Here is a 72,089-nt window from a genome sequence, read left to right on the forward strand (position 1 = left end):
TGAGGACTTGCCGGAATTGTTATATGTTGTTCCCGGCCTCATTTAAACTTGCCTTGATGTTTTGTTCTTGATTTCATCATAGCTTGCCATGAGTAGATTCGTGTAGCTTTGTCATGCATCATGCTTGTTGTGCATCATGCCTTGTTCTCGTGTGGTGTGTTTACCTTGTTGTGTGCTTCTTTTTGATAGTTCCTATTTCGTTGCAATCGTGAGGATTCGTTCGTCTACGGTTGGTTCGGCTTCATCCGTTCGTCTTCTTCATGGACTCGTTCTTCTTCCTTGCGGGATTTCAGGCAAGATGACCGCTACCCTGGATCTCACTACTATCATTGCTATGCTAGTTGCTTCGTTCTATTGCTATGCTGCGCTACCTATCACTTGTTCATCAAGCCATCCCATATTGCCATGAACCTCTAACCTTTGACGCCTTTCCTATGCAAATCACTGCTTGGCTATGTCACCGCTTTTGCTCAGCCCCTCTTATAGCGTTGCTAGTTGCAGGTGAAGTTGAAGATTTCTCCATGGTGGACAGGATTTTGGTTGGGATATCACAATATCTCTTATATTATTAATGCATCTATATATTTGGTAAAGGGTGGAAGGCTCGGCCTTTTGCCTGGTGTTTTGTTCCACTCTTGCCGCCCTAGTTTCCATCATACCGGTGTTATGTTCCCGGATTTTGCGTTCCTTACGCGGTCGGGTGATTTATGGGACCCCCTTGACAGTTCGCTTTCAATAAAACTCCTCCAGCAAGGCCCAACATTGACTTTTACCATTTGCCTCATCACCACCTACTTTTCCCTTGGGAGTCGCTCTCTCAAGGGTCATCTTTATTATAGCCCCCCCCCGGGGCCAGTGCTTGTCTAAGTGTTGGTCCGAACCAAGCAGACTGCGGGGCCACCTCGGGGCAACTCAAGGGTTGGTTTTACACGTAGGCTGACCTATCCGGTGTTGCCCTGAGAACGAGATATGTGCAGCTCCTATCGGGAATGTCGGCGCATCGGGTGGTCTTGCTGGTCTTGTTTTACCATTGTCGAAATTTCTTGTAAACCGGGATTCTGAGTCTGATCGGGTCTTCCTGGGAGAAGGTCTATTCCTTCGTTGATCGCGAGAGCTTATCATGGGCTAAGTTGGGACACCCCTGCAGGGTATAATCTTTCGAAAGCCGTGCCTGCGGTTATTGGCAGATGGGAATTTGTTAATGTCCGGTTGTAGATAACTTGACACCAGATCCAAATTAAAACGCATCAACCGTGTGTGTTGCCGTGATGGTCTCTTATCGGCGGAGTCCGGGAAGTGAACACGGTTTCTGGGTTATGTTTGACGTAAGTAGGTGTTCAGGATCACCTCTTGATCATTGCTAGCTTCACGACCGTTCTGCTTGCTCTCTTCTCGCTCTTATTTGCGTATGTTAGCCACCATACTTGCTTAGTCGCTGCTGCAGCCTCACCACTTTACCTCTTCCTTTCCTATTAAGCTTTGCTAGTCTTGATACCCATGGTAATGGGATTGCTGAGTCCTCGTGGCTCACAGATTACTACAACAACAGTTGCAGGTACAGGTTTACCCGATGATCATGACGCGAGAGCGATGCTTGCTTGTGTTGAGTTCTTCTTCTGCTTCTTCGATCAGGGGATAGGTTCCAGGTCGGCAGCCTGGGCTAGCAGGGTGGATGTCGTTTGAGTTTCTTTTTGTGTTTCATCCGTAGTCGGATGATGCTCTCATGTATTGTGATGTTGTATTCGTGTGGCATTGTATGCCTTATGTATGTATCCCCACTATTATGTAATGTTGATCTAATGATATCCACCTTGCAAAAGTGTTTCAATATGCGGTTCTATCCTTGGTGGGACCTTCGAGTCTCTTTAGGATAGTATCGCATATTGGGCGTGACATAAGGGGACTCGGATTTCCCATACATCCGTTTCTCCGGGGGCTCCTGGAGTTCTATGGACTCCAGCTTCACCACCTTACACCTGCCTCCATTTTGCACATCGCGGGTTTTGTAGCTCTTTGTGAGCTGTTCTTGGGCATCGAGCCCCATTTTGCACTGTGGAAGAGATTGTTTTGTCTCGTAACCCATTCTCACGAGGGGTCGATATATCAAGTGGGCGGAGCCGAAATATGGCGCATCGCCGGGACCGGATATCTATTCGGAACCACAAAGAAGGTGTCCGAAGACTGTCCTTCGGAATGGTTTTATATGGAAGATGCCCCTCTGCCGGATCCAGTTGAAGAAATGCCTGAGTTGGAGCCCGCGGAGTTCTCAACGGGAGGATGACCGGAGTGTCCAATATCTGATGGGCCGGATGTCGGTGTCAAAACCGGCGGATCTCGGGTAGGGGGTCCCGAACTATGCGTCTAGGTGGATGGTAACAAGAGACAAGGGACACGATGTTTTACCCAGGTTCGGGCCCTCTTGATGGAGGTAAAACCCTACGTCCTGCTTGATTGATATTGATGATGTGGGTATTACAAGAGTAGATCTACCACGAGATCAAGGAGGCTAAACCCTAGAAGCTAGCCTATGGTATGATTGTTCTTATTGTTGTTGTGTCCTACGGACTAAAACCATCCTGTTTATATAGACATCGAAGAGGGCTAGGGTTACACAGAGTCGGTTACAATGGTAGGAGATCTACATATCCGTATCGCCAAGCTTGCCTTCCATGCCAAGGAAAGTCCCATCCGGACACGGGACAAAGTCTTCAATCTTGTATCTTCATAGTCTTGGAGTCTGGCGGATGATGATAGTTTGGCTATCTGGACACCCCCTAGTCCAGTACTCCCTCAGTAGCCCCTGAACCAGGCTTCAATGATGACGAGTCTGGCGCGCATATTGTCCTCGGCATTGCAAGGCGGGTTCCTCCTCCTAATAATTTATAGAAGATTGTGAACACCAGGATAGTGTCCGGCTCTGCAAAAATAAATTCCACATTCCACCGTAGAGAGAATAATATTTACACAAGTTCAATCTGCTTACGTATTTCGTGGCGTGACGTCACACCACAACCAAGCCTTTACTTGAATCGTTTTTATTACACCACCTCAGCGCGTTTAGCGAAGCGGTTTCCTTGGCACATCTTGTCGAAGGAGAGACCGTGTTCCCCTTATTCCGTGATTCCCATCAATACGGACGTGGGTAACCCAACCGCGCCATTGATTGCGGCGCTTGGGAGAGAAGCGAGTTTTATCAGGCCGGTGGGACGCATAGTTTCGTCTGCCCATATATAAGGGGATAAGGATCCACCTTTTTACCTACGCCTTCTTCCTCCTTTGCTTATCCATCTCTGCGCACTCGAGCACCAGCGCCCAAGTTTGCACATGTCACCTCAACCTCCTCCAACCATGTCCGGAGCGAGAGGCAAGTGGATGGCCTCCTCCATTACGGAGGGGCACATCGAGAGGCTGCGCGGTGCCGGATACCTGTCCAGCAACATCGCGCACCGGCTCCCCGACAAGGGACAACTCATCCCCACCCCCAGGCCCCATGAGAGGGTGGTATTCCTTCCCCATTTCCTCCGCGGACTGGGCTTCCCACTTCACCCCTTTGTTCGGGGGCTCATGTTCTACTACGGCCTGGATTTCCATGATTTGGCCCCAAATTTCATCCTCAACATCTCGGCGTTTATCGTCGTGTGCGAGGCTTTCCTCTGCATCCAGCCCCACTTCGGCTTGTGGCTCAAGACCTTCAATGTCAAGCCGAAGGTTGTGAAGGGGAATCAAGCGGAGTGCGGAGGCGCCATGGTGGGCAAGATACCAAACGTTACTTGGCTCGAGGGCGCCTTCGTGGAAACCATCAAGGGGTGGCAATCGGGGTGGTTCTATATCTCTGAGCCGTGTGACCCTAAATGGGCAGCGGCCCCCGAATTCAGATTTGGCATCCCACATGGCTCACCTCTTGGAAAGAGAGTGGCCTGACTTGGGGCGATTCGAAGGAGCTGACCGGACTCCAAGCCTGCATCCAGAAGCTGGTGAACAAGAAGGTCAAGCTTGTCAACATGGTCCAGGTCATGCTCATCCGCCGGATTCTCCCGTGCCAACAACGGGCCTTTAAATTGTGGGAGTTTGATCCGGCTCAGCACCGAACCTTGAGCGGGCTCTTCGACACTAGGTACGAAGATGCCTGGAAGGTGCTATTTAAGGGCGCCGAGGCTCCCGCATCCGCTACCGAAGATCGCGGATTCAGCTCGCAGCGCCAGGCTAGCGAGGTAAGCGATTCTACCCTTTACGGGACACTTGTCTTTCATAGTTTGACTCTATGCGGGATCTAAACTCCCTTTCCTTTGACAGGACTGGCTGAAGAAGGCCGAGCAGACTAACTGTCCGGCCCCTTCGCCAGAAGATCCAGCGGACGCCCGTTTAACGGGGCGGCTGGTTCTGGCACCCCACGTGGTGCCGGAGAAGGAGGCCAAGAAGGAGGCCACGGGCACTCGAAAGAGTTCCCGTTTTCAGGTGTCCGATGACTCCGAGTCGGACTCCTCCCACAAGGACGAGGAGGAGAAGAAAAAGGCCTCTACCCCAACGGGGGGAGGGAAGAAAAGAAAGGCTTCCCCAACGAGGGAGGCCGAAGGGTCCAAGAAGGGAAGGACTCTTCCCCCGGATTGTTCCGCCCACGCCGGTGACGACGACGAGGATTGGCCTCCAAGTACCAAGCCCCTGGCGGGATCGTAAGTATCTGGACTCCCGAATGACTTCATGATTTTTCTTTCTGCCACATGGTGTCTTTCTAACACTGCATACAACCCTGCAGTCCGCCCAAGGACGATCTTCCCGCTTCGTCGAGCGGGTCCTTGGGCACGTCAGATGTGAACAGTACTTCACTTCCAACCACCTCCTCCCCCCGTGACGCTGGCGACGTCGAGGTGGGATCCCAGAGAAGGACCCACCCGGAGGAGGAGGACCCGGAGGTGCCACAGGGCGACCTCCCGGACTTCGTACCAGACTCCATACCGGAACCTGCAGTGGTTCCAGAGTCCGGCGGGCGGCCCCTTCATAAGAAGGGCAAGACCGTGACGCCGGTGGCCTCCGTCCAACTGGAGGCGCCGGATAACTTGCTGGAGGCGCTCAACGGCGCTTCCATCGAGGAGGAACACCGCACTGTCATGAGTGCGGTGATTCAGAAGGTTCAGCTCACCAAAAGCGGGCTGACCGAAGCCTGCAGCAGCCTTCTATCAGGCTTTGAGGTAAGAGTATTAATATATGTAAAATAGTACCGCATAGACAGTAGCCCCTGATGCTCGGTTCAGTGTTCGGAAAGAAAAGCCGGACTAAGGATCTAAAAAGATATACGCAGGAGTCTTAATAAATATGTCAATATGGGATTGTAGGCTATGCTGTTGACCTCTGCCGCACTGACTGTGGAGGTCAATGCTTTGAAGCAAAACCTCGAGCGGTCCGAGAACGATTTCGTCCGTGCCAAGAAGCAGCTCGAGGACAAAGAAGGTGAGTAGCACCTTATTAAATGTGTACTTTACAGAAAAGGATTTGGTTGCAAGAAGAATGACAAGGATAACGTGGGTATTGTAGGGGCCACAAACGAGGTGGCGACCCTGAAGGAGGCGGTGTCCGTAGCCGAACGTAAAGCAGCCACAGAGCGCACCGAGCGAGAGAAGCAGGAGGCGCGAGCGGTGGAGATACAGCAAGAGCTCCAGGCTCTCATGGAAAAACATGAGAGTTTGGAGCGCGACTCAAAGACTCGAGAGTCCGAGCTTGCATCGGCTCTTGAGAGTGCCAAAGCCGCTAAGGCCGAAGCCTACAAGGCCCTTCAGGAAATCGAGGCGTTGAAGAAAATAGCGTCGGGTAAGGCATTTTTCACGCAAAGCAAGCATGTGGATGTGGATTACGTGTTACTTACCCGAATTCGGAGCTCTCCAGGAGCGTTCGCAGATCTGCCCTGCAGCGTGTCCGATGCTGCCGCTTTCTACAGGTCCGAGGAGGGGAGCTCGATGGAGAAGGTCTTCTGGTCTCAATATGCTGAGGCCGGACATCCGGTGCCCCTTAGCGACCAGTTGAAGCAGCTGGTTGAGCTCCACAAGGTGGCCGAACAGGCCATGAAGGGCCTCATAGTTCGGGTGTGGCCCAATGAGGCCATGCGTGCGAGCTACTTCGGCCAGGTGCGGCGGCTGGTGGATACGTGTCCATGGGTTGAGGTCATCAAGCGATCCGCCTGTATTGAAGGTGCCCGTCGGGCCCTTGCCCGTGCTAAGCTGCACTGGGGCAAGATGGATGCTGAGAAGCTTGTGACGGACGCGCCACCGCCGGGCAAGGAGTATCGTATGCCCGAAATGTATTATAAGGGTGTCCTGAAGGGTGCCGGCATTATTGCGGGTGAGTGCTCCAATGATGTAATATTTGAGTAGACTCGCATTTTGTTATCCTGTGCGCTGAAAACTTTGTTCATATGCGCTAAGCAACGCTTGTTGATTTAAAATATTACCTTCTGTGCGGCTGTTTATCAAATCTGAGAGATGGCAAGTCGTCGGCTTCAGCCCCCATGCCACGAGTGCTGGGGTGTTTGGGATAAATTTGAGCACTCTTGTTCCCATATTTGGGTCCATCTAGGGAGGCGCTCAACACAACGAACTAGGCAACCGGACTTATGATGCTTGAACACTCTCACTTAGCCATAGAATTCTATAATTTTAAATTTCGGCGAAGCCCCTAGTGTTCGGAAGGCCGAATTCGGGGCGCTATCCACGCCTGGGCCGGACAAAGCCGGTTCCTCGCTCTAAGCGGCATAAGTCTTTAGGGACTCGAAAAAACCTCTCGAACAGCGACCGGCTCTCGCCTCATCATGACGGTCAGTTTTAGCTTTCTCCACTGAGGCGCTCGCCCAGCTCAACTGGGGCGCGATCGCAGTGGTTCTCCTAGTGCTACCTTAGCCTATATAACGGAACGTAAGGTACCAAAACATGGGAGCCGGGCAAACCCAACTATTGACCCAAGACATGATTCGGAGCCGATGCATATAATGCTATAAGTTTGGGGTGCCGCACTTGTGAAAGTGTTCGGACTTATCACACCATAATGTGGGGAACTTAAGCCCCTGGTGTATTTAGCCGTACCAAAGTGTACGGATGCGGCATGTCATAAATGAACATATGTGTAAGAAAGGAATGCAATTAAAAGCAAAAAGGTGCTGCATTGTTTTATTCAAGAAATAATGCTATGAATGTAGAACAATACAAATAGTGCGATAAACATGGGATGGGACTATTAAACATGTCCCCCTCCAGGGGTAGGCTGCGGAATGGTGTATAAAACAGATTTAATGCTTGTAAGGGAGACCACCTGGATATTCGTTCCAGCCTTTCCCCTTCCCTGGCTGTTGCATCGTGAGTTCGGCCGGTCTACTGCCGGACAGGGCCTCTGGTGAACGGAGTCCTGTGGGTAAGAAAGAAAAAGAAAGAATAGAAAAAAAGGAATGACACACTTGGGAGCCCCTGATGTGGTTAAGCCGCATTCTGGGCCCGTTGTGGTCGTGCCCCTCCCCCTATGCCCATGGTATCTCGAGAGCGTAATGATGTACGCGAAGGACCAGTCTTGCAATCTTGCGAGGGTTGGGGTTGGGGCCGCATTGCTACGTGTGCTCGGAACGTGCCAGGTGATCTTTTTGTAGGTTGCTCCGGGCGCGTTTAGCTGTGTCCGGTCGCTTAACAGCCGAACTCGAGAATTTCCTTAAGAGGCTGCATTGTACTTCTGCCGCGAGAGCCGCTGTATGTTCCTCCGTTCGGAGGGAGCATTCAGTGTTTCCATTGACCGTGATAACTCCTCGAGGGCCTGGCATCTTGAGCTTGAGGTATGCTTAGTGCGATACCGCGTTGAACTTTGCAAACGCGGTCCGTCCGAGTTGGGCATGATAGCCGCTGCGGAACGGAACTATGTCGAAGATTAACTCCTCGCTTCGGAAGTTATCCGGGGATCCGAAGACCACTTCCAGTGTAACTGAGCCTGTGCAATTGGCCTCTACACCTGGTATGACGCCTTTGAAGGTCATCTTTGTGGGTTTAATCCTTGAGGGGTCGATGCCCATTTTGTGCACTGTATCCTGATAAAGCAGGTTCAGGCTGCTGCCGCCGTCCATCAGGACTCTGGTGAGGTGAAATCCATCGACGATTGGGTCTAAGACCAATGCGGCGAATCCGCCGTGGCGGATGCTGGTGGGGTGGTCCCTTCAATCAAAGGTGATCGGGCAGGAGGACCATGGGTTGAACTTCGGAGCGACTGGCTCCATTGTGTATACGTCCCTGAGTGCACGCTTCCTCTCCCTCTTGGGTATGTGGGTTGCGTATATCATGTTCACCGTCCACACTTGTGGGGGGAAACCCTTCTGTCCTCTATTGTTCGGCGGCCGGGTCTCTTCCTCGTCATCTCTATGCAACCCCTTGTCATTGTTTTCGACAATTAACTTGCCTGCCTGCTTGAATACCCAACAATCCCTGTTGGTGTGGTTGGCTGGCTTTTCGGGGGTGCCGTGTATCTGGCACGAGCGATCGAGTATTCGGTCCAAATTGATCGGACCCGGAGTAGTTCCTTTGAATGGCTTTTTCCGTTGACCGGGTTTGGAGCCTCTGAATCCAGCATTGACTGTCGTATCCTCATTATTGTCACTGTTAATGCGGCGTTTGTTCTTGTTGCGACGCGACCTGCCATTGCGGTCCTTTGTATCTGGACTGCCAGAATTTTTGCTGAGGTTGTTGCTGCGGGCTAGCCAGCTGTCCTCTCCCGCGCAGAAGCGAGTCATGAGTGATGTGAGGGCTGCCATGGATTTCGGCTTTTCCTGTCCCAGGTGCCGGGCAAGCCACTCATCGCGGATGTTATGTTTGAAGGCCGCGAGGGCCTCCGCATCCGGGCAGTCGACGATATAATTTTTCTTAGTTAAGAACCGTGTCCAGAATTGTCTGGCCGATTTGTCTAGCTGCTGAATTATGTGGCTTAGGTCGTCAGCGTCTGGTGGTCGCACATACGTGCCCTGGAAGTTATCAAGGAATCCGGCTTCCAGGTCCTCCCAACACCCAATTGATTATGCTGGCAAGCTATTAAGCCAATGCCGAGCTGGTCCTTTAAGCTTGAGTGGGAGGTATTTGATGGCGTGAAGATCATCACCGCGGGCCATATGGATATGAAGAAGATAGTCTTCGATCCAAACCGCGGGGTTTGTTGTGCCATCATAGGATCAATATTCATGGGTTTAAACCCTTCGGGGATTTGATGATCCATTACTTCATCCGTGAAGCATAGTGGGTGTGCGGCGCCTCTGTATTGGGCTATATCATGACGGAGCTCAAAGGAGATGTGTCTACTGTGTTCGGCCCAGCCGGACTTGTTGTATCCGGTGTGACGGTTGTCGTCATGTATCATGGGGCGCCCACGCGATCCGTAGATCGATCTTGATTGTCTTGCCTTGTCCTCCAATATATCTCGCAAGTCCGGAGCGTTCCCCTATGGCCTTGTGCTTTTCGAGCGATGCCGGGGTACGGTTCTAGTGAGGGCCTAGAGGCCTCTCTGTCGCGGCCACGAGGTGGCCGGTCAGCCGTATTGTGCTCTGGTGATGCAGGTTTATATGCCTCCTCCTCTAATCGGGGGAGCAACTTGCGTTTGGGGTAGCTTTTGGAGTGGCGTTCGAGCTCATGCTCTTCGGCCGCAAGGACTTCAGTCCATCTGTCGGCTAGCAGATCCTGATCAGCTCTAAGTTGTTACTGGTTTTTCTTGAGGCTCTTGGCCGTGGCCATAAGCCTGCGTTTAAAACGTTCTTGTTCGACGGGATTCTCAGGCACGACGTCGTCGTCAAGGCTTGCCTCATCTCCGGAGGGAGGCACGTAATTATCATCCTCTACCTCTTCGTCTGTCGCTCTCTCATGAGGGCTGGTATCTCCGTCCTCCTGCGCTGAATCTTGCTGGAGGGGGTTGTCTTCGGCACTGTCTGGGGTATTATTATCTCTGGTGCCGGAATCGCCATTCTTGCTGTGGTGGGATTTAGAGCGGCGCCGCTGACGCCGGCGCTTGGGCTGTTTCTTGGAGGGGTCTTCCTCCGCTATTCCTTCGCCATTCCCATCCTTTGGGATATCCACCATGTATATGTCGTATGACGAGGTGGCTTTCCAGTGCCGAGTAGGCACTGGTTCTTGGTCGTCTCCGGCATCATCGTCCATACTGTCGTGTCTTCAGAGTCGAAGTCTAGCATGTCGGTTAGATCGTCGACAGCGGCTACTAAGTGGGTGGTGGGTGGGTCTTGAATTTCTTCGTCGTCCGCATCCCAACCGTCTTGACCGTAGTCCGACCAGGGCTCTTCTGACAACGAGAGATACTTTAGCGAACTCAAGATGTCGCCAAAAGGTGAGTATTGAAAGATGTTCGCAGCGGTGAACTCCATGATCGGCGCCCCTTCGGATTCGATTGAAGGGGGCATGGGAGGTTCGGAGTCCGGCAAGGAGTCCGGCACCTCGGAGTCACGAGCTTCACAGGGGACAAAGTCAGTATTCGGCTCTATCCTCGTAGAGGTTGCAGCTCCCGAGGCGATGTCTAACCACTCGTCCTCAATCTGCATAGCCGGCTTCAAATCGAGGGTCGGAGCGGGCTCGTGTGCGGCCTCCAAGGCACTGTCCGGCAGCAGAGCTAAATCATGCCCATCGTGACAGTGCGGCGCGCTCGGCTGTGGCTTGAATCCATTAAAGATCAAGTCTCCGCGGATGTCAGCCATGAAGTTAAGACTTCCAAATCTGACCTGACGGCTTGGGGCGTAGCTTTCGATCTGCTCCAGATGGCCAAACGAATTGGCCCGCAGTGCAAAGCCGCCGAATACGAAGATATGTCCGGGGAGAAAAGTCTCACCCTGGACCGCGTCGTTGTTGATGATCGAAGGAGCCATCGAGCCTATCGGTGACGACACAGAGGAACTCTCAATGAAAGCACCAATGTCGGTGTCAAAACCGGCGGATCTCGGGTAGAGGGTCCCGAACTGTGCGTCTATGCAGATGGTAACAGGAGACAAGGGACATGATGTTTTACCCAGGTTCGGGCCCTCTTGATGGAGGTAAAACCCTACGTCCTGTTTGATTGATATTGATGATGTGGGTATTACAAGAGTAGATCTACCACGAGATCAAGGAGGCTAAACCCTAGAAGCTATCCTATGGTATGATTGTTGTTATTGTTGTTGTGTCCTACGGACTCAAACCATCCGGTTTATATAGACACCAGAGAGGGCTAGGGTTACACAGAGTCGGTTACAATGGTAGGAGATCTACATATCCGTATCACCAAGCTTGCCTTCCACGCCAAGGAAAGTCCCATCCGAACACGGGACGAAGTCTTCAATCTTGTATCTTCATAGTCTTGGAGTCCGGCCGATGATGATAGTTCGGCTATCCGGACACCCCCTAGTCTAGGACTCCCTCACCGGATAAGGTTACTAGCCCATTCCGGACTGACCATGATCGGAGTCATGGCCACATGCATTATGCGAGGGGTGCAGCCACTCCAATATAGGGGCCACCCCATGTGTGATTTCAACAGGGAGAATGACGCTACCCGTCACGGCCGCAAGGGGCCGGGATCGACCACCGATCTGGTGAAGATCTTGTCCGGCTTGTACAAGGGGGAGAAGGAGGACTTCCTACGCATGAGTCCATTGAATGGATTCTCCATGAATAACCCTCGAAGCTGGGTAAGCGGACGTTTGTCTACCTGATTCGTGCTTTCAAAGTTAAGTGTTTTACTTTATGATTTCGATGGAGGAACTGCGCCGGGGTGTGGAGGGCATACAAAGCCCGACTCCACAACCCGAGGATCTGGGAAGATCCCTTGATCCGGCCTCCGAAGAGGATCCGGTCATAGAGGTGGAGCTGATTGACGGGGTGTTCCACCAACTCAGCATGGACAATGCTCTAGTCGCCATTATGGCTCACTACCCCGGTTTATCTCCGGCTTCCCAGGTAACTACGACCGAAGCCCTGACACCATTATTTCGCTCATGCTTATTTCTGACCACTGTATACTAACGGTGTTTCGCAGGAGGTGCCCTTGAGGCGGGAAGCCGATCCCGCAGCGACTGACCGACAAGGGTCAGTGTGGCCCAGCAGGCAGAAGAGGAGTGCGGCGCAAATCGAAACGTCGCCGCAATTGTATGGCTCACCAGTGTCTTCAAGGTAAAGACTCCTAGGAGGTGTATTAATGCTCATGATTCTTCCAGAAGAAAGAGCGCTCGCCGGACCGTGCCCGGAGAGATTGCAAACCAAGCCTCCGCCAGCCAGGCTCCAACACCTGGTCCGGAGGGGGAGGCGAGCGCAAGGCGCGAGCCGGATGCTCCTTCAACGGAGGATGCCGACAGGCTGTCCGCCACCAGGTCTGAGGTGGAAAGTGCCATGAATCACAGGCGCCGCCGGGCAGTTCTTCGTGACGCGTGTTTCTCCCCGGAGGCCTTGAATGCCTTTAATGCAGGAGACGCGCACCTCAGTGCCGCTCAAAATGGTTTAACCAGAGCCACGAAGCAGTATGTAAAGGACATACGGGTAAGGAATTTTAATAGTTATATATGCCAGTAGCCCCCGAGACTTAAAATAGTTAAAATAACTGATTTAAGGATCATTTGTTATGCAGGATCTTACGGAGAAGAATACCCAATTGTCCCAGGAGCTTCAAGAGTGCAAGGCCCAACTTGAGGCCGCACTGGCCGCCACAGGGGGAGCCACAGAGACCCCCGCTGGTAATACATACTTCGAAAAGATAGGTAGTTAATAAAGTGCGGCGTGTGCGTAAGTCTGACAATAATATTGCAGAGGGTGCCGGACTGGATCTGGACAAGCAACATCTGTTGCGCCAGCTGAAGGCCGGCGAGAAGGTGATTATGAGGGTGCAGTAGGAGAGGAACAAACTCCAAGATGCCAACACCTAGCTGGGCGAAGAACTAAAAGATGTTCGGGTCCAGCTGTCTGACTCCGTAAAGGAGAATCGGCGGCTTCGTCGCGGCATTTAAAGTAAGTGCTTGAGCAAACTCTTTTGAAAAGAAGAGTTCGGCGAGGAAGTCGATTGGAAGAAATGTGTCTGTAGGTGTGCTCACGGGTCGTCCGGCAGAGGAAATGCCTGGTTCCACGGGTGACCTTCTTCCCGAGCTGCTGCAAGTACACGAACGTATTCGGCAGGCGATGAGTGGCGGCGTCCAGGCCTTATGGTCGTCCGTCTCCCTACCCGAGGGTCTTGGAGAGCTTGCTGAGAAGCTTCAGGGAGTACGGGAGCGCTTCCGTCTATGGAAGATATCGGCCTACCGTCAAGGCGCCAGAGAGGCCTGGGCCATGGTGAAGACGCGGTACACGAAGGCTGATCCAAACCACATGGCCGAAGTCGGACCTGTGGGGCCTGATGGGAAGGAGATCCCTGTGAGCTTGGTGTACGGCCAAGTAGAGTTGGCCGCGAAATATTCCCAACGGGACTGTAAACTAGACAACTTGTTAGATGGGATTGAAGAGGAGTTCAATCAGTCAATTTGACGATGTAATTTTAAAGTGACATGTAAAATGCCTTCTTGCCGAATTGTAGATCATTTGTCTTTGCGGACCTTTTCGCTTCAACCTCTGGACCCAAGAGTCTGGAGTGTGTCCGAATACCCTAACGGTTATAAAAACCGGGGCATGCATGGAGACCAGGCGTAGGGGTCATTAGTGCTTTATCAGACAAGTGCCCAACTAGTTATGTTATATTACATGGTTAGTAAGAAACATCTTCCAGGGAGAATAGTTCCGTTAGGGGTTCCTTTCCCTGGGAGGCATACCCTAAGGTGCCTGTCCGTACTGCGAAGAGAGCAGAAAAAACATCTGGGGGCAGATAAATAAATAAGTAATAAATCATCTTTCAAGTCACCGACCGAATATTCCCTTAAGAACGCTAGCTTTCGGCTTCACCCAGTCTGAGGTACACATCCGGCTGACCCGGCAGTAACAATCGCAGAGGTGCTCCTTTTACCTCCTAGCCGAACAATCGGGAACGTAGGGGTAAGCACAGGAGCCAGGCAACCCAGCTTGGCCAAAACTTAAGTCATATCAATGCATATAATTGTGAATAAAAGGTACATGCGGAAGTATGACACATGTGTTGGGCATGAAGCCCGTATAAATAAGCTTCTGTTAAAGAAGCCCCCAGGTATAATGAGTGTGAGTAGCTCCTCAAGTGTGTGCGAACAATGCGCAGATCAGCCCTCAAAGGTTTTTACTAAAAAAAGGGGGGAAGAAGGAGGGGAATAAAAGACAGCGAAAATGTAAAAGGTGGATGAAGGGAGGAGACGAACTCTGAGTCCGACGCTAGGCGTAAAATCTTCGGAGACGGGCTGCGTTCCATGGGTTCGGCTCGAGTCAGTTGTCAGATGCGCTACGTAGACGGTATGCTCCGCCGGTCAGGACTTGGTCGATGATGAAGGGACCTTCCCATTTGGGCTTAAGTCTGTCCTTTTTCTTGTCCGGCGGGCATAGAACTAGCACGCCAACATTGTAAGTTTTGGCCCGTACTTCTCTGCTTTGATATCTTCGAGCCTGTTGCTGATAGAATGCGGAACGAGCTTTTTCCACGTCCTGCTCCTCCTCTAAGGCATCCAAACTGTCCTGCCGATCCAACTCGGCTTCTCTTTCTTCGTACATGGACACGCGAGGTGAGTCATGAATTATATTGCAGGGCAAAACTGCCTCTGGGCCGTACACCATAAAAAAGGGTGTGAATCCAGTAGTGCGGTTCAGCGTGGTCTACAGCCCCTAGAGTACGGAGTCGAGCTCCTCTACCCAGTGCGTGTTAGATTCCGTGAGGGACCGTACTAATCTGGGTTTGATGCCGCTCATGATTAGACCGTTTGCTCGTTCGACTTGACTGTTAGTTTGGGGGTGATAGACTGAAGTGTAGTCGAGCCTGATGCCCATGTTTTTGCACCAGAGTTTAACCTCGTCGGCCGTGAAATTCGTGCTGTTATCAGTGATGATGCTATGGGGGACGCCATAACGGTGTACTACCCCGGATATGAAGTCTATCACAGGTCTGGATTCGGTCGTTTTAACTGGCTTGGCCTCTATCCATTTGGTGAATTTGTCCACCATGACCAATAGGTATTTTTTCTTGTCGATTCCCCCTTTATGGGGTCCAACCATGTCAAGCCCCCAGACCGCTAACGGCTAGGTGATGGGTATAGTTTTGAGGGCAGTGGGTGGCATGTGGCTTTGATTAGCAAAGAGCTGGCAACCGATGCATCGTTGGACTAAGTCCTGAGCATCCGCCCGAGCTGTCGGCCAATAAAATCCTGTACGGAAGGCCTTGCCTACAAGGGCCCGGGCTGCGGCGTGGTGCCCGCCGAGTCCAGCGTGAATTTCAGCCCGGAGATTTTGCCCTTCCTCTTCGGAGATGCACCTTTGAAGGACTTCGGTTGTGCTTTTCTTATAGAGTTCTCCCTCATGGACCTTGTAGGCTTTAGATCGCTGAACTATGCAGCGGGCCTCATTTTGGTCTTCGGCAAGTTCCTACCTAGTTAAGTAGGCTAGGAATGGTTCCGTCCACGGGGCAATGACTGCCATTATTTCGTGGGCTGAGGGTGTTATTTCATTGGTTGAGCCATCGACTGTGTCAGAATGTTCCGTGTTGGGTGGCGCTGTTGTTTCCGGGTTGTTGTTTCCGGACTCCTCTTCCCATAATACGGATGGCTTAAAGAGCCGCTCCAGGAAGATGTTTGGAGGGATGGCGTCGCGTTTTGCGCCGATGCGCGCCAACACGCTGGCTGCCTAGTTATTATCCCGGGCTATATGGTGGAATTCGAGTCCTTCGAACCGAGCTGACATTTTTAAGACGGTGTTACCATAGGCTGCCATTTTCGGATCCTTGGCGTCAAAGTCTCCATTTACTTGGGATATTGCGAGGTTTGAATCCCCGCGCACATCTAGGCATTGAATACCCATGGAGATTGCCATCCGGAGACCATGTAGAAGGGCCTCGTATTCGGCTGTATTGTTGGAGTCCGTGTACATTATCTGAAGTACGTATTGGACCGTGTCTCCGGTTGGGGACGTCAATACGATGCCAGCCCCTAGGTCGGCCAACATTTTGGAGCCGTCAAAATGCATGATCCAATTGGAGTATGCGCCATACTCTTTAGGGAGTTTGACTTCGGTCCATTCGGCGATGAAGTCGGCCAACACTTGCGACTTTATAGCTCGCCTTGGTTTGTAGGTTATGTCAAATGGTAAGAGCTCAATGGCCCATTTTGCAATCCTGCCCGTCGCGTCGCGGTTGTCTATGATGTCGTTGAGAGGAACTACGGAGGCCACTGTTATCAAGCACTCTTGAAAGTAGTGTCGCAGCTTCCGGGATGCCATGAACACCGCATACGCTATCTTTTGATAATGTGGATACCGGGACTTGCATGCAGTTAAGATAGTGGATACATAGTACACTGGTTTTTGAAGAGGGAATTTATGTCCTTTTGTTTCTCGTTCGATGATGAGCGCTGTGCTGACAACTTGATGTGTTGCCGCGATATATAATAACATTGGTTCACCTAGGTTGCGCGCGGCCAGGACCGGATTTGTTGCTAATATGGCCTTTATTTCTTCGAGTCCGGCCGTGGCAGCATCCGTACACTCGAAGTGTTCGGTGCGCCGGAGGAGGCGGTAGAGAGGCAATGCCTTCTCTCCCAAATGGGAGATGAAGCGGCTTAGCGCCGCCACACATCCAGTCAATTTTTGTATTTGTTTGAGGTCTTTTGGGATATCCAATTGTGACAGAGCTCGGATCTTGGCTGCGTTTGCTTCAATTCCTCTACCGGATACAATGAAGCCTAAGAGCTTTCCGGCTGGTACGCCGAAAACGCATTTTTCTAGGCTGAGCTTAATGTTCGTGCTATTGTTGAGGAAAATTAAGATTGCTCTTTCCTCACAGCAGTCCTTTATCCTGTCCATAACCAGGAGGAATCTGGCCCAGTAATGATGTACTGTTTCGTCGGGCTCTTGCCGTATTAGAGATAGATCGCTTATGTTCAGGTGGGCGGGTGGAATTAAATTTGGAACCCCGCCCAATCTGGGCTCAAAGGCCGAGGAGCTTCTGGACTTGGAAGCTTGGATTGCTGGACGCTGTCCAACGAATCTAGTCCGCTGCCTGACTTTAGGTTCAGTACTCGATTGACGTCCGTCCCTCCGCGGGAATCCGGCATGGGGGGATCGGGAATCCGGACATAACTGGTTTTTAACATAGAAGGAGAGTCGCCGCGTTGTTCTTCTACCACAGCAACATGGTGGGTAGCCTGGGGAGAGTTAATTTCTCTCAGATTGGTTTTAAGCCTAATCTGATCATAGTCTGTAGCGACTCCCAGGGCGGTGATGTGATCCAAGAGCTCGTTTACGGAAGAGAGCTCCATCGGATCCAGCTGCTCGGCAAATTCCGAGTTAACGTGAAGATCGCTTTTGGTGACCCGAGAGGTCATCGTCGAAGCGTTGGCCGAACAGGCGGTCATAAGAAAACCACCTAGCCGGATAGCTTGGCCGGCGGCCAAAGCTCCTTTGGCAATGGTACCATCTTTAAAGACGGGAAGAGGCATCCTTCCTGATTGCGACGGCACAGAGGAACTCTCAATGAAAGCACCAATGTCGGTGTCAAAACCGGCGGATCTCCGGTAGGGGGTCCCGAACTGTGCGTCTAGGCGGATGGTAATTGGAGACAAGGGACACGATGTTTTACCCAGGTTCGGGCCCTCTTGATGGAGGTAAAACCCTACGTCCTGCTTGATTGATATTGATGATGTGGATATTACAAGAGTAGATCTACCACGAGATCAAGGAGGCTAAACCCTAGAAGCTAGCCTATGGTATGATTGTTGTTATTGTTGTCCTACGGACTAAAACCATTCGGTTTATATAGACATCGGAGAGGGCTAGGGTTACACAGAGTCGGTTACAATGGTAGGAGATCTACATATCCGTATCGCCAAGCTTGCCTTCCACGCCAAGGAAAGTCCCATCCGGACACGAGACGAAGTCTTCAATCTTGTATCTTCATAGTCTTGGAGTCCGGCCGATGATGGTAGTTCGTCTATCCGGACACCACCTAATCCGGGACTCCCTCAACACCCGTATGCAAAGTGAGAGCTATGGTCTTCCTCCGCAAGTCAAAGGAAAATTCACAGCGCAGGATTTGTGTATCCCTTCAATGCAAACGGTTGTTTTGGATGACCCGTGTGCAACCATGTACAAATAATTTGGTAAGATTTGCATCTTTCATATTGGGTATGTTGCCATTTGTCAAACTGGAAGGATTGACATTTGTTGATCTAGTAACATTGCCATTTGTCAACCTTGTAACACTGAGATTTGTCATAATATGCAGCTAAAAATCACTAGCAATATTGAATTTTTGCAACTAAAATTCAGTAATTAAGCATAGATTTCATTCATAGATTAAGCAGTCATTCTTTATACAAACAGTTCAACTCGACAGCTGAACCGTCCAAACTTTTCCCCAATTGTTACCAACCACGTACTGAAATAGCTAGTTCAACTATATATACTAGGTAATGTTAAGTACGGTGTATAGTTCCACCACATCTATAGTCAGATGAACTGAACAAAATAGCCCTTAAATACTACTACTACGGAGGGGCTTTGTACTACTTCCGGTAGCCTCTCCTCTGCTGAGCGCACTCAGTAAGAGGCATAGGAGGAGGAGCCTATCGACGAGCTGGATAACTGCAATATGGTGCCTGCCGCTAGTGCAGCTTCAGCAAAGCTCACCTCGAACGCCCTCTGGCGCTCCGGATGACCCCTCTCAAAGCAGTGGTTCTCCTCGTAGATCTCCTGATTCCTCGCCTCTGAGGCAGCGTGTGCCGCGGCCACGACGGCGGTAAGGCTCTTTGCATTCTCGACGAGGTGCTCCTCCTCCTCCCGTAGGAACTCAGTGTAGCGTGCAAGGTCGTTGATGCACGTGCAGACCTCCACCTCCGCCTCCCGCCTTCGGGCGGCGATGGTGGCGCAGGTTATGACCCTGACAGTCAATGATGGGCTGGCGGCCACGACAGCCGATGATGGGGTGGCATCCAGGACCACCACCTCCCGCCTTCGGGCCGCGGTGGCAGAGCGGGTGATAGCCGGCAGTGGGGTGGCCCATGACGGCCACCTCCCGCCTTCGGGCCGCGGCAGCAGAGCGGGTGATGGATCTGGCTTTCGACGGAGGTGTGGCGACAATGGCGGCCAGCAACAGCTGCGGATGGGAAGCGGTGGTGGAGCGTGTGGTGGGTGTTCCGCACACACCCAACAGTGTAGGCGTTCTGGGAACGGGGGTCCCTAGACTTGCCTGCCTGCGACCTGCGGCGTGGCTCAAGTTGGGGCCCAGTGCAGCCCAGCTTCATTAGCTCAAGCGCAAGACCCTCGCGAGGGGCCAAGCCTTGCAGGGCGGACGACAGGAAACTTCCTCAGGAGCAGCCTCATGAGGCGGGCTCGCGAGGAGGCAGATAGATCAAGGTAGGACACCTCGCGAGGATCCCGTGACACAAGCCATGACGATCGAGACCAGGCGGGCGCCAGGCGGGCGCTGGCCCGCGCAATGTTCTTGTTTCCCCTTCGGTGCAAGGGGGGCAAGCACAGGCCGAGGCATCAGGCAAAGGTTACTGTTTCGATGCAACAAGACCAAGACCAGCAGAACGGCAGGATGGGAGTCATCATGGAGCCCAGGACGGCGTCACCGCCATAGTCTTTGGCAGTCGAAGACCAACTTTAGTCAGGATAAGTGTACTAGATGTTCCCCTTCAAAATGGCCAATTGTTGGCGCCCTTCCCGCTTATTATTTGGGAAGAGGCCTAGGGCCTCCCTCTATAAATAGGACTATCCACCATAGTAGAAGGGGGATCGGATCCAAATTGCGCATAGACTAGAGAGAGAGGCGACTGAACTCACCCAAGCAGTTCATCGCACCAGCTCAAGAACATCCCCTCACGAGGCTACTCTCCCTTTGTATTGTTCACCATCAGCCCCTGAGGCAATCCACCACGCCACACACTGGAGTAGGGTATTACACCACAATGGTGGCCTGAACTAGTATAAACCTCGTGTCCCTTGTGTGTTCTTCTTTCTAGCCTAGATTCCTTGCGAGGCTTTGAGACGTGAGTTGGCAGAGGAAAGATCTTCGACCGCACCCTATAGTTCGAACCTCAAGGTTCTGCTGGAACCCTAAATCCGACATTTCGCGCGCCAGGTAGGGGTGCGCCGGAATCTTTCTTCCGCTGTTCACGTGTGATCTTTCATCGTATCCATGGCTGATGCTCGTCGGGCTCGCGCCGAGCGTCGAGCTGCTCTCGCCACCCGCGTCGCCCAGACGACACCCGTCAGCGGTCTCCCCCGTCGCTACCCGTCGCCTACCGCCAATGCCGCCATCGGCCCAGCGGGGAACGAGCAGCAGGCCTCCTCCCTGCATCCTTCGGTGCGGCGGGAAGGCCGCACCACCACCCCGTCGCTGACTCCAGCCGGTTCGTCGTCCCATGCCCGTCGCACCCCCAGGGACACGCACGCCGCGCTGCTCCTGGCGCGTGAGCTCCTGCACTACCGTCCCGTCGACGACCTCTATGAGGATTGGCTCGCCTGCATCACCAAGCTCGTCAGCGCCGCAGGGGGCTCTCCTATGCCATCCCTCTCGCTGCCTCGCCCTCCATCCTTCAAGAGGTGCCTCCGCCACCTCCTCCCCAAGAAGGCGCCTTGGCTCCAAGGCGCGCGGCCCCAGGACGAGACCCACCATGTCCGGCGCCTGCGCGACATGAAAGAAGCTGCCAAGAAATCCCTCGCCCCCAAGAAGGTGCCCGCATGCTCCCAGCACCGGTGTGCCATGACCGCATCCCTGCGCCACCATGTGAAGACCCCGCGTTGCTCCAAGCAGCGGCGCGTGGGAATTTCCAGGAGCAAGCCCAGCACCAGCAAAGGGCTCCAGTGGCAATCGCTGGCTGCCACACCTTCACCCATGAGCTACGCAGTGTCGCATGGCCAGGCAAGTTCAAGCCTGACCTGCCCCCTCGCTACGACGGCACTTTAGACCCCGCGGAGTTCCTACAGCTCTACGAGCTGGGCATCGAAGCCGCCAACGGGGACGAAAAGGTCATGGTGAATTGGTTCCCCATGGCGCTCAAGGACGATGCCCGCACCTAGCTCCTGAACCTGGCTCCTGGCACGATCGCCTCTTGGGACGAGATGCACACTCGCTTCATCGCCAACTTCCAAAAGAGAAGAAGCCCAAGGTCAAGGACGTGAAGCGTAAGGGAGCCTGAGGGACTCCTAGATTGGGGAGTGTCCGGATGGCCGGACTATGACCTTTGGCCGGACTCCCGGACTATGAAGACACAAGATTGAAGACTTCGTCCCGTGTCCGGATAGGGACTTTCCTTGGTGTGGAACGCAATCTTGGCGATACGATATGAAGATCTCCTCCCATTGTAACCGACTCGGTGTAACCCTAGCCCTCTCCGGTGTCTATATAAACCGGAGTGTTTTAGTCCGTAGAACGAACAACAATCATACCATAGGCTAGCTTCTAGGGTTTAGCCTCTCTGATCTTGTGGTAGATCAACTCTTGTAATACCCATACCATCAATATTAATCAAGCAGGAGTAGGGTTTTACCTCCACCGAGAGGGCCCGAACCTGGGTAAAAACATCGTGTCCCTTGTCTCCTGTTACCATCCACCTAGACGCACAGTTCGGGACCCCCTACCCGAGATCCGCCGATTTTGACACCGACATTGGTGCTTTCATTGAGAGTTCCTTTGTGTCGTCGCCTTTAGGCCCGATGGCTTCTTTGATCATCAACCACGACGAGGTCCAGGGCGAGACTTTTCTCCCCGGACAGATCTTCGTATTCGGCGGCTTTGCACTGCGGGCCAACTCGTTTGGCCATCTGGAGCAGATCGAAAGCTACGCCCCTGGCCATCAGGTCAGATTTGGAAGCTTAAACTACACGGCCGACATTCCCGGGGACTTGATCCTCGATGGATTCGAGCCACGGCCGAGCGCGCCGCACTGTCTCGATGGGCATGATCTAGCTTTGCCGCCGAACAGCGCCCGGAGTGCCGCTCAAGAGTCCGCTCCGACCGTTAATTTGGAGCCGACCGTGCTAACCAGGGACGGACGGTTGGACGCCGCCCCAGGAGCCGCGATCTCTACGGCGATAGAGCCGAATACCAGTCTAGTTGAGGGAGTCCTGGACTAGGGGGTGTCCGGATAGCCGAACTATCATCATCGGCCGGACTCCAAGACTATGAAGATACAAGATTGAAGACTTCGTCCCGTGTCCGGATGGGACTTTCCTTGGCATGGAAGGCAAGCTTGGCGATACGGATATGTAGATCCCCTACCATTGTAACCGACTCTGTGTAACCCTAGCCCTCTCCGGTGTCTATATAAACCGGATGGTTTTAGTCCGTAGAATAACAACAATCATACCATAGGCTAGCTTCTAGGGTTTAGCCTCCTTGATCTCGTGGTAGATCTACTCTTGTAATACCCATATCATCAATATCAATCAAGCAGGACGTAGGGTTTTATCTCCATCAAGAGGGCCCGAACCTGGGTAAAACATCGTGTCCCTTGTCTCCTGTTACCATCCACCTAGACGCAGAGTTCGGGACCCCCTACCCGAGATCCGCCGAATTTGACACCGACATTGGTGCTTTCATTGAGAGTTCCTCTGTGTCGTCATCGATAGGCTCGACGGCCCCTTCGATCATCATCAACGACGCGGTCCAGGGTGAGACCTTTCTCCCCGGACAGATCTTCGTATTCAGCAGCTTTGCACTGCGGGCCAATTCGTTTGGCCATCTGGAGCAGATCGAAAGCTACGCCCCTGGCCGTCAGGTCAGATTTGGAAGTCTTAACTTCACGGCTGACATCCACGGAGACCTGATCTTCAATGGATTCAAGCCACAGCCGAGCGTGCTGCACTGTCACGATGGGCATGATTTAGCTCTGCTGCCGGACAGTGCCCTGGAGGCGGCACACGAGTCCGCTCCGACCCTCGATCCGAAGCCGGTTGTGCAGATCGAGGACGGGTGGTTAGACACCGCCTCGGGGGCTGCAACCTCTACGGCGATAGAGCCGAATACTGACTTTGTCCCTGTTGAAGCTCGTGACTCCAAGGTTCCGGACTCCTTGCCGGACTCGGAACCTCCCGCGCCCCCTCCAATCGGATCTGATTGGGCGTCAATCATGGTGTTCACCGCTGCGGACATCTTTCAACACTCATCTTTTGGCGATGTCCTGGGTTCGCTAAAACATCTCTCGCTATCAGGAGAGCCCCGACCGGATTACGGTCAGGATGGTTGGGATGTGGACGACGAAATTCAAGGCCCACCCACCACCCACTTAGTAGCCACTGTCGACGATTTAACCGACACGCTAGACTTCGACTCCGAAGACATCAACGGTATGGACGACGACGCCGGAGACGACCAAGAACCAGCGCCTACTGGGCACTGGAAAGTCACCTCAACTCACGATGTATACATGGTGGATACATCAAAAGGAAGCGATAACGAGGAACAACGGGATGTGGCGGAGGATAATTCCCCCGAAAAACAGCAAAAACAATGACGCAAGCGCCATCCGAAGTCCCGCCTCGATAACAATGGCACCCATACAGACCCAGCCGTAGAGCAGGGCGAACCAGTGGACGAGCAACCCATTCCCGGCAAAAACAATAGTCCAGACGATCTCACGCTGGAAACATCACCGGAGCATAAGAACCTTCATAGAAGGCTCGTCGCCACTGCAAGGAGTTTGAAGAAGCAAAAGCGGAAGCTCAAAACGGCAGAAGACGTACTTAGAATGAGATGGAGCAAAGTACTCAAGACCGCAGATAAATACGGCGATAGTCACCGCGCAAAGAGCTACCCGAAGCGCAAGCTGTTGCCCGAATTCGACGAGGAGGCCGTAGATCCCCCACAGTCAAAAAAGAAAGAGGCCACCTGGCCGGATAGACGACCAGATAACAGGCTAAGAGCGGCAAGCGGCGCCACACATAATCCGGCACACTTTCCAAATAAGGATCCTAGCAAAAAGGATGGCCCAGTTAGGTCCACTATGGGCCAAAAAAGAAGGCTCCAGGAAGCAACACAACCTGCTGAGTGTTCGAAGAGAACGGCACACCTAAATACAGGGGCGCCGCACACCCAGTATGCTTCACCGACGAAGTACTAGATCATGAATTTCCAGCAGGATTCAATCCCGTAAACATAGAGGCATATGACGGAACAACAGACCCCAGAGTCTGGATTGAGGATTATATCCTACACATACATATGGCTAGAGGAGACGATCTCCACGCCGTAAAATACCTACCCCTCAAGCTCAAAGGGCCAGCTCGGCATTGGCTCAAAAGCCTCCCAGAAAATACCATTGGAAGTTGGGAAGAGCTTGAGGATGCGTTTCGAGCAAATTTTCAGGGAACTTATGTCTGCCCTCCGGACGCAGACAATTTAAGTCACATAACTCAACAGCCCGGGGAGTCAGCACGCAAATTCTGGAACAGGTTCCTCACCAAAAAGAACCAAATAGTCGACTGTCCGGACGTCGAAGCCTTAGCAGCCTTTAAACATAACGTCCGAGACGAATAGCTCGCCAGACACCTCGGCCAGGAAAAACCAAGAACAATGGCCGCACTAACAAGCCTCATGACCCGCTTTTGCGCAGGGGAAGATAGCTGGCTAGCAAGATGCAGCACCAGCGACCCGAGTACATCCGAGGTCAGGGATGGAAATGGGAAATCAAGACGCAGAAAAGATCAGCGCGGGAATAAGGAAAATGGCCCAAATAGCACGGCGGTCAATGCCGGATTCAAAAGCTCTTGGCCGAATAACAAAACAATGCCCCTTAAGGACAACAGTGACGAGCTATCCAACCTAAACAAAATCTTGGATAGGATATGTCAAATCCACAGTACCCCTGGGAAGCCTGCAAACCATACCCACAGAGATTGTTGGGTCTTCAAGCAGTCCGGCCGACTTAACGCCAAACACAAGGGGCTCGACACACCAAGCGAAGACGATGATGAATCCCACAAGCAGCAGACCAGAGCACAGAAGACTTTCCCACTAGAGGTCAAAACAGTGAACTCACTTCATGTGATAAATTATGTGGAAGCGATATAAACCTGTTATACCAGGGCACCATCCGCAGAATGGGGATAGACCATACCAAAATTCGCCATAGCAACACTTCCTTCAAAGGAGTGACGCCAGGCCCATATGCCAAGTGTGCAGGTTCTGTACTACTAAAAGTTGAGTTTGGTTCACCCGACAACTTCCGTCGTGAAAAGCTAACCTTCCATATCGACCCATTCAAAAGTGGCCATCAAGCACTACTGGGACGCGAAGCTTTCGCCCGCTTTAACGCAATACCGCATTACGTGTCTCTTACACTCAAGACGCCCGGTCCACGCGGCATAATCCCATTAAAGGGAAACTCCGAGTGTTCCTCGACCGCGGAAAATGTGAGACTGTCTTGATAGCCGCACATTAATCCAACCTTGCTGATCAAAGCCCCTAAAAACAGGTCATTTAGACCTCGGACACGGTTAGGCGAGTCCGACATAAATAAACAAGGGGCTTCCCAGCCGCATCCCTCTTTACAAGGGACTGCACGTACAAACAATGAGAGCCAATAAAGCTCAATCTTTCCAAATCATACTTTGTTTTAAATACACCTTTCGCACAATTTTTTTTCAAACTAAGTTCTTCTCTTTTACAGATGAATCACGTGCTACACCCATCCATGATACAGCACAACACAGACACAGGCGCAGACGTGCAGCAGGGAGCCGTTACAAGGATTCTTTTCAGATTAAAACCCTGCGTAAACCTTTCTTACTGTCTCTTGTTGATACTCATCCCCCGGTTTCCTACCATAACCGAGGAGGAGGCTGGCATTTTGGCATCAGCCGGATCAGAAGTTTTCGCCTGTGCCTGGACATTAGGGGCTTAGGGCACTGTTCTGCCCGTTATCATAAAGTCTGAATACCTTAGGGAGTGTTCGGCGTCTCGAGTTAGGCCTTATATGCATCAGCTCCGAATCAAGTCTTTGGTCAAATGTTGGGTTTGCCCGGCTCCTATGTTTTGCTGCCTTTCGTTCCGCTCCATCGGCTAACGCGGCACCAGGAAAACTACTGCGATTGTGCCTCGGTTCGGCCGGGCGAGCACCTCAGTAGAGAAAGCCGAAAACTGACTATCATGATACAGCGAGAGACTGGTCAACCACTCGATCGACTATTGGAATGTTTAGAATTCCTCCGCATTGACGAAGGACCGCTTCCCGGTCAGGCACACACGCGCCCCGAGTTCGGAGAGCGTGGTGCCTCTAGGGGCTATATCGTAGCCCCACCATCGAGCTGCTATGGCTAAGTGAAAGTGATAAAGCATTATAGTCCGGTTGCCTAGTTTGCTATGCTATCACCTCCTTCAAAGGACCAAGACGTTGGATTAAGTGTGAAAATGTGCTTTTTTTGCAAACAACCCCGCACTATGTGCGTGGGGGATGAAGCCAAAGACTGCCATCTTTCAGGTTATAAATATATATACATTAACGGCCGCACAGGAGATATTTCAATACTTGAACGCACAAGTATAAAAAGTCGTTGTATTATACATATGATCTCACAAATCATACACGTCATTTGAACATGACATTTTTCGAGCACTGCGACTCTATTAAACAAGCGCCCTGCAGGACTTCCTCAAAATAGTGCTCTGTGGGTAATCGGCTCTCGTCCGAACCCCGGGACGCAACGTCGGTGGCATTCATCTCCGCCCAGTATGTCTTAACACGGGCAAGAGCCATCCGTGCACCCTCTATGCAGGCCGACCGCTTCATCGCATTGATATGCGGCACCGCCCCAAGGAATTGCTGCAATAAACCAAAATAACTCTTTGGCTTGGGCCTTTCCGGCCACAGACGAGGCACCACATCCGTCATGGCTAGTTTGGACAATCTATTCGGCTCAGCCCACTCAGCTAACTGATCGGTCAACGGCAGTGGACGCTCCAGACTATGGAATTGAGACCAAAACAGCTCTTCCATTTCATATCCTTCTGACTTCGGAAGTGCCGAACTGCATCCGCCGCACTCGCCGCCAAATCCAGATAAGGATCCTCCGCACTCCACAGCTGGCCCAACTGAGCATACTTCGGATCCATGAATTTCCTACGCAACAGAAAGGGCTTTCCAGCCACAATGTCTCCGGTGTCACATCCCTAGCTTCTGGTGCTGCCTAGTGTTTGCATCTTGTTGCATCATGTTTAAATTTTATTTAAGTTGAATTGGGGATGACAGAACCCCTAGCACCCCCCCTTAAACCAACTAGGGTTTACTAAAATCATTTTCAATGAACCCAAAATGCCCTACTAAAATGTTCATCATCTTTGCCTTGGTCTAGAACCTCTGACAAAAATGGTGCACACTTTTCTAGGACAACAGAGGGTCACTGGATTAAATCATTAGTTAATTGCATTTGGGCATTTAAATGCTAGTAAATATTTTAAATGTCCAAATAATACCAAACCAAATGTTCCATGTTGGATATATTCTACACATTGGGCATGCATAGTTTGGTGATTTTTGAAAGTGCCTAGATATTTTTAGTAATGCCACAAACGAGAAATAGAAAAATTAAAAGAAAGCGAGAGCGAGAAGGACCTACCTGGGCCACTTACCTGGCCAGCCCAGCCCACTGGCCCGGTGCCAGTCATCGCCTACCTCTGCCAGTAGGCAGAGGAGGGACACCGCGACGTCGCCGAGCTCGCCACGCCACCTCCCTGCCTGCCTGGCTCCTCCCTGGTGCTCCTAGACGATGCCACGGAGATGCCACGCACCCCCCGAGCCCTCTCACTCTCTCCCGAATGTTCTCCCTCCTTCCCTGGTTCTCTCCCTCATCCCGCGGCCGAGCGCTGCCGTCGCCACCAACCAACATTGTTGTAGCTACCGCCGATCCCTCGCCCCTCCGTCGTGCCCAGAAGCTCCACCACGTCGCCGGCTACCCCTCCGCCAATCCACGCGCCTCGGAAGGCCCTGGAGCGCCTCCATCGACGTCGTCTTCATCCCCGGCCACCGGAGATCGTCATGGCCGCCCCACCGTCTCCAGTGCATCCCCGAGCTTTCTGTCAAGGCCGCCGAGTCTGATGTGAGCTTCTGCTCCGTTCCCCTCTCTCCGTTCCTCCATTCTCGCGCCGTAGCGCCTAAACCGTCGGTGCCCGAACTCCGGCGGCCGCAAAAGAGCTCGCCGCCGTCATCTCCGGCCACCCCAGCTACTTTCGCTTATCTCTTTAGATGCACCTTCCTCCCAGGAACCCGTAGGAGCAAACCGCACATCAAATGTTGCTCCGTAGTGAGCGCACGATGCACCTCCGCTGTCGGCCATGGTCGTCGCCGGCGACACTCCGGCGACTGATGATGTGGCCGTCATTAGCCACTAATGACCCAGCTAAGCCACCCCTACAGCCACTGCCATGTGGGCCCTAGTGCCTAAACTATTTAGTTTAATTTCTCTGTTAGATTAGCACTAATCACAGTGAGCCCCGCCTGTCAACTTTGACTTGGCCACGTCAGCTTTGACCGGGTCCCACATGTCAGCCTCTGTAGCTGACCCTGTGTCACTGACCAATGGACCCCACTGGTCAGGTTTGACCTGGTCAGCCGCAGTTGACCTGCTGATGTCATAGTGACGCAATGCTGACGCGGTTAATCATTTACTGGATTTATTCTTTTTTAGGAAATTCCAGAAAATGTTTAAAACTTGTAAAAATCATAGAAATTCAACCGTAACTCCAAATGAAATAATTTATATATGAAAAATGATCAGAAAAATCCAATCTATCCATCAGTAGAATTTTCATGCATGTTAGAACAACTTATGACTACTGTTTAGGACAATTCAATTAAATGGCATTTAAGAAATCACATATGGAGTTTGAATTTGAATCTTTGATTCGAACCAGCTTCATTTAATCTGGTTGCTAGTTGCATTAGCTCAAACCACAGCATATTGCCATGTCACACTCATGCATCATATTGTTGCATTGCATTGATTGTGTTCTTCCTTGTTTGCCGGTGTTTGTCCCCTCTCGATAGACGTAGTTCCGACGATGAGCTCGATGACACCGATGAAGAACTATACTATCTTCAGAAGTGCCAGGCAAGCAAAACCCCCTTGTTCATTCTGATACAATCCCACTCTCTCGCTCCTGCTCTATTTTACTGCATTAGGACAACAACGATACAACTGGTACTTGCTGTGGTAGTTGAACCCCTTTATCCTCTGCATGACCTGTCATTGCCACAGTAAATAGATGAAACCCACTAGCATGAGTAGGAGTTGTTTGAGCCCTGATGTGCCTACTCATTCATGTTTGTTTGTCATGCCTGCTATTGCTTAGAGTTGTGTAAGGTCTGATTCATCGGGGATGAATTGGAATGTTGTGAACATGTCCTACTATTGAGAGCTAAGTGTGTGAACACGATTTGGTAAAGGTAGCGGTGAGAGGCCATGTAGGAGTACATGGTGGGTTCTCTCATTGCAGCCGTCCTCAGGAACTGAGTTCTGTGTTTGTGATCCATGAACAGCTACTACCACACATTGGGATCCTTAATTGACTCTCTCGACTTATTAATCAACTCGATCTCTGCCCAGGAGTTGCAACTAGTTTCTAGTGTTTGTAGGTAGTGTTAGTAGTCTACCAAGTGGCACCCGGTACAGGTGGGCTTGGGACAGACTAGGCACAGTGGCACGGTGTACCAAGCGTAGATCCACCCGTCGAGGTGGGCTTGGGAACCCTGCTCACATTGTTTGGGGCCGTGAGTGACACCCCGGCCGGATCTCCTTGCGGATGGAACCCGAATAGGTGATAAACCTGGCCGAGAGACTTGTGTGGTTAGTCAGGTCGTGGCCGACACCCTCGCTGGGCTTCCGCTTGAAGGTTGCCGAGTACATGTCGTGTAAACGGCGGTAAGTGGTGAGAGCGTGTGTGAAGAAGTACACCCCTGCAGGGTTAACATTATCTATTCGAATAGCCGTGTCCGTGGAAAAGGACTTTTGGGTTGCCTGTACAGTTCATAGACAAGTGAAAGTGGATACTCTAAAATGCGCAAGATAAGTGTGAGTGCTATGGATGGCGTTCTCGTAGGGAGACGGGAGCAGATCCATAGTGGTGTATTGATATGGTGAATATGTGGACTCGTGTGCGCCACCTCAAAAGAGTTACTTGCAGTCGTAGTTCAGGATAGCCACCGAGTCAAAGTCGGCTTGCTGCAGTTAAACCCCACCATAACCTTGTTGATAATGATGCATATGTAGTTAGTTCTGCTGTAAGTCTTGCTGGGTACATTTGTACTCACGTTGCTTAATTTATGTTTTTGGAGAGAGACTTCAATCTCGCTAGTAGTTCCACATGGACTTCGATGTTTAGCTTGTTACCTCAGCTATGGTCTTGTGCCTCGGCAGGATCTGGTAGTTAGGCAGGCTTCTCAGCCTTTTTCATTTGTAGTTGTTTGTACTCATACATGTTAAGCTTCCGCATGTGCTTTGACTTGTATGCTCTGAATGTTGGGTCATGAGACCCATGTTTGTAACATCTCGCTCCTCGGAGCCTATTGAATAAAATACTTGAGTTGTAGAGTCATGTTGTGATGCCATGTTGTATTTGCACATATCGAGCATATTGTGTGTATGTTATTGAAATGCTTGGTATGTGTGGGATCTGACTATCTAGTTGTTTATCCTTAGTAGCCTCTCTTACCAGGAAATGTCTCCTAGTGCTTCCACTGAGCCATGGTAGCTTGCTACTGCTCCGGAACACTTAGGCTGGCCGGCATGTGTCTTTCTTCGTTCCTGTGTCTGTCCCTTCGGGGAAATGTAACTTGATGAATACCGGAGTCCCGTTAGCCCGCTACAGCCCGGTTCACCGGAGTCCTGTTAGCCCAGTGCTACAGGCTGGATTCACTCGCTGATGACCGACACGTTCGATGCTGGGTCATGGATGCCTGTCCCTGTAAGTTTGTGCCACTTTGGGTTTACTACTAGCCATGTCAGCCCGGGCTCCTTATCATATGGATGCTAGCGACACTATCATATACGTGTGCCAAAAGGCGCAAACGGTCCCGGGCAAAGGTAAGGCGATACCCATGGGGATACCGTGCGTGAGGCTGCAAAGTGATATGAGGTGTTACATGCTAGATCGATGTGGCATTGAGTCGGGGTCCTGACAGCTTTGGTATCAGAGCTTGACTGCGTGTAGGATTACCAAGCCAAACTGGTCAAAGTTGAGTCTAGAAATTCTTTAGTTATATAAGGGAATTGATTGTGGGATGGAACATAAGGCTCTTTTTACTCCTTATATCTCACGCCCTTCTGATCTGAGTCATCTTATCTTTCCTACGGGGTTAAGGAACTAGGCTTTCTCTTTTTCTACCAGGATCACGTGTAACTAATCTGTAGACTTATAGGATTGACGGATTCAAGTCTCAGTTTAGTTCCTACTACTTCCGTATGTTAACTGTTCATCTTGAAACCTTGATATTGTGCTTCCGAGTGGCTATGCCACCATTTTTTAGGATGTATTAAATCCTTTGGAGCATTTACCGCCGTTATGTTGTCCGAGTCATCCCAGGTTTCTAAATAGTCTGAAGCATTTGCAAAATCCCTTCCTCCCATTCCGATGTCCTTTGTTCCAGATTAGCACACTAATCGGTGTGTTGAGGAACTCTATTACCTCGACATATATGTTGGAATTATTATTATGACCCTAGGTATCTAGAGTATCACCTAGTAATCTAGCCACGTTTTGTACTCCCAGTGTGATGATTCTGGCCATCATTCTCGAAAGCATCCCGTGATGCAATTTAGTTAGTAGGTATTCTACTCCTGGGTCTTGAACCCGAAACTCACCCTACTCACTTCATCTTGATAGTGTTTGCTCATTCCTTTAGGTTATTAGTAACCTTTGTGATAGTCCTCGAGGTTCGTGGTATTTCCTTCTTCCAAATACTATGAACCACTTATGGCAGAAGTTCTTTGAACCAAGGATCACCACCAGAGTGCTCCTGATGAGTTCTCGATTCTATGTTGTGACTCTGCCAGATCTACCTTTCTGCATGGGTTATCCGGAAGAAATATGTTGAACTCGTTCGACATGCTAGTCCATGCATGCACAACTCAGAAAATCATATATTCCTTTCAGTTGTCCCTCTTTAGTTGTCTTCTGACCTCGTCTATCAATTGATAGTCAGGAGTAGTTATGCATCCATGTTCATCGATGCCACTACTCTTGTGGTCCGTCAAGCCATTCTATTCCGGAATGACTAGGAGAAACAAACTCCAGTACCTCATCCATATCCAGGATTGGGTCAAAGCAGTTGTATCCCGTAGATCAAATGCAATCCAGCTTCTGGTCTGTTCTACCTTGAAGTACTACCTTCTTTATGTCAGGATTGTCATGAGAATTGCACCACCTCTTATGAATTCTTGACGTAGTGGTACTTCTCGCCATCCTTTCTCATTCCTCGGTTCCGTGTTGTTGCAACCGGAGTGCCGACAAGTGAATTGTGATGTGTGAACTCAATACTCCTAGCAACCCCATTGCTTGGTAGTTAATGGACGATAACCTCATTCTTAGCATGTTGATTATTGAATCATCACCATTCTAAGATTGATCATGCTACCTAGTCCTTATTTCTGGTGCACCTTTCGACCAATGAGTTGGGGCTATGCCAATCCCTTGCTTATTTGATCATCTCGTCTTGCCCTGAAAAGCAAGATTGTTCTCAAGCTTAATAGCATATCGGTGGTTCGTGATTTTTTGATTATCTTCTCGGAAGTATAACCAGGTTGTCACCTGACTGCTATGTTGAGCTCGTGACCAAGTTGGTTTTCGAAACCATCCTTTCTCCAAGAATCCGTGTTGGATACCCCTGAGCTAGTTGGTTAAGCTAAACGACAACTTGGAGAGTTGGAAGATAAAAGCTTACCTAACTTAGTTCGTTTCAAAGGGATATCGTGGTGTTGGTGTGTTTTGAAGAAAGATGATATCTTCATTGGTTGATCCTCATGGTCAATTGCTGGATCTATTATCTTATCCAATCTTTGATTTGAGTATGGGCTATCGTCAAATCAAATCATAACCAACGATATTCGTAATGTTGTCTTACTCGTGGTTTTTCCTCGAGCATACACCATTATATTCTTTGGTCTGACCAATGCTATCACCGTGTTCACTTAACTATGGAATTCCTTTTATATGGAAACTTGGATGAATTATTGCTGAGCCCATCGACAACATCCTTATCTCCTCCATGATTTTGTTGAACATTAAGCTAGTGTTGGAAACTTGTGTAAGCATTTTCTTCATGCCCCGTTCATGAAGTATATGTTGGATGAAAGAAGTGACTTCCTTTGATTCACGTCCATTTGATGTAAGTTGCCACATGAATTCGAGAAAGTTTGTTTTTGCTCCTCTGGAATCATCCCAACTCAGTCATGCATGTGCGAAGTATTCTATGGTCTGATAGACTGATCATCTTCATTCCATATGTATTCCCTAGCACATCAAGCCACTGATTGATTTGTTCAAGGAAAGGAAGTTTCTTCTTAAGAGCATGCCTTATGCAAGGACTTCAATATCCTCGATTATGGTTCCCCACCTGAACTCGGTAGTGTTTTATTATAAGACTACTACGTGGTCATGCTTGTTTGGGACAGCGTGTTCACATGTATGTAGCAGAACCAGCTCATGTTTTGGAGCTTGCTATCGTAGTCCATTCCCCGAGAATCTCGCAACGCCATCTCGTCGATTTGTGTTGCAAACTTTAATTTTTCTTTCTAGACTTGATGAGTCTGGAATATTCTGACACCAACCAGATCTGAATCTCAGGAAGATATGATGGTTGGAACATTTCCCAAGAACTATAATATCGGTCTCTCGATAATCGGTAAATTGGATGTCGTGGCCAATACACCCAGCCGGAAGACCTATTATTGTAGTATCTTGATTGAAGAAGTTGGCCACCTCCCCATAGGGATGTCGTAGGATTTACTCCCTAGTTGCCCCTTATGGATTTTTGTGTTCCCGAAGTCCGAACTTTTACTTGATGTTCTAGATATCAAACCATATCTATGAATAGGATACACTAGCACATTAAGGAGAACATTAGAAGCGGAGTGCTAAATGTCTCTCGGTCGATCATCCATATTTTGTTTCCTTGGCCTCGCTAAGGTGAAATCTGAGAAGGTGTTATCTTCCTTTGCATCTGCATTGTCCATCACTATTCATCATGGTAGTATGATGTGTTGCCAGGATCCTCGACATGGATGTTGGTAAGACCTTGATGAATATGGAAATGCTCAGGTTCTTGAGAGCACGCGCAAGCAAAATCATGCCTTGTGTTGTTTTCAACAAGGTAATCCACATCATCCATTCTAATCCGGGTATTCCATTTTACCAAACCCCTCCAAATGATCGCTCGAAAATTGCCTTAGGCTGGTATAAAGAATCTCGATGATCTCTGAATCAAAGGTAATTCTTTTGCCACTTAAGGGGATATTTCTACAAGTCACCGTCCCTAAGGTGCCCCGTTATGGTATCATGGCAACTCAACTCCTCCCTACGTTGACAACCGTTCAACACCTTCTTAAGTGTGGACTTGTTTTCTATCTAGTGAATCCTCGACATCTGTTAAACTCCATCCCTCTAGATGTGTGCTTCGTGTCTCGGCTTGAGGGATGTTGCTATGTCTCATTTCCTGAGTTGATCCTGAGTTGTTCGGTCTTCGAGAAGATCAATTCTTCTAGAGTTTTCCTTTCCTCTTCATGTCATGTTAGCTAGAGTTCTCAGAACAAGACGACAAGACAAAGATGGTGATCGAATCAACGCCCCTATGAAGTGCAACCTGGATCGTGAAGATTGTGTTAGTTTGCATTCCCCCTTCATATTACCCTACGCTTGAATCTCTGGACGAGATTTTTGCTTAGTGGGGGTGAGTTGTCACATCCCTAGCTTCTGGTGCTGCCTAGTGTTTGCATCTTGTTTCATCATGTTTAAATTTTATTTAAGTTGAATTGGGGATGACAGAACCCCCAGCACCCCCTTAAACCAACTAGGGTTTACTAAAATCATTTTCAATGAACCCAAAATGCCCTATTAAAATGTTCATCATCTTTGCCTTGGTCTAGAACCTCTGACAAAAATGGTGCACACTTTTCTAGGACAACAGAGGGTCACTGGATTAAATCATTAGTTAATTGCATTTGGGCATTTAAATGCTAGTAAATATTTTAAATGTCCAAATAATCCCAAACCAAATGTTCCATGTTGGATATATTCTACACATTGGGCATGCACAGTTTGGTGATTTTTGAAAGTGCCTAGATATTTTTAGTAATGCCACAAACTTACATAACAGAAATAGAAAAACTAAAAGAAAGAGAGAGAGAAGGACCTACCTGGGCCACTTACCTGGCCAGCCCAGCCCACTGGCCCGGTGCCAGTCATCGCCTACCTCTGCCAGTAGGCAGAGGAGGGACACCGCGACGCCGCCAAGCTCACCACGCCACCTCCCTGCCTGCCTGGCTCCTCCCCAGTGCTCCTAGACGATGCCACGGAGACGCCACGGACCCCCCGGGCCCTCTCACTCTCTCCCGAATGTTCTCCCCCCTTCCCTGGTTCTCTCCCTCACCCCGCGGCCGAGCGCTGCCGTCGCCACCGACCACCGTTGCCGTAGCTACCGCCGATCCCTCGCCCCTCCGTCGTGCCCAGAAGCTCCACCACGTCGCCGGCTACCCCTCCGCCAATCCACGCGCCTCGGAAGGCCCTGGAGCGCCTCCATCGACGTCGTCTTCATCCCCGGCCACCGGAGATCTTCATGGCCGCCTCGCCGTCTCCAGTGCATACCCGGGCTTTCCGTCAAGGCCGCTGAGTCCGCTGTGAGCTTCTGCTCCGTTCCCCTCTCTTCGTTCCTCCGTTCTCGCGCCGTAGCACCTAAACCATCGGTGCCCGAACTCCGGCGGCCGCAAAAGAGCTCGCCGCCGTCAGCTCCGGCCACCCAAGCTGCTGTTGCTTATCTCTTTAGATGCGCCTTCCTCCCAGGAACCCGTAGGAGCAAACCGCACGTCAAATGGTGCTCCGTAGCAAGTGCACGGTGCACCTTCGCTGTCGGCCGTGGTCGTCGTCGGCGACACTCCGGCGACTGATGACGTGGCCATCATTAGCCACTAATGACCCAGCTAAGCCACCCCTAGAGCCACTGCCATGTGGGCCCTAGTGCCTAAACTATTTAGTTTAATTTCTCTGTTAGATTAGCACTAATCACAGTGGGCCCCGTCTGTCAACTTTGACTTGGCCACGTCAGCTTTGACCGGGTCCCACATGTCAGCCTCTGTAGCTGACCCTGTGTCACTGACCAGTGGACCCCACTGGTCAGGTTTGACCTGGTCAGCCGCAGTTGACCTGCTGATGTCATAGTGACGCAATGTTGATGCAGTTAATCATTTATTGGATTTATTCTTTTTCAGGAAATTCTAGAAAATGTTTAAAACTTGTAAAAATCATAGAAATTCAACCGTAACTCCAAATGAAATAATTTATATATGAAAAATTATCAGAAAAATCCAATCTATCCATATGTAGCATTTTCATGCATGTTAGAACAACTTATGACTACTGTTTAGGACAGTTCAATTAAATGGCATTTAAGAAATCACATATGGAGTTTGAATTTGAATCTTTGATTCAAACCAGCTTCATTTAATGTGGTTGCTAGTTGCATTAGCTGAAACCACAGCATATTGCCATGTCACACTCATGCATCATATTGTTGCATTGCATTGATTGTGTTCTTCCTTGTTTGCCGGTGTTTGTCCCCTCTCGATAGACGTAGTTCCGACGATGAGCTCGATGACACCGATGAAGAACTATACTATCTTCAGAAGTGCCAGGCAAGCAAAACCCCCTTGTTCATTCCGATACAATCCCACACTCCCGCTCCTGCTCTATTTTACTGCATTAGGACAACAACGATACAACTGGTACTTGCTGTGGTAGTTGAACCCCTTTATCCTCTGCATGACCTGTCATTGCCACAGTAAATAGATGAAACCCACTAGCATGAGTAGGAGTTGTTTGAGCCCTGATGTGCCTACTCATTCATGTTTTTTTGTCATGACTGCTATTGCTTAGAGTTGTGTCAGGTCTGATTCATCGGGGATGAATTGGAATGTGGTGAACATGTCCTACTATTGAGAGCTAAGTGTGTGAACACGATTTGGTAAAGGTAGCGGTGAGAGGCCATGTAGGAGTACATGGTTGGTTGTCTCATTGGAGTCGTCCTCAGGAACTGAGTTCTGTGTTTGTGATCCATGAACAGCTACTACCACACATTGGGATCCTTAATTGACTCTCTCGACTTACTAATCAACTCGATCTCTGTCCAGGAGTTGCAACTAGTTTCTGGTATTTATAGGTAGTGTTAGTAGTCTACCAAGTGGCACCCAGTACAGGTGGGCTTGGGACAGACTAGGCACAGTGGCACGGTGTACCAAGCATAGATCCACCCGTCGAGGTGGGCTTGGGAACCCTGCTCACATCGTTTGGGGCCGTGAGCGACACCCCGGCCGGATCTCCTTGCGGATGGAACCTGAATAGGCGATAAACCTGGATGAGAGACTTGTGTGGTTAGTTAGGTCATGGCCGACACCCTCGCTGGGCTTCCGCTTGAAGGTTGCCGAGTACATGTCGTGTAAACGGCGGTAAGTGGTGAGAGCGTGTGTGAAGAAGTACACCCCTGCAGGGTTAACATTATCTATTCGAATAGCCGTGTTCGCGGAAAAGGACTTCTGGCTTGCCTGTACAGTTCATAGACAAGTGAAAGTGGATACTCTAAAATGCGCAAGATAAGTGTGAGTGTTATGGATGGCGTTCTCGTAGGGAGACGGGAGCAGATCCATAGTGGTGTATTGTTATGGTGAATATGTGGACTCGTGTGCGCCACCTCAAAAGAGTTACTTGCAGTCGTAGTTCAGGATAACCACTGAGTCAAAGCTGGCTTGCTGCAGTTAAACCCCACCATCCCCTTGTTGATAATGATGCATATGTAGTTAGTTCTGATGTAAGTCTTGCTGGGTACATTTGTACTCACGTTGCTTAATTTATGTTTTTGGAGAGAGACTTCAGTCTCGCTAGTAGTTCCACGTGGACTTCGACGTTTATCTTGTTACCTCAGCTATGGTCTTGTGCCTCGGCAGGATCTGGTAGTTAGGCAGGCTTCTCAGCCTTTTTCATTTGTAGTTGTCTTTACTCATACATGTTAAGCTTCCGCATGTGCTTTGACTTGTATGCTCTGAATGTTGGGTCATGAGACCCATGTTTGTAACATCTCGCTCCTCGGAGCCTATTGAACAAAATACTTGAGTTGTAGAGTCATGTTGTGATGCCATGTTGTATTTGCAGATATCGAGCATATTGTGTGTATGTTATTGAAATGCTTGGTATGTGTGGGATCTGACTATCTAGTTGTTTATCCTTAGTAGCCTCTCTTACCGGGAAATGTCTCCTAGTGCTTCCACTGAGCCATGGTAGCTTGCTACTGCTCCGGAACACTTAGGCTGGCCGGCATGTGTCCTTCTTTGTTCCTGTGTCTGTCCCTTCGGGGAAATGTCACGCGATGAATATCGGAGTCCTGTTAGCCCGCTACAGCCCGGTTCACCGGAGTCCTGTTAGCCCAGTGCTACAGCCTGGATTCACTCACTGATGACCGACACCTTCGATGCTGGGTCATGGATGCCTGTCCCTGTCAGTTTGTGCCACTTTGGGTTTACGACTAGCCATGTCAGCCCGGGCTCCTTATCATATGGATGCTAGCGACATTATCATATACGTGTGCCAAAAGGCGCAAACGGTCCCGGGCAAAGGTAAGGCGACACCCGTGGGGATACCATGCGTGAGGCTGCAAAGTGATATGAGGTGTTACATGCTAGATCGATGTGGCATTGAGTCGGAGTCCTGACATCCGGCCTGACGCAGTTCCTCCTTTATAGCCCGCATTGCAGAACGAGCATCCTTGGCTTCGGCAGTGGCCTTCTTCAGGCCCTGTTGCTCTGTGTGGCGTTCTCTTTCAAGAACCTCATAGCCGTCGGTAGCATCTTTTAATTTCACGGCCATTACGGCCATTTCCTCCCTGCTTCAGCAGTGAGCAGCCTTCTCGGCTTTTAGCTCCTCCGCTGCCTTCAAGGCAGCCGCGTCACTTTTTCTGGCTTGGTCCTTGGCTCGAGCAAGCTCCGCCTGAAGGTCTTCCACAGCAGCGGCACCATCTGCATCAAGCATACATGTTGTAAGGAGTGGGCGTCAGCTCCCTTACCAGGTGACCACGGAAACACCACTTACCTTGCGACTCGTCAAGTCGTTTATTGACCAGCGTGATGTCCGCATCTGCAACACCGAGTTGCCGCTTCAGTTCGCCAACTCTATCAGTCTGGTTGGCCACCGAACGCTCCGCCACCTGCATAGGGAAGGCAACATTTCGTAACTGAGATTATGATCCTCGGCACGTTGTCGCTTTCGACAACATACCGAGTCTCAGGGGCTACTATCTATACAGGGCACACCCTATGTGCAAAACTGTCAAAAGGTTTGTCATTTTTTTGCATACCTCAAACCCCGTCAGTAAACTCTCATGTAACCCGCTTTCGGCGGATGAGATCCTTTCAATCACCGCACTCATTAATGCGCGGTGATCTTCTGAGAGTGACGCCCTCTCGAGCAAACCCTGCAGCTCCACCGGTCGCACTCCAGTGGGTATCGAACTCCCAGGCCCCCCCGGACTCGGGGAGACCCTCCGTGACGACACCTCAGGGTCGTCCGCCCCTCCTAATGGGATGGCAAATGGAGGCATTTCGCTCTCCATCATCTCCCGACGAAGGTCCCCCGAGGATGAGCTCTACTGGGAAGGGCTGAGATCCGAACTACATGGTAAAAACTTCGTTTATCCTTAGAAATAAAATAGGGATGTCCTTTATTATAAAACTTCCCTTTTTTCTACTTACGGCTCGCTGGAGGGCTGATTCCTTTGGGGAGACTGTATGGCTGGGACTCCTCCCGGCATAGGACCTTCCGGTTCAGATTTCTTTCCCCGCTTCGAGGCTTTGGCCTTCGGGTTTTCGGAAGCGGTCCTCTTCTCTCCCTGGAGGGAGGGATTCTTGATTCCCCCCTTACTAAGAGCCTCCTTAACAGAGGTGGTAGTTTCCCTGTTCCCCCCCTTCGCCTTCCTCCGGAGGCGCAACCTCCAACATTTTGATTAACACAGGATCCGGCGTGGTCTCAGGGAGGGGGGCCGGACACCGTATCAGTTTTGCTTGCGCTATCCACTCCTGTTCAAGGGATAGCTGCTTAAAAGGCAAATCCATGATAAATAAATGGATGATATGTCCGGTCATAGGGCTACTTACTTGAGTATCCGGGCGATTGCAGCTTAGGCCAGCGTCCTCGGTCAAGTCCGGACACACTTCTTGTGATCCGAAGAACAGTTTGTACATCTCCACGGGGTTTGCACCCGTAAAGTGTTGGAGAGCTCGTGGTCCCTCCGGATTGAATTCCCATAGGTGGAGCGGGCGACGTTTGCAGGGCAGAAGACGCTGAATCAGCATAACCTGCGTCACTACGACCAGATTGATCTCCCTCTCTTGGAGATCTCGAATCCGGCCCTGCAATAGGGGTACATCCTTGGACGGCCCCCAGTCGAACCCTTTGTTGACCCACGATGTCAGCCGTGGTGGAGGGCCCGGGCGAAAGACGGGCGGCAGCCTCTGCCTGCTGCCCTGGGAGTGGTGATATAGAACCACTCCTGTTGCCACAAACTGAGCTCCTCCTGAAAAGAGCCCTCGGGCCATGGAGCATCGGCCCTCTTGCTTATAACCGCCCCGCCGTACTCTGCCTGACGCCCCTCAATCATCTTCGGCTCCACATTGAAGGTTTTGAGCCACAAACCAAAGTGAGGGGTAGTGCGGAGGAAGGCTTTGCAGACGACAATAAACGATGAGATATGGAGGATAGACTCCGGAGCCAGGTCGTGGAATTCCAGCCCATAGTAAAACAGGAGCCCCCTCACGAAGGGATCCATCGGGAAGCCTAAACCCCGACGGAGGTGAGGCACGAATACGACGCTCTCGCCAGGCTCCGGGGTAGGAATGACTTGCCCTTGGGCAGGCAACCTATGCGAAATCTCATAGGTTAACTACCTGGCGTCCCTAAGCTTTAACACGTCCTCTTCCGTGACAGAGGAGGGCATCCACCAGCCCTGAAGGTCGGAACCGGACATTGTCGAAGGTCCGAAGTGCCCGAATCTGGAGCCCTGGGTGTTGGAACTCGGGGCGAGGGGAGGATTGGATTGAGGATTGAAGAAAAGGAACGGGCCTTGATCTCATTATAAAGGGGAAGAATACCAAGAGCCGTCTCCGTGACCGTTTAGAACTCGCCTTTGATGGAGGGGGCGTGCCAACGGGCGCGGTTGGGTTACCCACGCCCGTATTGATGAGAATCCCGGAATAAGGGGAACATGACCTCCGCTTCGACAAGACGAGCCAAGGAAACCGCTTCGCTAAACGCGCTGAGGCGGTATAATAAAAACGATTCAAGTAAAGGCTTGGTTGTGGTGTGATGTCACGCCACGAAATACGTCAGCAGATTGAACTTGTGTAAATATTATTCTCTCTACAGTGGAATGTGGAATTTATTTTGCAGAGCCGGACACTATCCTGGTGTTCACAATCTTCTACAAACTATTCGGAGAAGGAACCCGCCTTGCAATGCCGAAGACAATATGCGCGCTGGACTCGTCGTCATTGAAGCCTCGTTCAGGGGCTACTGAGGGAGTCCTGGACTAGGGGGTGTCCGGATAGCCGAACTATCATCATCAGCCGGACTCCAAGACTATGAAGATACAAGATTGAAGACTTCATCTCGTGTCCGGATGGGACTTTCCTTGGCATGGAAGGCAAGCTTGGCGATACGGTTATGTAGATCTCCTACAATTGTAACCGACTCTGTGTAACCCTAGCCCTCTCCGGTGTCTATATAAACCGGATGGTTTTAGTCCATAGAATAACAACAATCATACCATAGGCTAGCTTCTAGGGTTTAGCCTCCTTGATCTCGTGGTAAATCTACTCTTGTAATACCCATATCATCAAATATCAATCAAGCAGGACATAGGGTTTTACCTCCATCAAGAGGGCCCGAACCTGGGTAAAACATTGTGTCCCTTGTCTCCTGTTACCATCCGCCTAGACGCACAGTTCGGGACCCCCTACCCGAGATCCGCCGGTTTTGACACCGACACTAGTCCTTCGCAAGGCCCGTGACTCCAAGGTGCCGGACTCTGCCCCGGACTCCGAATCCTCCGCGCCCATTCCAATCGAACCCGATTGGGCACCGATCATGGAGTTCACCGCCGCGGACGTCTTTCAGCACTCACCCTTTGGCGATATCCTGAACTCCCTAAAGTCTCTCTCTTTGTCAGGAGAGCCCTGGCCAGACTATGGTCAGAAGGGTTGGGATATGCAGGACGAAGAAATTCGAAACCCACCCACCACCCACTTTGTAGCCACTGTCAACGATTTAACCGACATGCTCGACTTTGACTCCGAAGATATCGACGGTATGGACGGAGATGAAGGAGACGACCAAGAACCAGAACCTATAGGGAACTGGAAAGCCACCTCGTCATATGACATATACATGGTGGACACCCCCAAAGCAGGGGATGGCGAGGAACGGTGGATGACCCCTCCAAGAAGCAACCCAAGCGCCGATGTCAGCGGCGCCGCTCTAAATCCCGCCAAAGCAAGAACGGCGAATCCGACACCGGAGATAACAACACGCCGGACAGTGCCAAAGATAACCCCCTCCAGCAGGATTCAGTGCAGGAGGACGAAGGAGCCAACCCTCATGAGAGAGCGGCCGACAGAGAGGTTGAGGACGACAACCATATGCCTCCCTTCGAAGACGAGGTAAGCCTCGACGACGACAAATTCATCGTGCCAGAGGATCCCGTCGAACAAGAGCGTTTCAAACGCAGGCTTATGGCAACGGCACGCAGCCTCAAGAAAAAACAGCAGCAGCTTAGAGCTGACCAAGACTTGCTAGCCGACAGATGGACCGAAGTCCTGGCGGCCGAAGAGTACAAACTCGAGCGCCCGTCCAAGAGCTACCCAAAGCGCAGGCTGCTACCCCAACTTGAGGAGGAAGCAACTAGACCTACATTACCAGCGTACGATGCGCCCGATCGGCCACCCCGTGGCCGCGATAGAGAGACCTTCGGACCCTCGACCCAAGCCGCATCCCGGCACCGCTCAAAACATAACAGAGTACGAGGAGACGCAACAGATCTGCGAGATATACTGGAGGACAAGGCAAGGCAATCAAGATCGATCTACGGATCACGTGGGCGCCCCACATCACGTGATGATAACCGTCACACCGCATATGATAAACACGGCCAGGCCGAATACAACAAACCAAGCTCATTCGAGCTGCGCCGTGATATAGCCCAGTACAGGGGCGCTGCACACCCACTATGCTTCACAGACGAAGTAATGGATCATCAAATCCCCGAGGGTTTCAAGCCCGTAAACATTGAATCATATGACGGCACAACTGATCCCGCGGTATGGATCGAGGATTACCTCCTTCATATCCACATGGCCCGTGGTGATGATCTACACGCCATCAAATAACTCCCGCTCAAGCTTAAAGGACCAGCTCGACATTGGCTTAACAGCCTGCCAGCAGAGTCAATTAGTTGATGGGAGGACCTGGAATCCGCATTTCTTGACAACTTCTAGGTCACTTACGTGCGACCACCAGACGCCGATGACCTAAGCCACATAATCCAGCAGCCAGAGGAATCGGCCAGACAATTCTGAACACAGTTCCTAACCAAGAAAAATCAAATAGTCGACTGTTCGGACACCGAGGCCCTTGCTGCCTTCAGGCATAACATCCGAGACGAATGGCTTGCCCGGCACCTATGACAGGAAAAGCCAAAATCTATGGCAGCCCTCACGACACTCATGACCCGCTTCTGCACGGGCAAAGACAGCTGGCTAGCTCGTAGCAATAACATAACCAAAAGCCCTGGTAATTCGGATACCAAGGACAACATTGGCAGGTCACATCGCAACAAGGACAAGCGCCACATTAACGGTGACACTACTGAGGATACGGCAGTCAATGCCGGATTCAGAGGCTCTAAACCCGGTCAGTGGAAGAAGCCATTCAAAAGAAACCCTGTGGGCCCATCCAACTTAGACCGGATACTCGATCGCTTGTGCCAGATACACGGCACCCCCGAACAACCAGCCAACCACACCAACAGGGACTGTTGGGTGTTCAAGCAGGCAGGAAAGTTAAGTGCCAAAACCAGAGACAAGGGGCTGCGTAGCGATGACGAGGAGGAGCCCCGGCCGCCAAACAACAGAGGACAGAAGGGCTTCCCCCCGCAAGTGCGGATGGTGAACATGATATACACAACCCACATCCCCAAAAGCGAGTGGAAGCGTGCCCTCAAGGACGTCTAGGCGTTGGAGCCAGTCGCCCCAAAGTTCAACCCATGGTCCTCCTGCCCGATCACCCTTGATCGACGGGACCACCCGACTAGCATCCGTCACGGCGGATTCGCTGCATTGGTCCTAGACCTAATCATTGATGGATTTCATCTCACTAGAGTCCTCATGGACGGCGACAGCAGCCTGAACCTGCTTTATTAGGATACAGTGCGAAAAATGGGTATAGATCCCTCATGGATTAAACCCACAAAGACAACCTTTAAAGGCGTCATACCAGGTGTAGAAGCCAGCTGTACAGGCTCGGTTACACTCGAAGTGGTCTTCGGATCCCCGAATAATTTCCGAAGCGAAGAGTTAATCTTCGACATAGTCCCATTCCGCAGTGGCTATCATGCCCTGCTCGGACGAACCGCATTTGCAAAATTCAATGAGGTGCCGCACTACGAATATCCCAAGCTCAAGATGCCAGGTCCTTGCGAAGTCATTACGGTAAATGGAAACACTGAACGCTCTCTCCGAACGGAGGAGCACACAGCGGCCCTGGCGGCGGATGTATAGAGCAGCCTCTCAAGGCATCTCCCCAATCTAGGTGTTAAACGTCCGGACAACGTCAAGCGTGCCCGAAGCAACCTCCAACAAAGCCGGCTTGCACGTTCCGAGCGAGCATAGCAGTGCGCCCCAACCCCAGCCCTTGCCAGACGGTGATATCAATACCACGCGTACATAATTACGCTTTGAAAATACCATGGGCATAAGGGGAGGGGCACAACTACGGCACGCCCAGAATGCGGCTCAACCGCACATAGGGGCTCCCTATTCCGCCGTTTTTTTGTACACTTCCAGGACCCAACCATTCGGAAGGCCTGTCCGGCAATAAACTCGCCAAACACACGATGCAACAGCCAGGGCGCGAACAAGCTGCATCATATGTCCAGGTGGTCTCTATAACGAGCTAAATACCCGTTTCGCTTAAATTTATGCAGCTTGCCCCTGGAGGGGGACATGTCAAATATTCCCATCCCTTGCTTATCGCACTATTTGTATCGTTCTGCTTTCAAAGCAGCTCTTTTTAATAAACAATATATAGCTCTTATCTATTATTGCATTCATCTATTTTTATACAAATATGTTCAGTCATGACATTATGCAACCGTACACTTTGGTACGGTCAATACACCAGGGGCTTAAGCACCCCATAACATGGTGTGAGAAGACCGAACACTCTCACGAGTGCGGCACCCCGAACTTATAGCACTATATGCATCGGCTCCGAATCATGTCTTTGGTCAATAGTTGGGTTTGCCCGGCTCCCATGTTTTGTTACCTTACGTTCCACAATGTTGGCTAAGGTAGCGCTAGGAGAACTACTGCGATTGTGCCCCAGTTGAGCTGGGTTAACACCTCAGTAGAGAAAGCTAAAACTGACCGGCATGATAGTGCGAGAGACCGGTCGCTGTTCGTGTGGTTTTTTTGAGTCCTTAAAGACTTATGCCGCTTAGAGCGAGGAGCCGGACTTATCCGGCCTAGGCATGGATAGCGCCCCGAACTCGGTCTTCCGAATACTAGGGGCTTCGCCAAAATTTAAAATTATAGAATTCTATGGCTAAGTGAGAGTGATAAAGCATTATAAGTCCGACGGCCTGGTTCGTTGTGCTGAGCACCACCCTAGATGGGCCCAAGAATGGGAACAAGAGTGCTCAGGTTTATCCCGAACACCCCAGCACTCGTGGCATGGGGGGTCGAAGCCGATGACTTGCATCTCTCAGATTTGATAAACGGCCGCACAGAAGGTAATATTTTAAATTAATAAGCGTTGCCTAACGCATATGAACAAAGTTTTCAGTGTACAGGATAACACATGCGAGTCTACTCAAAAATTACATCGTTAGTGCACTCGTCCGCTATACGGCAAGCACCCTTCAGGACGCCCTTATAATACATCTCGGGCGTGCGATACTCCTTCCCCGGCGGTGGCGCGTCCGTCAAAAGCTTCTCAGCGTCCAGCTTGCCCCAGTCCACTTTAGCACGGGCAAGAGCCCGACGGGCACCTTCGATACAGACGGAGTGCTTGACAACTTCAATCCACGGACACGCGTCCACCAGCCGCCGCACCAGACCGGAGTAGCTCCCAGGCATGGCTTCTCTAGGCCACAGCCGAGCTAGGAGGCCCTTCATGGCCTGTTCGGCCACCTTGTGGAACTCGACCAGCTGCTTCAGCTGGTTGCTCAGGGGCACCGGATGTTCGGCGTCAGCATACTGAGACCAGAACACCTTTTCCGTCGAGCTCCCCTCTTCGGCTCGGTAGTACGCGGCGGCATCAGACACACTACGGGGCAGATCGGCGAACGCTCCTGGAGAGCTCCGGATCTGGGTAAGTAACAGATAATTTACTTTTATATTCTTGCTTTGCATAAAGAATGCCTTACCCACCGCTATCTTCTTCATCGCATCGATCTCCTGAGGGCCTTCTGGGCTTCGGCCTTAGCGGTTTTCGCACTCTCAAGAGCCAAGGCGAGCTCAAACTCTCGAGTCTTCGAGTCGCGCTCCAAACTCTCCTGTTTTTCCACGAGAGCCTGGAGCTCTTGCCGCACCTCCGCCACCCGCACCTCCTGCTTCTCTCGCTCGGCGCGCTCCAGGGCCGCACTATTTTCGGCCTTGGAGACCGCCTCCTTCAGGGCCGCCACCTCGGCCGTGGCCCATGCAACATTTAAGTTGGTCCTGTCATTATTTGCAACCAAGTATTTTTATATACATTTACATACGGTATTACATACCCTCCTTGTCCTCGAGCTGCTTCTTGGCACGGCCGAGCTCGCTCTCGGACCGCTTGAGGCTTCCCTTCAATGCATTGACTTCCGCAGTCAGTGCGGGAGAGGTCAGCAGCGCAGCCTGCATTCCCATATCGACATATTTTTATTAGAATCCTTGTTGGAGTAATGGGCCATGGGTAGGCTAACCCGAGCCCTAGAGCCTTTCAAGGCATCGGGGCAGGCTGGGCCCCTCAAGCCGAGTCCCAGGGAGCGACTCCAAGATAAGCCGAGTCCCAGGCAGCGACTCCAAGATAAGCCGAGTCCCAGGCAGCGACTCCAAGATAAGCCGAGTCCCAGGCGGCGACTTCAAGAGAAGCCGGCTTTAGAGAGTCGGCCTGCGATTCCACCCGTCACCTACCTTCGCCAAGATAGGCGAGGCGGGGTACGGTCACAGCGTGGCCGTCACCCCCTGCTTACGAGGCGCTGGCGTGGCTACAGTATGCCGTATCGCTAGAGATCTCCAGCATGGCGCGGCACTGTTGCCATGCCTGCCCTGACTTCAGCCACAGTGGCGGCGCACTTTGGCCACGACGGCCTACCTGTACGACCCAGAGACGGCGGGACCCGCCCGTCAGTGAGAGCACAGAAGACGGCTGGATGCCCCCCGAAGACGGACCCGTGGGAGTCGGGCCCCTCGGAGTTGGCCGGCCCCTCCCACGGGCCCCACACGCCATTAACCAGACAAGACGGGGAATGACGACAGTGATCGTCCGATAGACGGCGGCACTGTTGCCACGACCCCATGACCAAGCCTGCGTCATTAGAAGCACGGCTACAGTACCGGACCCTTCGGCGGGGCCCGCCAGTCGGCGGGCCCCAGCAGTCAGCGTAGAAGATGGCGGCCTGTGAGACAGACGGCTGGGACCCGCGCCCAGCCGGATTACCATTGTACCCCCAGGGGGTAGGCCTATATAAACCCCCCAGGACACCCATGCAAAGGATTCGAATCCATTAGCACTAGACCAGATCATATAGGGAGGAGAGAGCTAGCCTTGCCTTCTCCTACCTCCAGAATACAGCTCTAGGAGCAACCTTGTACTCACTTTGCCTTAGTGATCATGCAAAGACCCTGCAGAGCAGCAGTAGGGGTGTTATCTCCCCGGAGAGCCCCGAAGCTGGGTAAGATCCGCCGGCGTGCATGTCTTCGCCTCATCCCATTTCCTGGCACCGGCGACATTCTACTCGCTCCCACCATGATAAGCCATCCTTTGGAATATGTCGCACCCAACCCCCGACATTTGGCGCCCACCGTGGGGCGAGGTGCACCGTCGTCCGGAGACCTGCTCTGGACGGGAACCCTCTTCCTCCCTAGTGAGCGTAGCCAGCCTGGCACGCCCGATGGCGCTTGCCCCGACGCGCTGCAAGGCATCGACGACGCCTGCGCAGCCTACATCCGACGTGCCTACATCCGACGCAGGCACGGGCGGCCCCGAAAACCTCCTCGCTGGCCTCCTCGACCAACTCCACGTCGCCGGCGAGCCCGCCATGGACTTGGAGTCCGTAGGCTCCACCGACCCGATGATGGTCGACTCCAACAGCGTGTTGCTCGACACGTTCCCCACCAATGTGGTGGTCTACGATGGGCCGCTCCCTCACGAGGAGAGCGGCGGAAGCGCCGTCACGGAGGTGCTCGTTATCAGTCATGGCGAGCACTCCGGTGAGGGAGCTCACGACCCACTCGACGCGGCTCTGCGAGACCTGACTGCACCCATTCTGGAGGACGCTGATGCCGAGACATTGGAGGCACGCCGCCTTCAGCTCATCGAAGGCGCGAAGAAGCTGGCAAGCATGAGACGCTTGTCAGAAGCCTACCAGCATGAAATGGATTGCGTTGTGGGCTGCTCGCCAGCCTCGACTGGGCCTAGCCGCCTAGGCGCGGTCCGACAACGCGGCGTGGCCATCGCCAACCTGTTCGGGGCCAATCGCCCCGTGTATGCCACGCCTACGGAGAACATCCGCGCCGCCCAGGCGGCGGCGGACGAGCTAGACAACTTCGAAGGCGAAGAGCGCCGCCCGATGACCGAGCGAGTCCAGCGGCTCCTCAAAATGCTGCTGCACAGAACGAAGCCGGCTGCCGCACGGAGGCGCCGCAACGACAAAACGACGACTTGCCTCCCCGCTGAGATCAAGGCGCGATGTCTCGGATGCCGACTGGCGGGGTCCGCGGAAGAAAAGAGAAGGATCCGGCTGTCAGCCACAGTCGGACTCGCATCACCATCGAGCGCGACCAAGACGGCCGCCCAAGAGCAGTGGAACGGCAAGGCGGCTACTTGCCTCCCCCACCACAAAGAGAAACACGAGTCTCCCCGCCGCCTGTTGAGCATCTGACTCTCGGCGACCGCCTTGGCCGCGGAGAGGGAGTCGGCGAGAACAATGCCCACCACCGGATCGACCGGCTCCACCGATCCCTGGCGCTAGAAGAAGAAGACGAGCTGGGTCCTCCCTGTTTCGGACCCCGCATCCGAGACGAGCCCTTTCCCAAAGGGTTCACACTCCCCCGAGACACGCCCAAATATACCGGCTCCGTGAAGCCGGAAGATTGGCTAGTTGACTACTCCACAGCCGTCAACATAGTGAACGGCAACAAGTGTGTTGCCGTGAAGTATGTTCCACTCAGGCTCCAGGGCACGACCCGGACATGGTTGAATAGTTTGAAGCCCCGCAGCATCAACAGTTGGGTCGACTTCACCAAGGCCTTCATCCGCAACTTCACAAGCACGTACAAGCAACCCCCCAAGCTGCGCCAGCTTTCCTTGTGTGTGCAAGGCCAAGACGAGTCGACTTGCGACTACCTCACATGATGGGGCGAGCTTCGGAACTCCTGCGAGGGCGTGCACGAGGTGCAGGCTATCGAGTACTTCACCGCCGAGTGCAGAGAAGGCACCCTCCTCAAGCACAGGCTCCTCTGCGACGAGCCTGAGACCCTCGACGAGTTGCTGGTCATAGCGGACAAGTATGCGACGGCCGACTCCTCCATGAAGACAGAAATTCAAGTTAGTGCGACTGGCAAAGTGGCCCCTCAAGCTCCCATAACTCCGGCTGGAGACACCAGTCGGCGACAGCAGCAGAATGATCACAAGCGCAAGGCCCCACAGCCAACTTCCAGCAGTCGGCATGTTGCGACAGTCGAAGACCAACAGCCTGAGGGGCAGCCTCCGACCAAGCGACAGAAAGGTGGCAAGTCTAACTGGTTGCCGGCCTTCTCTTACGAGCAGACTCTAGATGGTCCCTGCAAGTTCCACAGCGGTGCGAAGCCGTCAAACCATACCACCCGGAAATGCCACTGGCTCACCAGAATCGCAAAGGGAGACGGCCTCCTTCCTCCTCCGCCTGCTAGGCCGCCGCCTCCACCGTCGCCCCAGCAGCCGGCTGCGAGACCAGTCGGTGCCATGCAATATGAGTACCCGGAAGAGCACGGAGCCTACATGGTGTTCACCAGTGTGGCTGATGATCGATGCAGCAGATGGTTGTAGCAGCAAGAAGTAAATGCAGTAGCATCAGATACTCTGGAGTTTATGCATTGGTCCGAGAAGCCTATCAGTTGGAGCAGAGCTGGTCACCCAGAGGTGATGCCGAATCCGGGCTCCTACGCCTTGGTTTTAAGCGCCACCCTGGCCACAGATAGGCGGGCTGCTCGCTTCTCGCGAGTGTTGATAGACGGAGGCAGTAGCATCAACATCCTGTACAAGGATACCATGGACAAGTTAGGAATCAAGAAAAGACAGCTCCAGAGCAGTCGAACTGTGTTCCACGGCATTGTACCTGGCCTTTCCTGCTCACCAATCGGCAAGATCCTGATAGACGTCCTCTTCGGAGACAAAGACCATTTCCGCCGAGAGCCAGTTTGGTTTGAAGTGGTGGACCTTGAAAGCCCGTATCAAGCGTTGCTTGGCCAACCTGCTTTGGCCAAGTTCATGGCGGTCCCCCACTACGCCTACCTCAAGATGAAGATGCTGAGTTCAAAGGGGATTCTGACTGTAGCCGGCGACTACAGGAAGTCGTCCGCCTGTGCGGCTGATAGTAGTCGGCTGGCCGAGTCTCTGGTGATCGCAGCTGAGAGGCGGTTCCTTGATCGGGTTGTGGCGATGGCCGGCAAGCAGCCAGAGATGTCGCCCGACCCCAAGGAGTCGGAAGCTGAGGGTTCGTTCAAGTCGGCTAAAGAAACAAAGAGGATACCTTTGGACCCGGAGCACCCGGAGAGGCACGCTGTCATAGGTGAAAACCTAGACAGCAAATAGGAAGGCGAGCTCGTCAATTTCCTCCATGAGAATCGAGACATCTACGCATGGTCCCCTAAAGACATGCCAGGTGTACCGACGGAATTCGCCGAGCACAAGTTACATGTCCGATCTGATGTGAAACCCGTCAGGCAGCCCTTGCGCCGCCTGTCAGAAGAAAAGAGAAGAGTTGTTGGGGAAGAGATAGCCCGACTCCTATTGGCCGGCTTCATTATGGAGGTGTTCTTCCCATAATGGTTGGCAAACCCGGTCCTAGTGTTGAAGAAGAACAAGCAGTGGCAGATGTGTATCGACTACACAAGCCTCAACAAAGCTTGCCCCAAAGACCCATTTGCTTTGCCAAGGATTGGTCGGGTGATAGACTCCACAGCTGGATGCGAGCTGTTGAGCTTCTTAGATGCATATTCAGGATATCACCAGATCAAGCTGAACCCGATAGACAGACTGAAGACTGCCTTCATCACGCCGTTTGGAGCCTTCTGCTACCTGACGATGATGTTCGGCTTGAGGAATGCTGGCGCCACCTTTTAGCGTTGCATGCAGAAGTGTCTCCTCAAGCAACTCGGCAGAAATGCCCATGTCTACGTAGATGATGTGGTGGTGAAGACAGAAAAGCGTGGGACACTGTTGGAAGATCTCCAAGAAACCTTTGAGAACCTGCGCCGATTCCAGATCAAGCTCAACCCCGAGAAGTGCGTCTTCGGAGTACCAGCCGGCCAGCTCCTTGGCTTCCTGGTCCCTGAACGCGGCATAGAGTGCAACCCTGTAAAGATCAAAGCCATCGAGAGGATGGAAGTCCCCCACCGACTGCTAGATGTGCAGAAGTTCACCGGCTGCTTGGTGTCCATCAGCCGATTCATCAGTCGGCTGGGCGAGAAGGCCCTCCCTTTGTACCAACTGATGAAGAAGACCACATTTTTCGAGTGGAACCACAAAGCAGACAAAGCATTTCTCCAGTTGAAGAAGATGTTGACTAGTCCCCCTGTGCTGGCGGCTCCGACTCCCAAAGAGCCTATGCTCCTATACATTGCCGCCACCAGCCGAGTAGTCAGCATAGTTATCGTAGTTGAACGCAAGGTGGAAGGCAAGGCGCTCCCTCTCCAGAGACCGGTATATTACCTGAGCGAGGTACTGTCGACCTCCAAGAAGAACTACCCCCACTACCAGAAGATGTTCTACGGCGTGCACTTTGCCGCCAAGAAGTTGAAGCCTTACTTTCAAGAGCATCCAATCACTATGGTCTGCACAGCTCCACTGGCCGATATCATTGGAAGCCGAGATGCTTCGGGCCGAGTGGCCAAATGGGCCATAGATCTGGCTCCCTACCCCATCTACTACCAGCCCGCACCGCCATCAAGTCACAAGCACTGCCGACTTCCTCGTCGACTGGGCCGAGACCCAGTACCTGCCGCCAGCGCCCGACTCCACCCATTGGCGGATGCATTTCGATGGCTCCAAGATGCGCACCGGCTTGGGAGTCGGCGTCGTCCTCACCTCCCCTAAAGGCGAAAAGCTCAAGTATGCGCTGCAAATCCACTTCGCCGCCTCCAACAACATCGCCGAATACGAGGCGCTCATTCACGGGCCCTGGCTTGCCAAAGAACTCGGCATCCGCCGGATCCTGTGCTATGGCGACTCCGATTTGGTGGTCCAGTAGTCGTCTGGCGACTGGGACACCAAAGATGCAAACATGGCAAGCTACCGCTTCCTGGTGCAGCAACTCAGCCGATATTTCGAGGGGTGTGAATTCCTTCACGTGCCAAGAAATGACAATGACCAAGCAGACGCCCTGGCACGGGTCGGCTCCACACGCCAAGCGATACCATCCGGCGTCGCCCTTTAGCGCCTCCTCAAGCCGTCTATCAAGCCTTCACCAGAATCAGACTCCATCTTTGTGCCGGCTCCCCTCGACGAAGTCGGATCCGACTCCAAAGCACCAGTAGACGACACGAGAATTCTCACAGACGGCTCCAAGAATACCGCAGTCGAAGCCAGCCCGGAGACTTCAGAACCCGGCCCGGGGACTGCGACGATCAACCCGAAGACTCCAGAGCTTGGCCCGGGGACTGCGCCAGTCGGCCCGGGGACTTCACCGATCCAGCAAGCGGCTGCAGACTCCAGCCCGCCGCCTCCCAGCCCAGCCGCCCTTGTCCAAGTTGCAATAGTGGCAATTGAAGAAATAGCAGCACCCTCATGGGCCCAGCCCATCCTCAAGTTCCTAGTAAACAGAGAGCTGCCAACTCTTGAAATCTTGGCTCGGCAAGTGCAACACCGAGCGGCAGCCTACACCATAGTCAACAAAGAGTTGGTCAGGCGCAGTGTCACTGGTGTCTACCAACGCTGCGTCGAGGCAGAACAAGGCCAAGCAATTCGCAGAGACATTCATGAAGGCGAGTGCGGCCACCATGGGGCTTCAAGAGCACTCGTCGCAAAAGCCTTCCGGCACGGTTTCTTCTGGCCGACTGCCCTAGAAGAGGCCAAGGAGTTAGTCCAAAAATGCAAAGGGTGCCAGATGTTCCGTTCCAAGCCGCTTCAGCTGGCTTCCGCACTCAAGACCATCCCCATCGCCTGGCCATTTGCGGTTTGGGGCCTGGACATGGTGGGACCATTCAAGACGGCACGAGGCGGCCTAACTCATCTGCTTGTCACGGTGGACAAGTTCACCAAGTGGATAGAAGTAAAACCCATCAAGAAGTTGAATGGTCCGACTGCAGTGACTTTCATCACCGACATCACGACTAGGTACGGCATACCACATAGCATCATCACCGACAATGGCACAAATTTTGCAAAGGCGCCTTGGCCCGTTTCTGCGCGACGCAGGGCATCCGACTGGACTTAGCGTCCGTTGCCCATCCGCAGTCAAACGGCCAGGTGGAGCAAGAAAACGGCCTCATCCTATCCGGCATCAAGCCTCGACTGGTCGAACCACTGGAGCGTTCGGCCGGCTGTTGACTTGAGGAGCTGCCAGCCGTCCTCTAGAGTCTGCGGACGACTCCAAACAAGTCAACTGGCTTCACGCCTTTCTTCCTCGTCTACGGTGCTGAAGCCGTCATCCCAACGATCATAGAGTTCGACTCCCCGCGAGTCACCATGTACACCGAGGAAGAAGCAGAAGAAGCACGTCAAGACGACGTCGATCTGCTAGAAGAGGGCCGGCTGTTGGCACTCAGTCGGTCCGGCATCTACCAGCAGAGCCTGCGCCAATACTACAACAGGAAGGTCAGGCCAAGATCTTTCCAAGAAGGCGACCTTGTTCTCCGACTGATCCAGCGGACAGCCGGCCAGCACAAGCTGTCGGCACCTTGGGAAGGCCCCTTCATTATCAGCAAAGTGCTGGGCAACGACTCCTACTACCTGATCGACGCTCAGAAGCCCCGAGCGCGCAAGAGAGACGACTCTAGCAAAGAGTCCGAACGGACGTGGAATGCAAATCTTCTCCAAAGATTTTACAGTTGATGCAGTATGTACCATGCTACCCCTTTGTATTAAAGTACCGAGACTTCGGGCCCCCCGAGACGAGCTCGGGGACTGCCCCTTTTGATTATCTGTATGATAAGAATTATGCCTTCGAGTATGCTCCTTCTTGCTATGCCACTTGGCGCCGGGTTCGACTAGTCGGCCCGGGGACTCGCCGTCTGGCACTATGAAATGTTTCCTGAAGTCGGACAAGTAGTGTGCGGCGCCTAAGTCGTCTCTTGCCAGAAGCCGTAGCTTGCAGAGCGACTGTTTGGTGGGCAGGAGTAAGGATGAACGGGCGTTCACACGAAAAATGGCTAAGGACCTAAAGCATTAACATGGCTTAAGCCGGCTTCTAGTCCCTTTTTGCAAAACCGACTCGCGAGTAGTCGGCTTGCCACTTTCTATCCAACTTGTTAAAAAGACTCCAATGAATGGCAAGTACTTGCCTTCCCCAAAGTAGCCACGCATTTGGCCCAGCGGCAGTCCGTGGAGCGGCTGTCCGGCTGATAAGGCGGCAACTAGGGGAAGGCGGCAAAGGAAAAAGCCAAAGGAGCAATGAGCAAGGAAAGATAGAAGTCGGATTAATATTTACATAGCATAGGCCCTTGGCCGAATCTTCAAACAGAAGTTCAAAATACACCCCACGGGTGGAATTGTGCAAATTAACAAGTTCTTCAAACACTTTTTAGAGCAGATAAAATAAAAGCCAGAAGGCAGTCTAGGGAGCAGTTCGAAGGTTCGGAGGAGACGGCGGTGTCAGGCACCGGGGCGGCCGGCTGGGCAGTCTCGGCTTGATCGCTGCCAGCGGCGGCCGGCCCGGAGGGACGCGGCTCGTTGCTGGAGGTGCGGTCGAGCTGAGGCTGGTCGCCCGCTCCGTCTTCTGGCGCCTCCGTCTCGCCTTCGTCCTCCGCCTCGCCTTCCTCCTCGGTGCTGGAATCAATCACCTCCGCCGAGTCCTCGCCATAGTCCGGGTTCATCCCGAACCACTCTGGCGGCACCTCCTCGCCGCCTACAGCCCGCTCAGGGACGAAGACACTTGTATCTGTGTAGTCGGCGATCGCCGCCGCACGCTCGACAAGGGTGCCCTCCACAGCCACAAGCTCTGCCTGGGCCTCTGACCGGAACGCGGCCAGTCGGCCCAGGTCCAGCCCCGGATACCACGCCTTGACGAATTCGAGGGACCGGCGCGCTCCGGCCCGGGCCGAGGAGCCCTTCCAAGCTTCAAGACGGCCGGCTGCGACCTCCAGCCAGTCGGCAGTCCGACTAGCGGTGCACAGTGCCGGCATGTCTGGCCACAGAGCGGCAACTGCCTAGGCGCCGGCACACTGAAGCCGGTGCATCAAACGATGGGCCGGACAAAGACGGGCCTCGATGCTCAGAAGCTGCTCGTGGACGGTCAGGGGGGCGTTAGCGGCGATCTCCGGGCCGTTTGCCCTCCGTGCCTCGCGATCAGCCTCGATGGCCTGAGTGACTGCCCGCGAGTGGCTAGGGAAGAAGTCTGCCAAGACAAAAAAGAAGCAAGTCAAAAAATCAGAAGTCAGCCCGACCTGTAGTCGGAAACTCAAAGAAAGAAAGGAAGAAAAGAAACTCACCGTCGACGATGTCCTTGATCTCATGGAAGGCGGAGGTCAGCATCGCCTCCTTGTCAGTCCAGGTGGAGCGCTCGCTCTCGAACTCGGCCTGGAGAGCAGCCTCCTTCTTCTTGGCCTCGTCATGCGCCTTCTTGAGCAACTCCTTCTACTCGGCCAGCTGCGCAGCTAGCAGGTCGTGCTCTGTGGCAAGCTTGCTGCACTCCTCCCCCTTGACGCGCAAGGCAGTGTTGACTTCGCCCAGCTGCTCCTGAGGAGTGGCGTTGGCCACTGAAGAATGAAAGAAAGAGACGTTAAGGACATCAAGAAAAGAAGGTCGTTGGGAAGATCCGGCCCGACTGCTCAGCAGTCAGCCCAAATCTCGGGGACTACAGCCCACGGGTGCGCCAGCGCGCCCCCGCAAAGAAGAAGAAGAACAAAGAAAGAGACGTTAAAGTCGTCAAGCAAACAAGGTCGCCGGGAAGATCCGGCCCGACTACTCAGCAGTCGGCCCAAATCTTGGGAACTACAGCCCGCGGGAGCGCCAGCATGCCCCCGCGAAGAAGAAGAAGAACTCACTCCGGCTCTCCGTCAAGTCGGCAGTCCGCTTGCTCAACTCCTCAACATTGCAGTTGAAGGCAGTGGCGCGGAGGTTGTGATACTCCTACAGTAAATATTTCAGACAAAGATAAATACTCGGAACTCGCCAGAGGGAGTTCCGAACCGCCTGCTCAGCAGCCGTCCCGAAACTCGGGGACTACATCCAGTGGGTGCGCTGGCGCGCCCCCACAGAGAAGAGCAAGAAAGACAAGAATCAAGAACAAGCATACCCGAACGGCCGCTCGCGACGCCAGATGCGCCTTGGTGCAGTTCTGGAGGGCGTCGCCCTCGGCTCGCAGCTTCGCCTGGACGTCCAGAAGCGCCTGGTTCAGCGGACCTGTGCCGCCTCCGCGCACCCACCCAACGGGCGCGGCGCTCGTCGCCTCGGCGTCTGGGATGGCCGAGCTGGCGGCACCGACCTCCAGGGGCTGCGGCACCGAAGTCGCCTTCTCAAGACGGCGGCGCGCTGGCGAGGCGACTTGAAGGAGCAGCGTCGCCACGGCCTCGTCTTCAGTCGGCGGCACCGGCGGGCCCGCCGGCTGTTTTCCACTATGGGGTTCTCGGCGGCGGAGGTGGCGGTGGCGGAGGTGGCGGTGGCGGCACAAGCGTGTCCGACATGGAGGCCTCGCCGCTCTCCTTCTCCACTATGGGGTTCTCGGCGCCGGCTTCTCCAGTCTGCCCCGTGAACTCCGGAGGCAGCTGTGCGGAGGACAGCGGGAGGATGTGCAACGCCGATTGGCGGTGCGCGGCCTCCTCAGCTCGCCGTCTGGCTGCAATGGCGGCTTCGGCCTCTTCCAGCTTCTTCTGGGCGGAGGCCGCCGCCTTTTCAGCCTCCGCCTTATCCAGGCGGTCGGCCTCCTCCTCGTCGCGCTTCTCTCACGCGTTTTGCTCCGTCGCGTCCCGAAGGTCGGCGGCGGGGTCGACCCACCGGGTGGTGGCGGACGTCTCTGCCGACCCCATGACGGAGGGGACGGCGACCCTCTCAAGGGTAAGGGGATCCCTAAAGCAAGAAGAAAGTGTAAAATAAGAACTCGGACAAGACTCACCAAAGGAAAATAAAGACAAAGGCAGAAACACTTACGCAGAGACTAGCGGCGGCCTCTTCACTTCATTGCAGAAGCGGTTGGCCTTCATGGCCGCCTCCTCCCGCTTGCTCGCGGCGGCCGCCCCCTTGAACTTCTTGGACTTGCCGCCGAGCGAGCTCAGCCCGGCGTGGCGCCTCTCCGCGCCGTCTTGGCCGGCCAAGCCGGCGGAGGGACCCGCGCCCGATGGGCCGACCCTTGGCTGGTGGCGCGGGATGACTTCCCCTTCGGTGTCGTCTTCAGGCTAGTCAGCGAAGGTGGCCGAGGGCCTGAGGCCGCTTTCCGCTCCTCCTCCCCCGCCTTCGGCGTCGGCTTCCATCGCCGCCGCCCCCAAGTCGGGGTCGTCAACGTCGCTCTCCGCTCGGTCGGGGACGAACTCGCGGGGCGGTCTTGCGACGCCGGCTGCGGGCTGAATGAGGGGGTTCTAATTCAGAGAAACCAATGAAAATCAGAAGTTGGATTCGGCTATAAAGAAGACAAAGCAATAAAGAGATGGGAATTACCACTGGAGGGGGGTTGGCGTGCGAGTACGGCTCCTTGCCGAACTGCCAGTCCTCCCCGAGCTCGCAGTTCATGATGTGGTTCACCATGTTTGCCACCTATGCGCAGGGCATTTCCCTGGTGCACATCCGACTCGGGTCCCGGTGGTTGCTCATCTGACTGATCAGATGAGGCCGGCCCTAGAGAGGGAGGACTCGGCGCGCCATGAAGGCGGCCAGCAAGTCGGCCCAACGAGGCCCTCCGACTGCGTCAGAACTCGCAGTCGCGCTACGACGGCGGCTCCGGCGGGAGTCAGTGTCTTGACTCGATGAGACCAGCTGGGAAGCCTCCCAGCCGGTGCGCCGGCTTCATAAGGCGGCAGATTGACACAGTCGCCGTCGGGGGCGACGTTCTTCACATAGAAGTATGACCGCTGCCACATCTTCACCGACTTGATCAGCGGGATGGAGGGAAACGGATTCTCGACCGTCGATCGCCGCATCGCGATGAAGGCTCCACATTGAGCCGGCACGCCGGCGACGGGCGTGCCGAGCTTGGATGAGAAGAATTCTCCCCACAGCTCGATGGTGGGTAGAACACCAAGAAAGCCTTCGCACAGGGTGGCGAGGGCAGCCAGCAACACCACCGTGTTCGGGGTGAGGTGCTACGGCTGAAGGCCGTGGAACTCCAAGAAGGAGCGGAAGAAGCCGCTCGCTGGCAGCCCCAGGCCGCGCATGAGGTGCGAACGGAAGATGACCCGCTCGTCTTCCTCCGGTGCCGGCGATATCTCCCTCGCCGGCGCGGCGCGGGCTCGCACGAGGTTCGCGCCGGGGAGGCGGCGCGTCTTGCGGAGAAACTCGATGAGGTCGTCATCTACCTCCGAGTCGTCCCACACGCTGGAGCGCACGGCAGAAACCGCGGCGGCGGAGGAGGAGCTCATCGTTGTTGGCACGGTGTGGTTCTGCACGACAGCAGCGAAGAAGAAGAGCAGAGGATGCAAGAGGAGGCGAGGGAGCAGGGAAGATGGGCGCGCGTGCTTTGCCGCTCCACTCCCCCCGCCTACTTATAGCCTTGTAGGCTGAGAAGCCGATGGGGCGGGCGTGGGATTAACTGCGCACGGGACCCCATGCCTCCCCACGATTTACCCCACGAAGTTACTGCGCGCAGTAACAACGTGGGAAACCCAACCGTCCGCATGGCCGCAACGGATCCGTTCGCGTGCCGAGGCGCGGTAGTGGTGGGCCCCGCCTGACGGCCTGTCCCGTCGCGCGTGTGGGTAGGCAGACTGTCCTTGCCGCATGGCGCCGCGCGACACGACCGCGGCGGGCGGCTACGGGGAAGCGTATCAGGCACGCCGCCTGTTCTCCTGCCACGACTTTCGAACTCTTTACGGAGCAAGACGGCCCCCTGCGAATCCGACTCTGGATAGTCGGCCTGAAGGAAGACGGCAAGCGAAGCCCAGATTCCACCACCAGAAGGTGAAACTCTTGAGGCCCCACAACATATCACTCTCGGAGCCTCACCAGCTTCGGGGACTACTGTCGGAGTAATGGGCCACGGGTAGGCTAACCCGAGCCCTAGAGCCTTTCAAGGCATCGGGGCAGGCTGCGCCCCTCAAGCCGAGTCCCAGGCAGCGACTCCAAGATAAGCCGAGTCCCAGGCAGCGACTCCAAGATAAGCCGAGTCCCAGGCAGCGACTCCAAGATAAGCCGAGTCCCAGGCGGCGACTTCAAGAGAAGCCGGCTTTAGAGAGTCGGCCTGCGGTTCCACCCGTCACCTACCTTCGGAACGATAGGCGAGGCGGGGTACGGTCACAGTGTGGCCGTCACCCCCTGCTTACGAGGGGCTGGCGTGGCTACAGTATGCCGTATCACTGGAGATCTCCAGCATGGCGCGACACTGTTGCCATGCCTGCCCTGACTTCAGCCACAGTGGCGGCGCACTGTGGCCACGACGGCCTACCTGTATGACCCAGAGATGGCAGGACCCGCCCGTCAGCGAGAGCACAGAAGACGGCTGGATATCCCCCGAAGACGGACCCATGGGAGTCAGCCCCCCCGGAGTCGGCCGGCCCCTCCCACAGGCCCCACACGCCATTAACCAGACAAGACGGGGAATGACGACAGTGATCATTCGATAGACGGTGGTACTGTTGCCACGGCCCCATGACCAAGCCTGCGTCATTAGAAGCACGGCTACAGTACCGGACCCTTCGGCGGGGCCCGCCAGTCGGTGGGCCCCAGCAGTCAGCGTAGAAGATGGCGGCCTGTGAGACAGACGGCTGGGACCCGCGCCCAGCCGGATTACCATTGTACCCCCGGGGGGTAGGCCTATATAAACCCCCCGGGACACCCATGCAAAGGGTTCGAATCCATTAGCACTAGACCAGATCATATAGCGAGGAGAGAGCTAGCCTTGCCTTCTCCTACCTCCAGAATACAGCTCTAGGAGCAACCTTGTACTCACTTTGCCTTAGTGATCATGCGGAGACCCCGCAGAGCAGCAGTAGGGGTGTTATCTCCCCAGAGAGCCCCGAAGCTGGGTAAGATCCGCCGGCGTGCATGTCTTTGCCTCATCCCGTTTCCTGGCACCGGCGACGTTCTACTCCCTCCCACCATGATAAGCCATCCTTTTGCATATGTCGCACCCAACCCCCGACACTCCTGCGTATATCTTTTTAGATCCTCAGCTCGGCTTTTCTTTTCCGAATGCCGAACCGAGCATCAGGGGCTACTGTCTATGCGGTAACATCTTTATATGTTTTAAACACATACCTCGAAGCCTGTTAACAGACTTGTGCAGGCTTCTGTCAGCCTGCTCTTGGCAGACTGAACCTTTTGAATCACCGCACTCATAACAGTGCAGTGTTCCTCGTCGATGGAGGCGCCGTTAAACGCCTCCAGCAAATTGTCCGGCGCCTCCGGATGGACGGAGCTCGCCGGCGGTGTAGGCTCGCCCTTCTTATGAAGGCGCCGCTTGTCGGACTCTGGAACCGTTGGTGGTTCTGGAGCAGTGTCCGGCCCTGGGCCGGACTTAGATGCCTCCGGGGCTTTGCCCCCTGTGGGCCTGGAGTCCGGGAGGTCGCCTTGGGGCGCCTCTAGGACCACCTCCTCCTAGTTCGGTCCCTTTTGGGACTCCGCCTCGGCGTCGTCCGCAGGGAGCGGGGAGGAAGCCGTCGGAAGTGAAGCGCTATTCACATCCGACGAATTCAAAGAGCCGCTCGATGAATCGCCGAGCTGGACTCTAGGTGGACTGCATAATTAAAATTCGGCATCAAAAGCTCTCAGATAATAGAGCGGCTCCATGAGTCATTCGGGTAGCCGGACACTTACGATTTTGCCAGGGGCTTGACCCTGGATGGCCATTCCTCCCTGCCGTCTTCGGCATCGGAGGCATAGTCCGGAAGAAGGGTCTTCCCCTTCTTGGCCCCCTCGGCCTCCCCGGTTGGGGCAGCCTTCCTTTTCTTTCCTCCCCCCGTTGGAGGGGGAGAGGCTTCTTCTTCTTCCTCCTCCTCCTCATCTTCCGAGGTGGAGGGTGCGTCGGGGTCGTCGGGCGATGAATCCGACACCACCAGGCGTCGGAGCTCTTTCGAGTCCCCGTGGCCTTCTTCTTGGCCTTCTTCTCCGGCACCACATGAGGTGCCGGAACCAGCACCTTCGTTAAACAAGCATCCGCTGAGCCTTCGGGCAAAGGAGCCAGACAGCTGATCAGTCCGGCCCTCTTCTGCCAGTCCTGGCAAAGGGATGGGGGTTTAGATCCCGCATAAAATCAAATTTATGAAAAACAGATACCCCGTAATGGAAAAATTAGCTCACCGCGCTGGCTTGGCGCTTGGCGCAGAATCCGCGATCCTCGGTGACAGGAGGCGGGACCTCGGAGCTCTTGAATAGCACCTTCCATGCATCCTTGTGCTTTGTGTCGAAGAGCCGGGACAGAGTCTGGTGTTGGGCCGGGTCGAACTCCCACAAGTTGAAAGCCCGTCGTTGACACGAGAGAATCCGGCGGTAGAGCATGACCTAGACTAGGGTGACAAGTTTAACCTTCCTGCTAATCAGGTCTTTGATGAAGGTTTAAAAGTGTGGTCACTTCTGCCGAACTACTCCACAACAGGCCTGTCTCTTTCCAAGACGTGAGCCGTGTGGGAATGCCAGATTGGAATTCGGGGGCCGCTGCCCATTTAGGGTCACGCGGCTCGGTGATGTAGAACCACCCCGATTGCCACCCTTTGATGGTCTCTATGAAGGCGCCCTCGAGCCATGTGACGTTGGGCATCTTGCCCACCATGGCCCCTCCGCACTCCACTTGGCGTCCGCCCACGACCTTCGGCTTGATACTGAAAATCTTCAGCCATAGGCCAAAGTGGGGCTCGATGTGGAGGAAGGCCTCGCACACGACGATAAACGCCGAGATGTTGAGGATGAAGTTCGGGGCTAGATCATGGAAGTCCAGGTTGTAATAGAACATGAGCCCCCGGACGAACGGTTGAAGGGGAAAGCCCAGTCCGCGGAGGATATTGGGGAAGAAATACGACCCTCTCATGGGTCCCAGGGGTGGGGATGAGCTTCCCCTCGTCTGGAAGCCGGTGCGCAATGTCGTTGTGCAGGTATCCGGCTTTCCGCAACCTTTTGATGTGCCCCTCCATGACGGAGGAGGCCATCCACTTGCCTCCCGCTCCGGACATGGTTGGAGTACGTCGAGGCAAGATGTGCGGGCTTGGGCGTTGGAGCTCGAGTGCGCAAGGACGAATAAGAAAAGGAGGAAGAAGGCGTGAATGGAAAGGGTAGATGCTTATCCCCTTATATGGGCGGCCAAAACTACGAGCCCCCACCGGCCTAATGAAACTCGCTTATCTCCCAAGCGCCGCGGTTAATGGCGCGGCTGGGTTACCCACGCCCGTATTGATGAGAATCCCGGAATAAGGGGACACGATCTCTTCTTCGAGAAGACGTGCCAAGGAAACCGCCTCGCTAAACGCGCTAAGGTGGAACGGTAAAATGAATAAAGGCTAGGCCGTGGCATGATGTCACCCCGCGGAATACATCAGCAGATTAGATTTGTGTAAATATTATTCTCTCTACGGTGGCATGTGAAACTTATTTCGCAGAGCCGGACACTGTCCTTGTGTTCAAACATCTTCTATGAAGTATTCGGAGGAGGAACCCGCCTTGCAATGCCGAAGACAACTTGCGCGCTGGGCTCCTCGTCATTGAAGCCTGGCTAAGGGGCTACTGAGGGAGTCCTGGATTGGGGGGTGTCCGGATGGCCGGACTATGACCTTTGGCCGGACTCCCGGACTATGAAGATACAAGATTGAAGACTTCGTCCCGTGTCCGCATAGGGACTTTTCTTGGCATGGAAGGCAAGCTTGGCGATACGATATGCAGATCTCCTCCCATTGTAACTGACTCTGTGTAACCCTAGCCCTCTCTGGTGTCTATATAAACCGGAGAGTTTTAGTCCGTAGGACGAACAACAATCATACCATAGGCTAGCTTCTAGGGTTTAGCCTCTCTGGTCTCGTGGTAGATCAACTCTTGTAATACCCATACCATCAATATTAATCAAGCAGGAGTAGGGTTTTACCTCCACTGAGAGGGCCCGAACCTGGGTAAAAACATCGTGTCCCTTGTCTCCAGTTACCATCCGCCTAGACGCACAGTTCGGGACCCCCTACCCGAGATCCGTCGGTTTTGACACCAACAGAGCCATTGTGCTCGCAGCAGAGCCAGACACCAAGCGAGGCAGGGATCAGCCTGAGTTGTCCAAGGGTAGCCGGTACTGTGTGGACCACGACCTCCACACCCACAACACCAACGAATGTCAAGAGCTCAGGGCTGTACGAGATGGGCGTATTGGCCGACGCCCCGAGCGGAACGATCGGGGCTATGGCCGAGGAGGAGCAAGAGGTGGAGGACGATGGGAAGACTGTGGCCCTCGCCAAGGGTGGTGTGGCCGACCTCATGAGGACCGTTGGCAGGACCAGGCTCGCGAGGGAGGTTGGAGGGATCATCCTCGTGAGGATCACCCGCATGGCAATGCAGGCCTCCCTCCTCTGCCGCCACCACCGAGGAGGAATGAAGACCCGCATCAGGACGAGGGGGCTGGGGGCTTCCAGGCGCCGCGTGCAATCACTTGCATCCTGGGCGGCGCCCAGGCCCCAGCCTCACAGTGCATCTTCAAGCAGTTTGCTCGCGAGGTGAATGTAGTCCTCCCCAAGCTTGAGGCCACGCGCCCTCTCAGGTGGTCTGCGTGCGCTATCACGTTCAGCTCAGCGGATGAGCTCAAGTGTGCAGCAACGGCCGGAGTCCTCCCAATGCTTTGTTCCCCAGTCATCAGCAATGTGCAAGTCACCAGGACCCTCATCAATGGCGGAGCAGGACTCAACATCCTGTCCGTCGAAACATTCAACAATCTCCAAGTGCCATATGATCAGCTTCAGCCGACCAAGCCATTCTCAGAAGTCACTGATGGTTCCACTGTTTCGATAGGGCCGGTTCGCCTTCCAGTCACCTTTGGGCAGCACAACAACTACGACATCGAGCTCATTGACTTCGACGTAGCCCACATTCGCCGGCCATACAATGCCATCCTTGGGTACCCAGCCCTGGCCAAGTTCATGACAGTGACTCACCACGGCTACAATGTCCTCAAGATGCCAGGAAGCGGTGGAGTCATCATAGTACCCTGTGAGGAAAGGGATGCAGTGTGTTCTCTTGAGCGTGCCTTCCAAGCCGCGGCAATCGAAGACCCAGATCACACGAGCGGGAGACTTCCCGAGGCGGTCCCTAAGAAGAAGAAGGCTACGCCTGGCCCAAGCCATTAGGAGGCGGGTACCTCTGGAGGTGATGCGTCAGGATTCGCGCCCGTTCAGGGGGCGCCACCCTCTATCGCATAGGAAGGCGCGCTCGGCGCCCTCCTCGGGCAGGGATCGGGAGCTCTTTCTTGGAGAGCCACCGACTTTGCCAAGGTCACGAGGGAGGCGCTCGGGCACCACTTGGAGGCGTGCTTCAAGGCGCGTTTCCCTTAGGAAGGTATGAGGCAAGGAGGGCCAAACCCTCAGGTGTTCATCGCGAGAAACACTCAGGAGCTACAGGAGTCAAGAGTCATGCGCGACAGCCGCCGCGTACCCCCCGCAGCCCCCCATCCAGGCAAGGATGGCGGGCTGTGCGTCTGCATTGACGTGCCAGGGCTCAACCGAGCTGCGTCTCACGAGCGCCTCTAGCCTTCGCGCGTGGGGGGATGCGAGGGTCCACCTCACAGCTACGTTCGCATGCCTTTCGGCCTGCCAAACACGGCCGCCGTTCACCAATGCCTGCTGAGGAGCATTCTGGAGGCTCGGGAGGTCAGGCGTTGCGCGGTCCTGGCGGAGATGGAGATGGTCCTCGAAGATCCACCTGTGCCCCAGGAGCCTCCCGAGGCTCCTGGTCCCAGGAGCTCGTGAGAGTCGGCTTCCTCACCGCGCATCGTCCGCTACTTCAGCATCCCTTCATCTTCAACGGTATCAGGTGACATCTTTCAAAGTTCCATTTTCAGCTGGGAGCGCCCACAGGGCTGCATCATTCCCAGGTCGCGTGGGTTCGTCCCTGCGGCATGTATCCATTTTGCTCATGTTCTTTGCTTATCTTGTTGGGGGCACCCCTCGGGCTGCATTATCCCCAAGCTCCTTGGGCCTGACCCAGTGGCATTTGCTTTTTCTACATCTATCTAAATGGATTTGCTCCTCCATGCTTAACCTGATTCCCGTGATTATCTTCTGCTGCCTATCGTGGACCTCTCCACTCTCATGCAAAGCGCTTGCACGTTAAAAGGGGGGTGCCTGAGCATCGCGACTCATGGGCTCTTACTGGCTCTCCAGCCCTCACCCCCTGGCCTTGACCCAAGGCATCGCGACCTTTCATACCAGCGGCGGCTGAGCTTGCCCGAGGGCCGAGACCTGAGGACGTAGAGCATTTGCATTCTAACCACCTTGCAGGAACATACCATTGATAAAGGCCCAGAGCCAGGCGCAACCCGCCTCGAGGTAGGGCCTCGTGAGTCCCGCGCTGGCTCACGGGTGCCCAAATACACCTCTCCTAGCCCTACCATGCCGGCCACGTGTCACGGCGGGGCTGTACATGCCCCGGGGGCTCCTCCCAGAGGGGAGCCCCCTCCCACGCACCAGTGGAAGCACCATGCTCCGCGCTGGCTGACGACACTGCCGAGGAGCGGCTATGCCCGTACGCATACGGAAGCACTATGCTCCGCGCTGGTGATAAACAACTGAGAGCGGCCCACGGCCGTATCAACCTCAGGGAGCCCAGAGCTCAGTGTCCGGTACCGTCGCAACGCCTCCCCTCGGGAGTGCCGCGCGAGGGGGCTGGACACGGGGGCTGCACCCGGGCCACGCCCGAGCATACGCCACCCAGCCAGGTCTCTCAGACCTGGTCGTCGCGCGCCCCTCCCCGAGCGGAGCCAAGGTATGAATGCTCGTTTGCACGTCAAGGGGGATTCCTGAGCATCGCGACTCAGGAGCCTAATTGGTCACGTATCCCCTCACTCCTTAGTCTCGTCCTGGTTTCCAGTCGGGGCTAACGGTGGCTGAGGTATGCATGGGGTCGGGCCCTGCCAACATACAACACAAGCAAATAGGAGGGAAAATGCAAATTCTAGGGAATTCAGAAGCAAATATTACAAGCCATAGATTGTTTCACAAACACAAGTTTAAACGCCTCCACGAGGCATGGTGCATGTTGCAGGAATTAAGACAGGACAGAAGCCACGAAGGGATCACTTTCTAGTGGCGCCGCCGCCTGTGGTGGAGTCACGCTAGGCGGCTCCACCTCCTGAGGCCGCAGAGCTGGCAGCATCGCGCCCGAGCAAGGTGCTGAAGGCACGCAAGCTCCCCAGCAAAGCCTTAGCTCGGCCTTTCACGGCCTCAGCAGCAGTGGCGGCAAGGTCGCCGCTCACAGGTTCCAGCAGGTTGTCGAGATCGACGTTGGGGTCGCGAAGGTAGACGTGGCTAAGGACACGGGTCAGCGTTGCGGAAGACAGGGCACGCGCCTTCGCCTCGGCCGCAGGACCAAGGCCGTCCGTGACGTCTTCAAGCGCACGGACCAGGAAGAGAAGCAGCTCGGCGAGGCCGTCCTCTGCGCCAGCCAACGGCTTCTCTAAGCCGCCCTCATAAAGCGTCTTCAGCGTGGCGCGGGCTTTCTCCTCCAACTTGGCGAAGGCCACTCGATCCTCGGCCAGGACCTTTGCCTTGCCGTCTAGCTCGGCCCTCTCCACCTTCAGCGCCTACTCCAGCATATCTAGCCGGCCGCGACGGTCGTCAAGCTTGGTGTCCCGGTCCCTGACGGCAGCTTCCCGAGCCTTCATCTCCTCCTCCTTCTCCTGGAGGCTGCAGACCTCCTTCGCGAGCTCGTCACGCAGGCCTTGAAGCTCGTCCTCCAGCACCTTGCAGCGGCCCAAGGCATCCGCAGGATCACCCAAGGCAGCGTTGTGAGCGGCCTTGGCCTGGGAGGCGGCTTGCTTCTCCTCATCGGAGGCAGACACGGCCTGGCTCACTGCCGCTCGGATGGAGGCGGCGGCACGGGCCCAGCCAGAGGCTAGCTCCAAGCGCTCGGCCATCAGGCGGGGGTCGGCGCTCTGAAGATCCTCCCGCAATTAGCTCAGTTCGTTGGCAGCCCGGTCCAGGACGGCAGAGGATCGGAAGACACGAGAGCCGGTGGAATAGGCGGAGAGGACGGCGGCGTGATCACGGCTTGGGAGGAAGGAACCCCCTGGGCCTTGGCCACCCCGGTGATAGAATCAAGCGCAGGCACCTCCAGAGTCAGCGGGGCCACGGGGGCTGACTCCTCGCCGGAGCATCCCTGCTAGCCTCGCGAAGATGATCGGGCAGGGGAGGTGCGAGCCTCGTTGCCCCCATTCCCCGCAGATGAAGGTGCTGCCCCAGCAGATGAACTCGCCCCAAGCAGGGTCACCAAGGACCCTTTCAACCTTTTTGCTGCAGGCGCCGGCCTGGCCAAAAGGATGCAGACATCAAGCCTTGGCGACAGAAACAAAGCAAAACACGAATCAAGCACTTACTAGTCATCATTAAAGGACTCAAGCAGCCTCCGGCCAAACTTGAAGCCCGAGAGCCTACAGTTGGGGTCAGCCTTGGGAGGCCCAGAAGCAGAAGGCGCGTCAGGAGGGCCGGAACTAGCCTCAGACCGCCCCGGGACCAGAGCAGGCCCTGGGAGAACCAGCCACATCCTGTCCTTCCTCGGGACCAAGGGAGAGTCCTCCTCGCCTCGCCTGGCGCCGGCCTCGTCGTCGTCCGGCATGGAGCGGAGGGCGCGTGACCTGCACTGAGGGAAGGACTCCCCCGACTCCTTGCTGGTCACCTCAAAGTCAGGCTCTTCTTCCTCCTCCTCTTCTTCCTTCTCACCTCTGCTGGAGTCGTCGGAGGACACATTCACCATCGCCAACGCCGCCAGATCCACGGGAGCTTCTGCAGGCACCAGCCCCTCACCATTGAAGGTGGGCATGGCGCTCACCACCTGCACCCAGTCGTCGCGAAGGAACAGGGGGACAGGAGCGCCCATCGGGCTCGCCACATCTTCCCCAACCAAGGAGTGGAGAGTCGCGGCCAGATCTTCATCGGCCAGGGCCTTGGAGCTTAGGCGAAGGGCGGCATCTGCTTCCCCAAGCCTCCACAATGGGAGCGAGTGCTCCTGGAGTGGAGCCACCCGGTGCTCCACGAACTCCCTCAGGAGCGTAGCCCCGGTCAGCTTCGCCGCCCCCAAGTTGCCTGGCCTCAGGTCTGCGTTCATCCTCTTCAGCACCACCTTCGCGCGGGGGTTGACAAGCTCCGCGAGGGACCACGCATCAACGGCCTTGGGCGGCCCCATAGGCAGCACCAATCAAGGGTGGATACGCCCAACATCCACCATGATCCACTTCCCGGGCTTCGAGATGGCATTGGAGTTGGAGTATGCGATAAAGCTCGCATACGCGGTGATGTGGGCGCCAGAAACTCGGAGGGAGAATTAATGACGCAGCAAGGCCACTGAGGGCATTACCCCAACGTGAGCCTCGTAGTAGTAGGCGAAAATTGCCAGGAGAAGAACAGGGTTGGGGTGGAGGTGCAGAGCTTGCAAGTTGTACTGGCGAAGAACAGCGAGGAAGAACTCAGAAAAAGGAGGCACCAGACTGACGATGATGGCACTCACAAAGAGCGGGTAGAAGGTGCTCCCCTTGCCTTCAGGCTGGGCGGAGCCGGTCTTGAATACGTTCGCCCCCTCGTTGACCTGAGCCACCGTCATCAGGCGTGTGAGGGCGAGATTCTTCTCCGACACGTTCGGGGGATCCAGAGCCGGCGAGTACCAAGCCTCGGTCAGGGTGTTGCGAGGCGCCATGGCTTGCTGGATGGAAGGGATTGAGACAGATCTGGAGGATTTCGGGAGCAAGAAGGAGAAGAGTGAGAAAGGGGATCTGGAGCAAGGCGAACGAGAATGAAGCAAGTAAGTCTGGCCCGGGCACCTCTTTTTGTCAGATGGACGGTTGCCGAGGCGTTGTGTGGAAGCGGGGACGCCCACATCCAATCAATCGCCATGCGGCACCCAAGGTTGCAGGCTATCGGGGCCCGCGGTGCTTCGCACTTGCCCCTTCGCTTCCCTGCTAAGCCAAGTCCAGGCGCGCCTTGGGCCCGGGGGCTACTGTCGGTGTTCTAGGAACAAGGGTCCCCAGACTTGCCTGCCTGCGACCTGCGGCGTGGCTCAAGTGGGGGCCCAGTGCAGCCCAGCTTCATCAGCTCAAGCGCAAGAACCTCGTGAGGGGCCAAGCCTCGCGGGGCGGATGACAGGAAGCTTCCTCGGGAGTATCCTCATCAGGCGGGCTCGTGAGGAGGCAGAGAGATCAAGGCAGGACACCTCGCGAGGAGCCCGTGACACAAGCCATGACAATCGAGACCAGGCGGGCGCCAAGCGGGCGCCGGCCCGTGCAATGTCCTTGTTTCCCCTTCGGTGCAAGGGGGGCAAGCACATGCCGAGGCATCAGGCAAAGGTTACCATTTCGGTGCAACAAGACCAAAACCAGCAGAACGGCAGGATGGGAGTCATCGTGGAGCCCAGGACGGCGTCACCGCCAGAGTCTTTGGCAGTCGAAGACCAACTTTAGTCAGGATAAGTGTACTAGATGTTCCCCTTCAAAATGGCCAACTGTTGGCGCCCATCCCGCTCATTATTTTGGAAGAGGCCCATGGCCTCCCTCTATAAATAGGACTAGCCACCATAGTAGAAGGGGGATCAGATCCAGATTGCGCATAGACTAGAGAGAGAGGCAACTGAACTCACCCAAGCAGTTCATCGCACCAGCTCAAGAACAGCCCCTTGCGAGGTTGCTCTCCCTTTGTATTGTTCACCATCAACCCCTGAGGCAATCCACCACGCCACACACTGGAGTAGGGTATTACACCACAATGGTGGTCTGAACCAGTATAAACCTCGCGTCCCTTATGTGTTCTTCTTTCTAGCCTAGATTCCTTGCGAGGCTTTGAGACGTGAGTTGGTAGAGGAAAGATCTTCGTGCGCACCCCAGAGTTCGAACGTCAAGGGTCTGCCAGAACCCTAAATCTGACAAACGGGGATGCCACACGCACTACACTATGTTGCGGACTGCGCCGCCATCGTGGTGTAGCCTCCCAGCTGGAGCTGTCCTCTGATGATGGTGGAGTGGCTGAGCGACGACAACAGACTGGTGCCATTGGCGGTTGTGGGAGAAGCTGACGGGATAAGCTATAGGGAGGGAGGGGAAATACGATGCAGGACTCGCCGGCCGTGAGGGTTTATATAGCAGGCCGATAAGCATTGGGATTTTGGGGAATTTTGCCGAGTTGGCCGGGAAGCTTGCGCGAGAACCTATGAGGTTTTGCGGGAACGGGCTCACCGACGACTCATTGGTGGCACTTCGAGCCACCATTTGGCCAAAAGAACACCCTCGCGCGCTGCACAAGCTTGCGCTGTAAGCCATCTGTGGCAGCGGGGTGACAAGACGTGCGAGAGGAGGACGAAAGGCCACGTAAACATACGGTTAATACAAAAAAATATTTGCGGTTTAATTACCTATTGTACCCTCCTCCTGCTTTATAAGTATGATTTAACTAATAAAATAGGAATGTATGTCGCCATAGATTATATAGTTGGATTCGTATTTGAACATAGTTTCCAATTATATAATCTTTATAACATGCATTAACATTTTGTTGGTTAAATTTAAAGGGCAAAGTATGGCACAGAATATAAAGGGGACTATA

This window comes from Triticum aestivum, chromosome 2B (genome assembly GCF_018294505.1).
Source record: "Triticum aestivum cultivar Chinese Spring chromosome 2B, IWGSC CS RefSeq v2.1, whole genome shotgun sequence".
Lineage (NCBI taxonomy): Eukaryota > Viridiplantae > Streptophyta > Magnoliopsida > Poales > Poaceae > Triticum > Triticum aestivum.